At 32.8% G+C, this 72,089-nt stretch overlaps 8 protein-coding genes across 10 annotated transcripts; 5 read left to right on the forward strand and 3 right to left on the reverse strand.

Annotated features, from left to right (window-relative positions):
• Window positions 1-10,418: 10,418 nt before the first annotated feature.
• On the reverse strand, window positions 10,419-12,105 carry LOC25486260 (pollen-specific leucine-rich repeat extensin-like protein 1). The gene is made up of 3 exons (XM_013607484.3): window positions 11,768-12,105; window positions 11,465-11,546; window positions 10,419-11,284 (listed from the first exon to the last, which is right to left on the reverse strand). The coding sequence occupies exons 1-3, from the start codon at window positions 11,777-11,779 to the stop codon at window positions 10,623-10,625; spliced, it is 756 nt and encodes a 251-aa protein (XP_013462938.1). The 5' UTR covers window positions 11,780-12,105; the 3' UTR covers window positions 10,419-10,622.
• A 6,820-nt stretch (window positions 12,106-18,925) lies between these two features.
• Window positions 18,926-23,646, forward strand: LOC25486262 (heavy metal-associated isoprenylated plant protein 7). Of its 2 annotated transcripts, none has more exons than XM_013607488.3 (5): window positions 18,926-19,086; window positions 19,210-19,378; window positions 20,136-20,338; window positions 22,179-22,269; window positions 23,045-23,646. In XM_013607488.3, the coding sequence occupies exons 1-5, from the start codon at window positions 19,078-19,080 to the stop codon at window positions 23,383-23,385; spliced, it is 813 nt and encodes a 270-aa protein (XP_013462942.1). In that variant the 5' UTR covers window positions 18,926-19,077; the 3' UTR covers window positions 23,386-23,646. The 2 variants fall into 2 exon arrangements, with proteins under 2 accessions (XP_013462942.1, XP_013462940.1); XM_013607486.3 differs by having other exon boundaries at window positions 18,930-19,086; window positions 19,213-19,378.
• A 3,132-nt stretch (window positions 23,647-26,778) lies between these two features.
• Window positions 26,779-30,330, reverse strand: LOC25486263 (SNF1-related protein kinase regulatory subunit beta-2). The gene is made up of 4 exons (XM_013607489.3): window positions 29,862-30,330; window positions 28,932-29,110; window positions 28,320-28,482; window positions 26,779-27,337 (listed from the first exon to the last, which is right to left on the reverse strand). Exons 1-4 carry the CDS (start codon window positions 30,054-30,056, stop codon window positions 27,011-27,013), a joined length of 864 nt encoding a protein of 287 aa, XP_013462943.1. The 5' UTR covers window positions 30,057-30,330; the 3' UTR covers window positions 26,779-27,010.
• Window positions 30,331-46,023: 15,693 nt separating this feature from the next.
• On the forward strand, window positions 46,024-46,960 carry LOC25486265 (nuclear transcription factor Y subunit B-3). Its single transcript, XM_013607491.3, has one exon. It carries the CDS (start codon window positions 46,168-46,170, stop codon window positions 46,666-46,668), a length of 501 nt encoding a protein of 166 aa, XP_013462945.1. The 5' UTR covers window positions 46,024-46,167; the 3' UTR covers window positions 46,669-46,960.
• A 2,139-nt stretch (window positions 46,961-49,099) lies between these two features.
• LOC25486266 (nudix hydrolase 2) lies at window positions 49,100-52,336 on the reverse strand. Of its 2 annotated transcripts, none has more exons than XM_024775839.2 (9): window positions 52,015-52,336; window positions 51,679-51,867; window positions 51,197-51,262; window positions 50,970-51,107; window positions 50,785-50,862; window positions 50,646-50,696; window positions 50,513-50,547; window positions 50,124-50,232; window positions 49,100-49,531 (listed from the first exon to the last, which is right to left on the reverse strand). In XM_024775839.2, exons 2-9 carry the CDS (start codon window positions 51,832-51,834, stop codon window positions 49,334-49,336), a joined length of 831 nt encoding a protein of 276 aa, XP_024631607.1. In that variant the 5' UTR covers window positions 51,835-51,867; window positions 52,015-52,336; the 3' UTR covers window positions 49,100-49,333. The 2 variants fall into 2 exon arrangements, with proteins under 2 accessions (XP_024631607.1, XP_024631606.1); XM_024775838.2 differs by having other exon boundaries at window positions 51,679-51,872; window positions 52,015-52,335.
• A 5,661-nt stretch (window positions 52,337-57,997) lies between these two features.
• On the forward strand, window positions 57,998-60,339 carry LOC25486267 (trihelix transcription factor GTL1). The gene is made up of 2 exons (XM_013607494.3): window positions 57,998-58,335; window positions 59,289-60,339. Exons 1-2 carry the CDS (start codon window positions 58,082-58,084, stop codon window positions 60,172-60,174), a joined length of 1,140 nt encoding a protein of 379 aa, XP_013462948.1. The 5' UTR covers window positions 57,998-58,081; the 3' UTR covers window positions 60,175-60,339.
• A 1,594-nt stretch (window positions 60,340-61,933) lies between these two features.
• On the forward strand, window positions 61,934-62,797 carry LOC11405926 (14 kDa proline-rich protein DC2.15). Its single transcript, XM_003594231.4, has one exon. The coding sequence runs from the start codon at window positions 61,993-61,995 to the stop codon at window positions 62,374-62,376; it is 384 nt and encodes a 127-aa protein (XP_003594279.1). The 5' UTR covers window positions 61,934-61,992; the 3' UTR covers window positions 62,377-62,797.
• Window positions 62,798-65,759: 2,962 nt separating this feature from the next.
• LOC25486268 (proline-rich extensin-like protein EPR1) lies at window positions 65,760-68,783 on the forward strand. The gene has a single exon (XM_013607495.3). It carries the CDS (start codon window positions 65,807-65,809, stop codon window positions 68,576-68,578), a length of 2,772 nt encoding a protein of 923 aa, XP_013462949.2. The 5' UTR covers window positions 65,760-65,806; the 3' UTR covers window positions 68,579-68,783.
• Window positions 68,784-72,089: the final 3,306 nt, after the last annotated feature.

Below are 72,089 nucleotides of genomic sequence, written 5' to 3' on the forward strand. Positions count from 1 at the left end.
TCTTCCCAACAAAATATTCCCAACCATTTTTTATGCAATTCAAAGCTTATTTCTGGAAAAAAAAAAAATATTGGTCATACTAGAGAAATTCTTCATATAATCACATTCTAGATTATAAAATCCGAATTGTTTCAACGCATTTCGGATTATGTAATCCGGAATCATCATTTTTCACCCTATTTGTTGACTTTCAACGGGGTGATTTACATATTTCGGATTATATAATCCGGAATGTCTAAAAACATCCGGATTATGTAATCCGAATCCATCCATTAAAAATTGAAATCAACAAATTCCTTCATATGGATTAACCAAGAAAGTAGGAAAATGAGACTTCCACTTGGATTAATATCAATAATCAATCTTCTAGTGGAGCAAAATCTGTGTCGGAAGCTAGCGCAAGCACCTCAAGTTATGGTCCAGCTAACAAACAACAAAAACCTAAGAGTGTTGAATCTACTCAAACACCAACTAGTAAACCATCAGATTCTTTAGTACCACCAGTAAGTTCCTCTGGAACAACAACACTAAAGAGTAGCAACAGTTTGGAAGATCTTACAAAGCCTTTGTTAGAGAATGAAAAACAGGGATATTTGATTTGAGGAAGAAGATGGGGGAGAAATTGGAAGAGAAAAGGCGTCATATTGAAGAAAAAAGCAGGCCCTTGTCATATCGATTTTGTCCAGATTTTAAAATCAGGAAAACACTAACAGGGGTATTTTTAAAATTTTTGCAGGGCGCGTGAGAAGACAGTAGGGTGGGAAAAGTAACACTCTTAGAAAAAAGAGAGGTGTATACGAGTAAAATATAAACATCTCTTGGCCCAACGTAACATAAACAAGCAGAAGATGGTTGGCTCAACGTAACATAAACAAGCAGAAGATGGTTGGCCCAAACCCATGATTAAATACAACCCTAATCATCTAAAGAGTATAGCCGCCATCCTTTATCTTCTCTGTTTCTTTCACGTTTTCTTTTCTGCTCCTTCCACTTCTCCTTCCAACAAGTGAACTGTCAATCAAACTTTACTTCTTTTCTTCGCATTTTTATTTCTTTATGAGAGAATTAGCGAGCCACAGGTGCAAAATAAAAATCTCAGGGTGTGCAAAGTGCAATAACTATAAGATTATTGGGGTAAATTTTGAAAGTTCAGGGTGTGCAGGTGCACACCCTCACTTGGCTGTAGATCCGCCCCTGCCCACCAAACGACAAAGTTATGAGTATGTTTCGACAAAAATAACACAATGGAAGAATGACAGAAAAAATGTTATACAAAAATACCCATACAACTTAAGGGATGCCGCCACCAGTTGTTATAACTGAAAGCGAAAGTGAGCATTTTAGTTTTTATCCAAGATAAAGACATAAGTTTGATGTTGTTAACTAACTGATCCAAAGCGCCATTCTTCTGGTTGAAGATCCTATTGTTTCTTTCCTTCCAAATAACCTAGACACTAGCTAGCCATATTACTGTCAGAAAAGAATGTGTTGATCGCGGTAACCCCGCTAAATGACCGAACTGATGAAGATGGGTTGTGAAGGACGCTAGAGGCGTAAATGAGATGACAAGCCACTAATAGATGCGGTGCCACACCCTGCCAAAGTGATCACATCGAAAGAGAAGATGATTTACAGTCTCATCGAAACATCATCCACCAATGCAAGAAGCATTGTCATGATAGATGATTCTCCTACGGATGAGGTTGTCTTTAGTTGGTGGTCGATTGCGGATGAGTCGCCAAGCAACGACAAACACCTTGAGTGGAACTTGCTTCTGCCACACATCATCGAACAAACCACGATCATAAGGGGCAGCTGCCGTCACAAGATAATTATAAGTTCCCTTAACATAATGACCTCGAATAGGGTCAAGAATCCACCGCCATCTGTCACAAATATTGTCCTGCAAAACAACGTTATGTAATAAAGATACACAATCAAAAACCGCCTCCTCCTCCCAAGCTAAGAGGCGCCACCTCCACACCCAGACACCACCACCAACTACCCACCCTCTCCTTTCCATCTCCTGCATCGTCACCCACTTATCTTCCGATGTATAAAAAAGGCGAGGAAATTGCACCCTTAATGGCGCACCCCCACCCAATTATCTATCCAAAAATATGTACCACCAACCACACTACGCACATTATCTTCAAACCAACTCTCCTCTGACAATCCCACACCGCGGCGAATGCTAGAGACCATCCACCACCACATCTATGATTGGCAGAAGTAAGAAATCCATTTTTAATTATATCAAGGATCATATATGGAATCGTATTTCTAGTTGGAGTAGTAAGATGTTATACCAAGCGGGGAAAGAAGTTATGATTAAATCGGTGGCTCAAGCTATTCCATCATATTGCATAAGTGTGTTCCTTCTCCCTCATTCTATAGTGGATGACATTGAAAAAATGTTGAATTCTTTTTGGTGGGGTATGAAAAATGAGGGGCGTGGGGGTATTCGATGGATGAGTTGGGAAAGGCTTACTATGAGGAAGGAATGGGGCGGAATGGGCTTTCGTCATATCCATGGTTTCAATTTAGCAATGTTGGGTAAACAAGGTTGGAATTTCTTAACCAACCCGGATGCTATGGTCTCTCAAATCTTCCAAGCTAAATACTTTTCGAATGGGAATTTTTTAGAATCGTCTTTGGGACACAATCCTAATTATGTTTGGCGTAGCATATGGTCTTCTTGAATATTGTTGAAAGCAGGTTACCGTGGAGAATGGTGATGGTTCAAGTATTTCGATTTGGCATTCTCCTTGGCTCCGAAATGAGGCGAATCCAAATATATCAACTCCAACAATCCAACCTGCAGCAACCGCCACTGTAAGTCATTTAATTGATGCTCAAACTAGGTCTTGGAATGAACTGCTGATTAGGAATAATTTTAATTTGAGGAATGTTGATGAAATTCTTAAAATCCCTTTACTTCACTGTGAGCAAAATGATGCAATTATTTGGAGGTTTGATAAGAAAGGTGTTTATTCAGTTAAAAGTGCATACCGTGTTTGTGTAGATGTGTTGATTAATAGAGATGAGTGGAAAGTAAAAGGTGATTGGAATAAGTTGTGGTCTCTACCGATTCCTCCAAAGGTTAAGCATTTTATGTGGCGCCTTGGAAGGGATTGTCTACCGAATAGACAAAGACTGAATTGTAAAGGAGTGGTGTGCACTTCAAATTGTGTAATTTGTCAATCTTATACAGAATATAATTGGCACCTATTTCTTGTTTGTGCGGATAGTATTACATGTTGGAGGAAAGTAAATCTTTGGTCTTTGTTGGAAGAATTGGTGGATGGGGCTGAAAGCTTTGGTGATTTTTTCACTCGCATGTGGCAGAGATTATCAGTGAAGCAATTGGTGAGTTTTTTTTTTATGACTTCTTGGAGTATATGGAAAAGACAAATTTTGAAATTGTGGAAAAACAAAATTGAATCACCCGATCAGATTTTGCAGCGAGCGCAAGCAGTGCTCAACGCTTGGGAATGTGCTAGATGAGTACATCAAACTCACACCATGACTCAACAACAGACACATGCCACAGTTTGGCAGCCTCCCAGGGCTGGTTTGTTAAAAAGCAATGTCGACGCAACAATTTCCACCACTGATCAGACAATTAGCATGGGAGCGGTCTTACGTGATAGTGAAGGACGATTTGTTGGGGCTATGACAAATGTTTTAAAGGCTTCTATGTCTCCGGCGGAGAGTGAAGCTTGGGGGCTGCATCAAGTGGATAACAACATTGGGTCATCAAAGGGTTATCTTTGAATCAGACTGCAAGATGTTAGTTGATGATGTGCATTTCAATAATGTGAATCATTCAGAGTATGAGTTAATAGTTAAAAATTGCAGAAGTTTACTCCAAATTTTTGACAACCATGAAGTTGTGTTTACTAGGCGTCAAGCAAACGGAAGCGCTCATGCTCTTGCAAAAGCAACTTTATCTCATGCTTCAAGCAGTATTTTTGATGTAATTCCAAGTTATATTGCTACTATTATTTTTAATGAAATGAGATAAGTTTTATTTGTGTCAAAAAAAAAATAATGAGTCATTCATCTCAATGTGATATATAATAAATGTACAATTGAATGTTATTCCTCTTCAATTGTAGAACAAAAGCTTTTGCTAGTATAGTCACTAAGATGTAGCATAAATGACTACATTAACTATGATTATAGTTTGTCCTCGCGAACTTAACTCAGTTGGTGGTATGGACAATGCATAAAATATGCAAGATTTGAGTTTCGATACCCGACACCAAAAAAAAAAAAACATGATCATAACTTAAAAGTTAACAATGCAAACAACATATAATTATAAAGGACATTCTTGAGAGAGAAATAATACTTAAAAGAACAATTCAAAAAAATATAAACTTAAAAGACCGTACACATAATGTTTCCTAAAATTAATATATAATCTTTCTTTTTTCGTTTTGCTATATTTTCTGTGTTTCTCTTAACTTTGTATCAAAAAATTAATTATACTAATTAATATTTGGAGCATCTAATAACCCAAATAAAAGAACAAGTGTTCGATAATGCTCTATGTTAACATCAAGACGGTGCTACCGACACAATTTTTTGTTCTGTTAATCTTAGAATTTGACATAATTTAGGATCACTGGTTCCCGTTAATGACGCTTGAGCACAAGTAGATTCCTTAATCACCAGCTAATTTCTTTGTTTAACAATGTATCCAACCAACGCATGTGGTCAAGGCGGAAGAAGGAGATTACATGACGAAATTTTCATGGAATCGTAAGTTCGAAAGAATCTTGAAAATTATTATTATACTTATACATTGAAATGACCCTATTATTGAGTTTTGGTTCCTTGTGGTGGCTACACCTATATTTGTTTTTTCAATTTTGAATGATTATATTACCTCATCATTAATATCATTAATTTATAAGGGTCGTGATAACAAAGTCCTAAAGACGCTTGTTAAGAAAAAAAATAGAAAAAAAAAATAGAAGAATATTTATCAAAAATTTATTATTTATGCAAAAAATATATCTTTTTGATTTTTTAAACAATAGTCTAGAGATATTTGTTAATATTTTTTTAATTTAATTCAGAAACCCTATTTATCGTAGCTATATGGTAAACCTCATTTATCTTAGCTATATGGTAATTAAACCCATTCTCCTATAATTTCTACTATTTGAATTGTATTCATGAAATTTTGTCATTTGGTTCGTGTAATTCTCTATAAACTAACATTTTTCCTCCCTTCGCAATTCACTAACAACTAACATTTGCTTATAAAAAAACATTTTACCATAATTCAACTTCACATATCATCCAAATGGTTAAAACATATGAAGAGAAGAGAAAATAAGTTAGTTTTTTTTTTTCTTCTTAAAAAACAAATAAATTATTTTATTCCATATTGAGTATCACATCACATAAAATTAATGTTTTTTCAGAGTAAAATATATGGCCATTTGATTTTGTTAATAAGATGTGAGACTTTTAAAACGCGTCATTTGATGAAAAGATGATAAAATGATATACGTTATGAGACATCCACTGCTTATTACTTCAAATTCAATATAGAAACTAATATGCTTAATTTTAGCTTATTAGTCATTTGCTACTTTCTATCAAACATAACACATGAGTGTTTTAGATGAAGTTATTGAAAACTCTAGAAAAATTAAAATTATGAGCAATTCAAATACTTCAATTAGATTCTCTTTATTTCTATCTTTTTTCTTATAGAGTAATAAAATTCTTCATTCTTAAATTGTTTCAGGCTATTGTTACAAAGTTTAAAACTTTTGGGATAAATATATAAGAAAAATAATCAAAAATGAGAATTTGAAAACAATTGAGTTAGGATTAAAAATTCAAAATGTTTTGGATCAATTTATAAATATGAAAAAACAAAATCCACAAATCCTATCTTCATTTATGATTATATATCTATCGACGTTATGATGCTTTCTCGTTGTTGATAGATACAAAACAATAAAGCATCATAAATTGGTCATTACTTGCATTTTATTAATTAAAAATAAAAATAAAATTCTCCCTTTGACATCACTTGGTATTTAAAAGTCCTTAAATTTAGATTTGCAAGCACAAAATCCCTTTATTTTTCAAATTCTCCAAATTTATCACCGAAACAAAAAATTCTAGATTCAAGAATTTAAATCACCCTCCAAAATTACATTATCTTAAAAAAAAAAAAAAAAAATCTCATCTAACCTCACTATGAGTAGAAGAATTTTAAGTTCTTACGGTAGAGAATGCTAACAACGTTGTTTTTTCAACACTTTCTCAAACACTTATTTTCTTATTAATTTAAATAAAGATGAGTTTCACACTTTAAAAATAAGTTTAACTTAAAGTAATAGAACATACATTAATTTCTTTCAATAAAAGAACGAATGTTAGAGAGATTATTGAAAAGAAAGTGTCCTGACAATAACATTTCTATCTTATTGTATTAATTCATATTCTTTATAGGTTCATGGATCTTATACTGTGGGCAAGGCCAAAACGGCTGCTATGGGAAAAAGATAATGATTGAATCATGGTTGTCAATTTGTCATTGTCCACTGAGGTCAGTTATCCACACTCAATAACCACTAAAGTGTGACTATGCAAATGCAACACTATCTGTTGGAGAATATGTGATATAATCATCTGGCTGCTTCCTAACACAATTCTCACACCAAATGCATGGAGTAAAAGCTAAATTACTGACAACTGATCTTACCCTAAATGCCAATTCACAATTGTCCAAGTTATTACCTCTTATAAAAACTTACCTTCATTGTATTTTAGTACCTCTATTATTGTTAATTTGTGATTTTTACCTCCATTATGTTTTTAAACAATATTGTTGTCCAGTTGTTATAAGGAAAATGTAATCTCTCAATCACTTTATAATTATTTAAGACTTTCAAATTCTATTTTCTTATTTAAAAAGACTGACTCAACCACTTAACCATCGATGTTATTTTCTCTCAAATTCTGATCTTAATTGTTTCTAACCTCTTATACACAAAATTTTGATATCCTGAGTTCAAACAATATCACTAAAACATCCTTTAAATTTCGTCAAAATTCGCCAAATTCCATACTTCTAAAATTTAAAACTCAATTCATAACTTGAATTCACGTAAAATAAGTATTTTTTTGTAAAAAAAAAAAAAAAACAAGAATTTAATTTATATGAAACTTTTTTTTGGTGGTGGAGTTTATGGAAAACTACTCAAATCACAACGTGTGTCAAGAATAGACAAAAAATGCTACTCTCTCATTATAAGGGTTAGTAAAACTTTCTTTATAATGCAGTTGGTACTATTTGGAGACGTTTGGTATCCAAAGTTGCTATAAAAGGAGTTGGTAAAGATATGGCTAAATATCTCAATGACTTTCAGTTTGGTGTGGGGGTTTCAGGTGGGGAAGAGGCCATTTTGCACAGGGTGTTGAACCTGCGACATGGAGATGGTTCCTTGACTATGCTTATAGTAGATTTTTTTGAATGCTTTCAACTTGGTAGACAAATTGACTGCTACGTGAGGTGAGATTGAGATGCCCATCTATTTCTTTATGAGTTAAGTTTCTTTATGGACAGGCAACGAGATTATACCTTGGTGATGGACATATTATGTCTGCTACTGGAGTGCAACAAGGCGACCCGTTAGGGCCGCTCCTTTTTGCTCTTGTGTTGCACCCTCTTATTCATCAGATCAGAGATAGTTGCAAACTTCTTCTTCATGCTTGGTACCTTGATGATGGGACACCTGTAAGGGGATTCAGAGGAGGTGGCTAAAGCTCTAGACATCATTTGGGTTTATGGGCCATAATTGGGCCTTGAATTGAATATTTGTAAGACTGAAATCTTTTGGCCTTCATGTGATGGTAATAAGCATCGTGGGGGGTTGTTTCCCGCGGATATTGGGAGGCCGACGTTGGGGGTGAAATTGCTCGGTGGGGCTGTTAGCCGAGATAAAGGTTTTATCGAGGGGTTGGCCATGAAGAGAGCTTTCAGGGCTGCTGAGTTAATGCATCTTCTTCCTCACTTACGGGATCCTCAGAGTGAGCTTCTTCTACTTCGAACGTGCATGGGTATTGCCCAACTTTTCTTTGGCTTAAGGACATGTCAACCAATTCACATGGAGGAGGCGGCTATGTTGTTTGATAAAGAGCTGCGTGAAGCGGTTGAGGACATTGTGGAGGTCCTTTCTTAGGAGACCTTCAATGGAGGTTGGCTTCTTTACCTATTAGGTTTATACTCAACATTAGAGGCTTCTTCATACGCTTTTGTGGCTTCTAGGGCACAACTTGGGTGCTACAAGATCATATTTTGAGAGACAGTGGGTTATGTGGCATGGACTCGAATTTTGATAATGCTTTGGATGGTCTTCGTGGTGCGATTCCAGATTTTGATGTTAGCATTTTTACTTAGCAAAGACATCGTCCCTCTTAAAGCACAACATGTTTTGGTGAGTGCTCTTTTTAATAAAAGTGTTCAGGATATGGAAGTTAAGTTTGACATGACCACGAGACAGAAGGCAATTTTTGGATGTTTGCAAGCAGCACATACTCAAGATTTTCTTCTAGCTATCCCTATTGATGGGTTAGGTCAGCATATGTCACCAGTGGAGTATCGTACTATCCTTAGATATCGCCTTACGATTCCACTATTTCCTATTGATGAGGCGTGCCCTGTTTGTCGTAAGGCGTGTCTGGATACTTTTGGGGAGCGCGTCGTTCATTGTAAGGAGCTTCCCGGCTTTAAGTACAGACATGACTTTGTTAGGGATGTACTTTTCGATATATTCAGACGGGCGGAAGTATTAGTGAAGAAGGAGGCTTCTGTGAACTTCCTGACTGACCCACTAGATAGAAGGTCAACACTCAGGCCTGCAAACATTATGGTGTGCATATGGGTAGGTGGAAAACATGATTGTGTAGACTTGACTGGGGTTTCACCACTTGTGGGATTAGGTGTCAGACCTTTTACCGTAGGATAGGCAGCCCTAAAATCCGCGTCAAGCAAAGTGGCCAAACATGAAAAAGCGTGTTCTGACAATCAACATGCTTTTATACCATTTGCTTTTGACACTTTTGATTTTCTAGCACTAGAGGCTGTGGACCTTCTATATAGAGTTCAAAAGGTCATGGATAGCAATGTCATGTCTCCTAGGTCCATGAATGTTGTGTTCACAAAGATTGTTTTTGCCATCCAAAAAGGTCTAGCGGCGCAGCTTGTTGCCCGCTTGCCTTATATTCAAATGTAAACAATAATTTATATATATAAAAATTCATATATGGTGTTTTTTCAGATAAAAATAAAAGTGAATCTTCCACTTTAAAAATAGATCTCGTATAAAATGATGAGACTTACATTAATTTTATCTGATGTGATAATGAGTTTTAAAGAAAGTATTAAAAATGTATTCTTAGCACTCTCATGTGAATCACCTTTATTTCATGAATATCATGACACTATTCCTATATTTCCAAATAGACAACATTACAGGCAACCAAATCGATATCACCATCACACACAAAACTCTCCCACAATCAAACAAACCATGAAATTCTAAAACATGATCCACGCATCTTAATGTCTCAATGCACAAGAAATTCATAACCATCTCAACACATCATACTAAATTTGCCCAACAAAAGGACATTAAAAAAAAAATAAAGGTTGTACATATTCCTCCCCACCATAAGCAATCATACCAAATTAACGTCTTTTAAATAATAAAAAAAATAGTATTGTTATGTTTAAATATGATATTAGTTCCTCCTACAATTATAATATTTTTAAATTTTATTCTTTGTAATTTTATTTTTAGTTTGAATTCAGTCCTTAAAAATTTTAAAAAGGTTGCTTTTAGTTTATGACCGACTTCATTTTATTGAGTCACATGATGTGATTTTATTGAAACATATTCTTTGTTAAAGACTAAAAACAATAGTTTTTTAATTTATAAGGACTTAATCTAAAAAAAGTTTCAAAAGCTCAAATTATAAAAATACTATAATTATATGAACTAAAATCATATATTTAAACATTCTTATTGTCCTCGTGAATTTAGCTCAGTTGGTATAGACAATACATAATATATGCAAGGTGAGTTCAAACCTCGATCACCTCAAAAAAATAAAAAATAAAATCTTATTGTTGTTGTTGTTATTACCATCACTACGAAGACACTATCGGTCCTTGTCGTTAAATCTTATTACGTCATAGGACGTTTTAGAGAATTGGAATTTTTTTTTTGACCAACTGGATTTTTTTTTTTAAGATAACTTATTCATGAACTTATTCCTTGTGTTGAGAATCCTTATTACGACAATGACCTAAAAAGGTGTCGGTGGGTGATTGTGGTTAGAAAGTTCAATGCTTTCAACAAAAAGAAAATATTCCAGTGTACAAATCAGATTGCAAGTTTATTATTCAAAAGTTGTTGAACTAAAAACGTGATAGTATACATTATTTGCATTTTAAGCCACCCCATAAACTTTCATTTCCCACCCGCCTCATTTTTTTTCCTCTATGAAACGTATGAATCTTAATAACTTTAGTTATAAAAACAAAGAAACAATTCTAAAAGAAGTGATGTGAATGTGGAGAATCACATAATTGTGCACCCTGTTGCGTTTTCTTCACTGAGATATTGATCGCATCGGCCCACATAACACGGCCCTCCTCCACCATAGCTATCGTATACGGGCCTTGCATAGTATCCGTCATAACATTGTGGTCCACCATACTGATTAGGGTATGGGCCGTATGGCCCAACAGGCCTACCCTCGTAGCATGGTGGAACATAACACATCCCAACTGGAACCGCCATAGGCGGTGGCATTTGCGGGATCATCATAGGCATAGCAGTTGGTGCAGGCTTGTCTTTGGGCTTCTCAGCTTCAGGCTTGGGCTTGGGCTTTTCCGCATCTTTAGGTTTATCTGAATCTTTGACTACAGAAACAAAAGTAACTTTCTTCTCCGGGTCAGCTGCCTTGGGCTTCTCGGCCTCTTTAGCGGGCTTGGGCTTATCACCTTCCTTTTTCTTCTCCGGTTCCTTTTTCTTCTCGGGCTCAGCGGACTTGGGCTTCTCGGCTTCCTTTTTCTTCTCGGGCTCAGCTGCTTTGGGCTTTGGCGGATCCACTATTTCAATGCTCTTGATAGAACCTCCACCTTTGTAACAAAGCTTGTCCCTAATCTTCTCAGGACTACAACACACCACCGTGATTGTCACAATGTTTGCTTTGTCATCGTAATTTTGGTCTCGAATTTCTGATATTGTTCACAAAGCCAAAATATTAGCTCAATTTTATATCCTTTTACATTTTTTTTGGTAAATCCAAATGTATACAAATGTTTTTGATTTTCAGTGCCACAAGTTCTAATAAAGCAATAAATAACTTATATGTATGTGTCAAATATTTAGAAATGAAGTAGAGGTGATGAACTCACGAGGGTACTTGTTGAGAAGCTTCCTAACCTTCTTGTAGCATTTCTCACACTCAAGATCAACCTTGAGCCTCATAATGGTCACCTGAATAAAAATCACCAATTAAAATTATACATAGGACCATGGTGAAACAAATTTATGATATTAATAAAAGAATGGCATATTATATCTATGATACAAATTCAAGTATAAAAACACCAATTAAAATGAAATGAAGATCACAATTTCATTTTTGTGACAATTATGTGTTTGTTTTGGAGATAAGAAAGATTGATAATTTTGATGGAAATTGAAATAAACTTTACCTTTTCAGCCATGGTTGTAGATCAGAGATCTGATCTGAGGCTCAAAAGAAAATGATAGAGAATGTAGACAAAAGTGAGCAGAGCAAAAACACAAAATGGACAGCAAAGAAAATTCAAGAAGCTATTATAACTTATAAGCTTAATGCATAAACATGTAGGCCCTATAAGATTGAATTTCTTGCTAAGATTGTTGATAGACAGTGTTGGTTTTTGCTAGAACTGAAAGGGTGTATATATGTCTACGTTATTAATACAATATACTATATGCAATATTCATATTCATATTCATAGCACACAGCATGTGCCGTCTTTTGATTTACACGCCTAATCTTATTGACTCTATGCAACTTCATGAACCCCTCTATTAATAGTACTTGATTTAATACCAAATATGGTTAAAAATTATTTACTATGATTATACTTATGAGTAGGACAGAACCAAAATTTAATTTTCTCTATGAGTTTGGTTATGTGCAATAATGCCCATGCACTAGCACATGCCAACCGTACACGTGGCACTAATGCCAGATCCTATAATATGTGTAGCACATGAGTAGTAATAATGAAATTAAATTAATAAGGAGGGTGAAATTGCGTAATGGTAACACTACCTAATACTATTTTTTTAGACAAATTTTTATACTAATTAATTAGTTGCAGATGGGGTGGTTGTGGAAGAGTGGTCCAAATTTGTGGGGTCCATAGAGATAGAGTGTTTACATATTTCTTTGTATGAATTATGAAATGAAAGCTTAGCCATCATAGGATTTAACCGACACCAAAATTTATGTGAGGGGTAGGAAACCTTAGCCATAATCATAGGGTTTAACCAAATGCCAAAGTTGCAACTATGTAAAGTGTAAACGCGGTTTCAACTTAATAATGAAGAGATATATGATTTTTAGCATAAGGTTGTTTTCATAATTGAACACTTTCCTTATCTCTTTTCATTGTCTTTTGTTTCTTGTGAGAAATAATGACTAAAGAATCTTTTTGGTACTTAACTATCTAACATGCTAATATAGCTCAAAAATATATCAAAATTACAACAATTATTATGGAATTGTTTTTCACTTTTTTTTTTTTTTTTTTACACAAGATTAGTGTTAAATGTGGCGTTTTGATGGTTACTAATTTATAGGATATTCACAAATTAAACTAATAACTAATAATATATATATATGGATTTGCTAGAACACACCCGCTAGTTTTTATGTGGGAGTGTTTTAGCAAGTTATAATTAAAAAGTTAATAAATACACCTTAAGGTGTATGTTGCTATAACACACCTTCTAACAAAAACAAGTGAGTGTATTCTAGCAAATCCTATAGGCATTTGCTAGGATACACCCACTTAGTTTTTAGAAGGAGTATTTTAGCAAGTGAATTACTAAAAAGTGGTTAAATACACCTTAAGGTGTAGCTTTGCTAAAACACTCCCACATAAAAACCAGTGGATGTGTTATAGCAAACCCGATATATATAGACAAAAATAAACGATATACATTCATTTAAATTGATAGAGTACATCGATATAATACAAATTCAAATTCGCTAAAAATAAAAAGGATGAATATGTGAACAAACTCATAGCATCCATGTTAATAGCATAAAACGACAAAGTACTTATGCCTACAAATACTACAAATATGACTATATTCATGTCTCTGGAATACTTATGTCTCCGGATCTGCAATGCTGACGACGCCAAAGTCATTGTCATTGATCGGATATGCACTTGCTCAAAGTTAATCTTTCAACCTGAATCAAATAAACACCGCACTGAGACGGGAAATAAAAAACACACTGCACAATGACGGGAAATCAAAATAAACGGAGGAGGAAATCACAAAAACAAACGAAAAAAAACAAAAAATATGTGAGATCACTTATTCAATTAGGATAGAAGGAAAAACAGTTCGGAGGGGTGATTTTTGGGTCAAATTTGACCTTAAATCACCCCTCTGAAAAGAAGAAGAAGAAGAAGAAAAGGGTGACGACTAGAGTTTGAGAAAGAGAGATAACTAAAAAGTTAATAAATACACCTTAAGGTGTATGTTGCTATAACACACCTTCTTAAAAAACAAGTGAGTGTGTTCTAGCAAATCTTATAGGCATTTGCTAGAATACACCCACTTATTTTTTAGAAGGAGTATTTTAACAAATCAATAACTAAAAAGTGGTTAAATACATCCTAAGGTGTAGCTTTGTTAAAATACTCCCACATAAAAACTAGTGGGTGTGTTCTAGCAAACCCATATATATATATATATATATATATATATATATATATATATATATATATATATATATATATATATATAATATCTTTGTAAATTAAGGAATTTGAGGATCAAACTAAATGGTAAAGATACACTAAAAAATATCTTTCTAAATTTGATACATTCAAGTATTATGGTAAACATACCTCAAACATTTAAGGATTAAAATAATTGTTTAATCTAAAGATAATATCTATTCATGCCACACTAAGTCACTAACACTGTTAGAACCAAAGCTATTGATAATATCTAAAAATAATATCTATCGATAATTTTAACTAAGTAATTGTGTGGCTTGCTTGCTTGTGTGGATAATTTAGAAAGAAAGGAATAGTCCGTGTTTTAAAAATGAGGAGGAATTAATTGATAGAGAAAGGCAGACTTTTATCTTTCTGGCAGTTGAAAACAAAGAATTCTTGTTTAGCTTTTGATTTTTCTAATTGTTGGTTGCATCTTTCAATGGTTGCCACATAATTCGTAGTTTCTTTCCCTTTTTCTTGGTTCATAATTGTTTGTAAAACTTTTGAGTTCCTTTTGACATATCTTGTGTTAGCAGGAACATTTTCGTGGTATATAATTTTAGCTTTCAATTACTTTGATGATAACACATATTTAAAGCGGGCAATATTTTTTTTTATTTAATAGTTATTTAAGTGTAGACACCGATAATATAAAGGTACAAATAATTCAAAAGAATCAGCTAGGTTTAAGCATTGATCAACTCAGCATAATCAAAATGAAGAGTCAAATATTCAAAGCATTTCTCAAACTCATTGAAGAAACTTCTAGAACTGAAAAAATAGGATTGATTCATTAAATGAATAGACAAAGTACAACGTTTGTGCTTATATACACATGAGAATGTGTCATTTCGTCATAACTACTCTAACTAACTACATGAGCATGAAATAAAACTAAAATGTAAATGCAAGCTAACTAATCTAAGTCCATGCTTCACTTAATTCTAATACCCCTTCGCAAGATGGAGGTTAGTTTAGTAGATGTATACAAGCTTGAGAATACAATCATAAATGAACAAGGCATGGTAGCTTTAGTGTGTATGCAGATCCTCCATCTTGATGCAACCGAAGAGAAGGATCAAGATGTGTATTGACGACTAGTTTGCAACCAGTTAGGCCTGAGTTTTGATATTGAAAGTTTTGTCAAGAGCCACATTTAATTCATCAAACACCATGAGTGAAATTTCTGCTAGAATTATGTCATATACATAGAATAGAATGTCAATAAATGATTTGGAAGTTGACTTGGTAAATAGGGTATGATCAGAATGTGCTTGCATAAAACCATGAGCAAATAGAAAAGTTGTCAACATCTCAAAATCCCGGCAATTTTCTTGATTAAGACCACATAAGGACTTGAGCAATGTGCATACTTGACATGGTTTAGGAGAGGAAACTCCCTGAGGTATCCTCATATAAACTAACTCATATAAATCTCCATGAAGGAAGACATTATTGACATCTAGTTGATGTAAATGTCGAATATGTATATAGGATAGAGCCAAGAGAACTCTGACATATTATATATACAAGTCTGGAACATGTGAAGAAGTCTCAAAGAAATCCAATCCATTTGTCTGAGTAAAGCTTTTTATCGACAATCTTGTATGTGGCGATATAAGAAAATATCGAAATGGTCATCTAGATTCAATACTGAAGACCACGCGCCTAGAAATGACTTAGTTTATTAGCTATTAGATCTTCAAGTACAAAAGGAGAGGTTCTCTCAACGCTCTTGTTGGTAGATGTTGTTGTCGTTGTTGTTAATTCTATCTAAATCCTTTCATGTGAAGATCAAAAACTATTGTAGGTGTTATTTCTATATAAATTGGATTGTTGCAGTTGCTAGCTCTAAAGGTTGACCGATGTATCAACTAGATGTAAAGTCATCTTTTTTAAAATGGTGAGATAGAAGAAGTATATGTGACTCAACCATCATGTTTTGATGAAAAAGGCAAGGAAAATTGCTTGTACAAATTGAAGAAATCTCTGTATGGCTCATATCAGACACCTAGAGCATGGAACAAGAAGATCGATTGGTTCCTTCTTCAACAAGGTTTTGTAAAATGTGTACATGTGCATATCTTATACTGCAAAAACTCAACAAATAAGCACAAACTAATTGTAAGCTAATATGTTGGTGACGTGATTGTGACCGGCAACAATGATCTTGGTATCTTATCTTATTTCATAGAAATGGAATTTAAGATAAGAGCACAAGGATTTCTAGTTCATCATGGAAGGTATGCTCGAGACATATGAGTTGTTTGAATACTTTGACTCAAATTTGAGCAGAGACAAAAGTGATAGAAAAAACATTGTTGTATATGTGTTCATTTATGGGAATGAAACAATGTCATGGTGCTCAAATAAGAAATGTGTTATAGCTTTATACTCTTGTGAGGTAGAGTACATTGCATCTTCAGTGGTTGCATATAATGGTTAAGCATGTTGATGCAAGAGATGAATTTGAATAAAGATAAGAAGATGAGATTATTGGTGAGCAATAGATCAGCTATTGAGCTTGCAAAGCATCCAATTGCTCATGGAAGGATCAAATATATAGAAATATGATTCCATTTTCTGAGAGATCAAGTGAATTAGGAGAAGTTAAATTTGCAACATTGCAAGACATACAACATGCAATTTGTAGACTTAGTTAAAAAAGCTATTGAAGGCTAGCACGTTTAAAGAACTCAGGAAAACTTGGAATGGTGGAAAATACTAACTTTAGGAAGGTTACTTAAACTGCAAGCAATAAAGTAGTTAGTTGATATCACCAATACTTTGATATCAACATTATGAATGAGTTAGGATCCTATCAATTTACGACTTTCTCCATTTTTTTTTTCCCATTTAGAGAGATGAATAAACACAAAAAGTAAAAAATAATTAATAATAGTGTGACACACTTTGGATTTTGATTATTTTTTAGGAACTTTGATTGTAAAAAAAAAAATTATACACCCATATTCAAGGAAAAAACAGTTCGGATTATATAATTCGAATTATATATTAGCACAAATTTTGAGCATGTTTGCAACATGGATGGCTAGTTTAAGTATCATATTAATCTTTTTAACTCTCATCCTTCTGTTTTAGGTCATTTTAATTGTTTTGGAAGGAACTTCTTACGAGACTCCGTCCCTCAAAATTCTATCGTTTAGACCAATTTTTCATTTTTATTATTTGTCATATTCTCAGAAAAATCCAAAAAAATTGAATTAGTTATATTTGATCATTTAGATTTTTTTTTTTGGTATATATATATATATATATATATTATTGGCTTAAATAGGGATTTTGTCGCTGAAAATATAGGCCATTTTAATTTTCGTCACTGAAGTTACTAATCCTTCCAATCTGCCACTGCAAAGTTTAATCATTTGACTTTTGGTCCTAATTAGGTTTTTTTGCTGAGGTGGGCTGTCATTAGCGACGTGGTGCCTATGTGGCAAGTGATGATTGGGCGAGATGATTGACTTAAATAGGATTTTCGTCCCTGCAAATATAGGTCATTTGAATTTTCGTCCCTAAAGTTACTAATCAGATGTAATTAGGACCATTTTTCAAATGATTAATATTTGCAATGACAAAATGGAAGGATTAGTAACTTCAGGGACGAAAATTCAAATGACCTATATTTGCATGGACGAAAGACCTATTTAAGCCTATTTTATTTTATTTTATTTGACATGTTTATCATTTTTTTTACTTTGTTTTTTTTTTGTTGTTTTTAAAAGCGAAATTGTAACTGCTGAAATGGGAGATATATTTCGGATTATATAATCCAAACACATCCAAACTGTGTTTGGATTTTATAATCCATTATCCCATGAATATTTTTTGTAAATAAAATAGGGTGCGTGAGAAATGGTAGGGTGGAAAAAGTAATAAACTTTTTCTTTCATAGAATGTTGGGTTTAGTATTTTAAAGTGGCCAAAGATTTAAAAAAAGGACCAAAATGAAAAATTGTTCTTCCCACCCCTCAAACTATACACATACCCTCAGATCATTTGAAGTTCCTAATCACCCTTTATTCCAATAAATATATAATTTTTTGCATTCCGGCAAAGTCAAATTTTAAATTTATCGGTACACATCTGTGTTCCGGTAAATTCAAAAGCAACATATATTATAAGTTTACTTAATGCATTGTAATAGATGAATAATATGAGTTGATATCATCTCTAGCATGTCCCAAAGAGTTTTAAGAGATGTAAGAAGATTTTAGTGTATTGAACATTTTTGACGTTAAAATTTTTCTTTTATTAGAACTCCATATCTCAATTCTATTGATATGTTAAACTCAAATCTTCTACAAATCGGTTTTCCCATGCAATCGATTATAAAATCGTTAAATGAAGAGAATTTTTTTTATCTATCTTAATCTAACATTTCACTTCTTGTTACGGTGTTAAATCGATCGTAGAATAGATCGATTTTGTAATATTTTATACTATAATAATACCACAATACCACCAATTAAATAAGAGTAGTAATATTTGTAAATCCAATTGATGACAACTTTGGTGACAACCTTGCTTTTCTCTATTTTTATCGGTCAAAAATAATGAAGAGAGAAAAATGAAGAGAGAGAATAAGAATCTCATGTGAGTATGAGAGAGAAAGTTGTCCAAAAATTATCTCATAATGGTTGTACAAATATCATTTCTCATTAAATAATTATAAAAATTTCTAAAAATATGTCACCACCATCTATTCTTGGTACAACATGATGGCAATTAGGAACAAGAGTACTAGTGTCTTTACTACGGCCCAAAATTAGAGGTCATGCTTTGGACATGCTGACTCAGCCATGGTCCTTCCTATGTCTATTCTGCATAAATGGTCCACCTCATATTTTCAAAATCTCCATATTAATTTAATGTTCTTCTCCCTCACAATGAGGTTGCTCCATAACTACTAGTACATATAGTTCCAATATTTTACACTCTTCTGTTGCCATCAAAATTTCTCAAGTATAAGCCATTGTTCTATCATAGAAATGGGTGAAGTAAGAGTTATATATCTTACACAAATTCTTGTATTTATTTGTTCTTGTCTAATGTTAAATGAAGCTTTTATAGTTGATATTTTCTTCTTGGATTTAGATGCTTTTTTTTTTTGTGTATGAAAGGAGAACAAGGAAGAAGGAAAGAAAGAAGAAACCAAAGAGGAAAAGAAGGAAGAAGAGAAAAAGGAGGAAAAGAAAGATGAAGAACAACCTCCAGAAATAGTACTCAAGGTTGATATGCATTGTGAAGCTTGTGCAAGGAAAGTTGCAAAAGCATTGAAAGGATTTGAAGGTAATAATTAATTAATTTTCTTCTTCAAATTCTTGTTCTAAGCATGAGACATTTTTCTGACATGAATTTAACCAAGGCAATAATTAAATAATTCAAACATGTTTTCTGCTGCAAATGTTTTGAATAGAGTGTACGTTTAGAAATTAGAATTACGACAAAATTAAAATAACATCGTAATTTTGTTGAAGTTTTATCAAAAATCATAATGACCCGTCAAATTTAAAGTAAATTTAACCATTCAATATAATTAGCCAAGCATAATGTACATATTACTTTCCTCAAAAAAATAATGTACACATTACTGCCAATTTTTATGATCTATTGTCAGCTAGTACTTTTGTTCTCTTTATATTTCCCTCCTTTTTTTCCTTGTTAGAGGGATCTACACAATCCATGATTGCTTTTGAATTTCACATCATACTTGATTAAATAATAATTTGTCAGTATATAAAATTCTAACTTTTACAGGTAAATTTTACACACGATAGGACAAAAGTTCATCATTGCATTTATGTTAAGTAAATATGAATAGAGTTCTCTTGACGGATGTCTTAAGATATTATTTAAATATTTTAAATTAAAAAGTTATTTATTAAATATTTTGATTTTTAAAACATTAATTACATAAAAATTTAATATCAAGGTATTTAAAAAGTGCTCTTATACAACAAATAAAGGTCTAGGTGGGGAAAAGAGTATGGTGAAAACAATTAATTAATAATTTTTCATTTGAATTGAAAATGTTTGTGTGTGAAAGGAGTGGAGGAGGTGACTGCAGATAGTAAGGGCAGCAAAGTGGTAGTGAAAGGAAAGGCAGCAGACCCCATAAAGGTGCTCAAAAGACTACAAAAGAAAAGTGGCAAGAAAGTGGAGTTAATTTCACCTTTGCCAAAACCTCAAGAGGAGAAAAAAGAAGAAGAAATTAAAGAAGAACCAAAGCCAGAGGAGAAAAAGGATGAGGTAATTAAATAAATAATTATCATAATTAATTTCCAAATTATATATATAGCATCATGACATATACCTTCTTATCATAACTACTTGTGACATATTGATAGTTTGATATGAGTTTAAAATTTAAATGACATGCATAATCGGTGTAAATTTATTTTACATTAATATTCAATGAGAATCTATTATTTTACCACATTGAAATTATTTGTATGGCGTGGTAAAATAAGGGTTCTCAATTATTGCTTGTCGTAAAATAAATGTACACCGACAGTGCATGTCCTTTTAATGTGTATAAAATTTTGAACACTAAAATCCTTTTGTTCAGTTTTTTACTTTAAAAAAATGTATAAGGAAATAAAATGCATGCACTTAATGAATCATACACCATTAGATTGATTAATTAGACAACTTCCATTTTGACTCTTTGTTTTGAATCCATTTGTCAAAGATAAAATATAAGCCGTCTGATTATGATCAAACGGTCGCCGCGATTGTGTGACTTAGTGAGTATAGGATTACTCTGACACAAACAAATCAAGTTCCAATGAATGGGGGGATTGTACAATGCACATGACCAAAATAACATGTATGAAATGCATGCTTGTTAAATGAAAATATGAAATAGTTTGAATGGATAGAGTTTCCAATTTGCACTAACGTTACCCTTTTGGTAACTTGTTTCTATGGATTGGATGGTAGTAGTATACATCACAAGTACTGGTACAAAGCATGAAAATAACGAAACAATATCAAGACAATAATGTCCCTACCATAAAGGCACATGTAACGAGGGTAAAGACTGTGACAATTAAGAGAGGCTTTTGACCCCACTATCCTTTTGTGCAACTTGACATGCACCTTGCAGCAAAATGGGGTCACACTCACGGACTCACCATAAATATATAATAAACTATACATTATACAATATACATTCCACCCTGTAATGTAATCAAATTGAGAGGTTCATAAATAAATGATAGAACAGTGTGTATAGTATGTGTATACATGTGATGTGTGTGACATGGTGTCAACATATGACACGAATTTTCAGAGTTTTTTTTAAAAGAAAAACATTATGTGACGTGGGTTAAAAGTTAAAATATGTGTTGTGCTGTCGATAATTTATTGGATGAAGGTGAAGGTAGCTCTATCTCCATTGATAATAATAACTACTCCCTCCGTCCCTGACCCTTTTGCTAAAATCACGGGAATTAAGAAATCGGATATTTGTATTAAAGTTGTTTGTAATCACTATTGTTTTTACAATTTTATCCTTAAGAGAGAGAGTTAGTTTATATTTTTCATATACTACTTATTGCTGATTGAAGAAAAAGATGTATAATAAATAGGGGCATGTATGTAAAGAAATAATTAATGTAGTTGGAAATAACAAAGGGGTCTTATAAAAAGGGACAAAAAAAATTCTCAAAAAGGTCTTGTAATTAGGGACGAGGGAGTAATTTTTATGGTCCATTTTGGAAATCCCACAGGCATGGCTCATATCTTTATTTTGGACCCATTAAATGGTTTGTTACATTTCACACAAAAATATTTAGGACATTAATAATGAATAGATTAATGTGAAATTAAGTGCATAACTCATCATTAATGTCCTACATAACATGTCTACATAACTCTTTAATTGCATGTTTGGATTGACGATGAGTTCATGTGACGCACGGTGAACCACTATGACTTTAAAAATAGCTACTTTTTATACCTTTAATAAGATTACGATACCACCTTGAGTTTATCGCTTATCCAAACACACACTAATGCATATGTATGACCAAAGAATTGATATTTTGGATTATTGTCTTATGGTATATTTCAATTATTTTTGCAGCCTCCACCTGTGGTAACAATAGTTCTCAAAATTAGAATGCATTGTGATGCATGTGCTCAAGTTATACAGAAACGTATCCGTAAGATTAAAGGTACAAAGATCCGTTCCTCTTTCAATCTTGTTGCTATTATTGACTGCTTCTGTATACTGTCTCCTTGCCACATGTGGTACACACAACAAACACGTTTGAATAATTGTAAAATAATTGAACTCTTTTCTTGCACACTTTTTTTTTTGTGATTTTATTTACTTTAAACATTTGAGAGAGCTTTCAATGTTTTTCATGTAACCTTTTGACTAATATAGATCATATGCTTTCCATATTTTATTTTATTTTTATCCTCAATTACAGTATCATAGAGAAAATGGTTTTAAGACTAATTTATTTTCGATCAGAAGGTAACTAAAGTTTGACTGCGAATTGTTTCATCATCAGAAACTAACCATTCTTTTAGATGATGCACATTAACCACTCGCGTCTAGCGAATTCAGATTCACTACTGTAACTACATTATGTAGTTGCACACAGTAAATAATTTTGACCATGAGATCATTAGACAACTTAGATTGCATCTTTGATTTGCATCGGATGGTTGAGATTGATAACCACGGCGCATCAAGCACATTAACCACTTCTATCTAACTTCTTGCATGGTTACATGATTTCTATATTGAAGTTACAACTATCTAACTTCTTGCATGGTTGCATGCATTCTATATTGAAGTTACAAAGATTAATATAATTAACCAATAAATTCTTATCTTTATAATGCGATCGTTATACAAGTTCGCGACTAAACTAAATAATTCGATTATTATTGAACATTTTATGACATGCTAATATGTGTTAATAATAATATATGCAGGAGTAGAATCAGTGGAAACAGATTTGGGAAATGATCAAGCCATAGTAAAAGGAGTGATTGATCCAACAAAGCTTGTTGATGAAGTGTTCAAGAGGACTAAAAAGCAAGCTTCAATTGTGAAGAAGGAAGAAAAGAAGGAAGAAGAGAAGAAAGAAGAAGAGAAAAAGGAAGAGGTCAAAGAAGAAGAGAAAAAAGAAAGTGAAGAAGAAAACAAAGGAGAAGATGATAATAAAACTGAAATCAAACGTAGTGAATATTGGCCATCAAAAGACTATGTTGACTATGCTTATGCACCTGAGATTTTCAGTGATGAGAATCCAAATGCTTGTTCTGTTATGTAGACCAGTTATTATCATTTGTACTATCTTTATATTTTAGTAGCTTATTGGATTAAATTTATTTTCTATGCCATGTAATGTAACATAGTATAGTAGTGAATATTTAAGAATTTTATCTTTGTATGGCATTCCTATGAAGTTGTTGGATGCTTTAGTTGTTGTGTTTATGAGATTTTAATGTATTTCCCTGCCAAAAGATGGCAGAATCACTTATGTTGGTGTGTATGTGTTAAAAATGTAGTAGTATTACTGAATTTTGGCCTACAATTTATGTACCTATATAATGTTGAGTGTACTGTTGACAATGATATCAAGTCTTCAATGTTGACATTTAATAAATTTATTGTGAAAATGCCACTTCAACCTAAACATTAAATCTTCAGATGAATAATGAAAAAACAAAAGTTGGTTGAAATGCTGACTTAAATTGAAAGAGGTGGTGAACTATTTTTGGACCATTTGCATTTTAGGCTTCTTGACCAACTTACACAAGGAATAAGATTGAAGGTTGTCCATTTATGTATGGTAGGGGTGAGGATGGGGCTAAATTGCAATTAACATTGCTAAAGTTACTGAAAAAAATTGCCATCACATTGATTTTGATGGAATCAATCAAGGGGACAAAAATACATTTAGAACATAAAAGGAAGAAATAACGTAAATAATAAAAGTCATGAGATCAAGTTTTTGTTTAAATAAAAACTCATTGAAAAATTAGAGATTGTTGGGGAGATCAAAGGAGCGTCCGATCGAGAAACAACAGAGACGTTACACCTCTACACAAAATCTTAATGCATTATTTATATAGATCATTTCTCTTATATATTCAACATTTAGTTGATTTATAATCGATATGCGACTTAACGACTCGCACTTGAATCCAATCTTTATAATCATGGTCAAGGGTTTCACGATACAAATTGCGAATCTCATCCCCAAAACACATATAAATCAGGACAACTATGAGTTGGTGTGAGATTCACGGTGTGTTCCTAGGTCACTGGCATGAAACAACCTTCTAAATATGCCTAAATACAATCCTTGTAAACAAGGGTTTCACAATACAAATTGCACCTAGTGCAAAGAATTGTACATGAATTCCCTCTCTTACTAAGATTTATCTACATGAGACCAGGTTGAGTAATGAGTATGTTAACCCAAGTCTATCTCTAATATGATGTAGAGTTGCAAAACTAAGCTCCATTTTACCCCTATTTTATTGTAGATAGTGTCACAAAATTAAGTAAGGATTAGGGACCAGATGCTTAGCAATTTTGCATCCGGGCCCCTTGGTTAGTTGATACTACCTCCGTCCTTAATTATAAGACCCTTTTGAAAAAATAATTTGTCCCTTTTTATAAGACCCTTTTGGTATTTCCAAGTACATTAATTATTTCTTTACCAACATACCCTTATTTATTTTGCATTTTTTTCTTCAATCAACAATAAATATTATATTGAAAATATAAATTAATTCTATCTCTTAAGGATAAAATTGTAAAAACAATAGTAATTATATACAAATTTAATACTACAACCAACTTTCTTAATCTCCGCAATTTTGACAAAAGGCTCTTATATTTAGGAACGGAGGTAGTAGTTATAAATAATAATGGAACAAAATATGACTTCTATTTCTGATATAGTTTTAAAAGTCGATTTTGCATCTAAGGGGGTGGAATTTTGAACATGAGGAGAATTAGATGTTGAAAACTTGAGTGGAGAAATATTAATTGTAATACTAAAAGAATGACATCAAATAACCAAATAACTAAACTCAGGTGGATCGGGATTCCATGATTTTAGTGCGGAAAATTCATGTGACTTTCATCTAATATCATCCACTTGATCAACCATGTATGCCAAATCATGCCACATGTCCCATTATTTTTATCAAAAAAACTCAAAAATGTATCAGTGGATCAGATTCATAACGACTCCCATGGTAGCTTTGGGGAACTTTTGTCCTCTCCAAGCAGTTGTCGTCAACCTGAAACCTGTTGGACCGCCTATACTCTGGGAAACTTTGTCGAACAATTACATAGCACAACAATCAGTATGTGGCCACAATGTAGCCAAAAGGCGTCGATTGTTCAAATTGAAAGCAACAAGGTATACAACATGGCAGTGATTGAAGAAGTGAAACACGATAGAGATGGAGGTGGACGAAGTTCTGACCATGATGGAAGGTGGATTGAGGTGCGATGATGGAATGATTTTTGTTTTGGGGAATCATATTTTTGTTGAACAGGTTCAGAACCTATGGCATCACTTGATGTGCGAGACAGACATACTAACCGAAATTCACCATGACTTTGCAGCGCCAAAGTCATGGAATATCGATCTGGGCTTAAGTGGTCAATGAACTCTACCTAAAAACAAATTATTCGGAAAAACCCGAGTTCCATTTATAGATCGACCAATTCTTGGTCAAACCATACTTATCTCTCGACCAAACTCCAAATTATTAAGACCTCGTTCTCCTAGGAAGAATATCTTATTAGATTGACTTCCTCACTTAACTATGTATATGATTGTTGTAATAAAAAAAAAAAAAAAAAAAAAAAAAAAACATAACTATCCCAAAAGACTTCAAACGAAAATCTGAAAGGAAGAATATTTAATTAGATAGATACAAGATTAGTTCAAAGTTGCAAATTATTAGAGCTACTTTTGACTTACCTCGCTTAAAATATGATTTATCTATTGGTGATGAATTAGAGTTGACCCTACCATGTACACCGTGAGTTGCATAACATACTTACTTATAAGCAAATCACATATATGTGATGGTATTGTTACTTCTAGTATTTTTTACACCAATGTATGTCAAATATATCATAATTTAACTATGTATATGATTGTTGTGAAAAGCAAAGAAAAAACTATTGATATGGTAGTTACAATTTTAAAGGTTTTGCAGAAAAGAATAAAACATAGTAGTGCTGCAGAATCTTTATCCCAAAAGGAACAAGATTCAAGAAATCTCTGAAATAATGGGACGTTTAAGATATATAGCAAAAAGGTGACATGGATGCAGCAATTTGAAAAGGCAAAAGAATCAAACATTGTATGCAGCAATTCCGAAAGAATCAAGCATATTAGTGCTGCAGAATCAGATGAGCACTTTATTCTTTGAAAAGCTGGGGTGAACTGCTTTAGTGAGGGGGCAAAATAAGAAACAGAAACACATACCAAAAGCATATAGTTGGTGTGTCAATTGTATAATGCAATCGAGGTAAATCTTGATGTTTAGGTACATGTAATTAGATATATTGAGAACAACTAGGCACATTATTAATATAAGTTTTATTAACTGAACAAAATTTTTTAGAGATGTGTGTAGAGATTTACTGTAGAGTTTGCCATCGATCGCAAAACATGTGACAATAAAAATTTCCTAGAGAATACAATCATCAAATTATATAAAAATTTCTAACTGAAATTGCATAAAGAATGACCACCAAGCCATTGCATTGTATGTATCATAATCTCGAGTTTCATGTAATGATTCTTCTGTAGCTTACAGTATCTCTCAAAAGATTGTACTGCAGAAAGCTATATTAACAAAATGCAAGGGCTTTAAAAGGCTACCCTGCCCCAAGTCTATGGTTCATTTCATATATGTTTACCTCTGCAAAGACTTGTACATCACCACAGTGACATATTTGGCTACAAATCGATGAGTCGAGCCGAGTGCCACCACAGAAGGGCTGCTCTTTCCTTTCTGCATATAGAGATGATTGAGCACTACATGCTGTGGTCTGGATACAAGAGGTTGGAATTCCATATTTGCGGAAGGAACATTAAGAAGAGTCGCTTGCATGAATGGAGGAACCAATGGCGGTTCTTTTGCATAATCTTCAGAGCTTAGGTGTAAGTTGTTGTAGCTAGAGTCTGGTGATTTTGGAGGTTCGAAGCTAGAAATACTTCCAAGGTCTTCAGGAACGGAATCCTGCATAACAATGAGGTTCAGCATGTGTTAGACTAAACAACTTAAACGCTTACTCAATATGTTTTTATCATATGAGAATTTATGTATAAGTTGTTTGTACCATAAAAGCTATTTAAAATAAGCTATTTGGCGCAGCTTGTGAAAATAAGATGAAAAGAACTTATAATATGGACATACCAAGTTGAGAATAGTTTATTAAAATAAGCTACTTGGGAGAGCTTGTGAAAATAAGATGAAAAGAAATTATGATATGAATATACCCTAAGCTATTTTTATAAACCCTTACAAACATTCATAGAAGGTCTTATATGATACATAAGATCAAATAAGCTCTTCCAAGTTCCAAATACGGCCTTGTAAGATACACTATTAAATCAATTTACCATCATTCTCCTTCCCCCATGTTTAAGAATTTCAGGTTTTACTGATCACCGCACATTTTTCCTAGAGTGCCACTACAGGGGAAATAAATGACCCCAAGAAATTGATAGACTAATCTGTAACAACCATTACAAAAAGCAAATTCATGTCACCAAGGACGATCATCCAAAAATCAAAGGAGATTTACAGATTTACTTAGCCAGAAATCGAAGCTGATGTGTTTAGAAGTAGATCACATGTGTTGGAAACGAAGTTCTTGCAAGAAGAAAAGAGAAATTTGGCCAAAGAGTATGATATAAAGAAGAAAATAAGGGAAAGACACCCCGAATAGAAAACTGAGAGGGGGGAGTATATTAGACCAAAAACAAGCTTCACATTAAAAAGGATTTGATGCCTTGAAGCAAGGCACAAGTGAAATCAACACAAAGTGTCTAAGATAACAAGGTTCTTGAACTCCCTCATTGCACTGTAAAACCAATACTCCTAAAAATTATTTAGCTACTGAAAGCGTCATCCTTTTCTTAACTTTGAAAAACATTATCAGATCACTATGCCTCTTTTGATCACATGAAACACACTAAATATGTCAACAAAATAGTACCTGCAAGTCAAGAATGTTGTAAGTATTGGCAGCATCATCTCGAGCCCAAGGCAAGTCAGGTGCGTACCTCCACTGTCCATCCACGATAAATCTAAACTGATAAACACCAGATGGCAGCACCTTCATTATAGTGAAGTCCTTTCCTGATCTCTGCAATGGCATCCTGATGGACAAGGAATATCAGAATCTAAGCAACAACTATAGCGATCTTTGAAGACAAATAAAGAAGATATTAACAACGCATTTGGCTTGTTTTTTTTATTTCCACTTGAAACATTTTTACTTATAATTACAACAATCGCACATTTTCAGTTTGCTTTTTGTTTTTACAATCCACAAAAGTAGTGAAAACAACATTAGTAATAGCAGCTATGGCGGCAGAATAGCGCTATAGCATAGCAAAATACGGACAGATCACCATTGTTCTGTGATACACTATTTAGGACAAAATGCCGTCAAATAGCAGCGCTATAGCACTATTGCATAGTGAAATTTGAACAGACCGCAATTTTCTGCGATCCGCAAATGAAAACTCTGCATTTTTTGAATTACCAGTGGCAGTGACAACATATCAGTAGCAAATTAACTTGATTAGCACTAAATTTTACGAACCTCGTTTTCCAATTATCCCATGATCCCTCCACAGCAACTTCTTTACCATCATAACTCCATGTAATCATCGTCGGAATTCCAATTTCACTGAACATATCCTCATACCCTGAATTAGTTTGCATCAAGGAAGGGCTGGGAACTTGCATCTCATCAGGTCTTTGTAGTGGAACCACCGGAGCCTAAAAACAGTGAAAATGGAATGATTGACAACTGATGATAAATAAGAATCCGCAAAAGCATTACATAAAAAAAGGCGAAAGCCAATAAGATATATCCAAAACAACAAAACTAAGTCTCATTCAGTACCCTCCAGTGTCCACCACCAACTTGTGGAAGGGAAAAAAGGGGTAGGAAAGTTGATTCTCGATAGCGACAACAATCTAGAATCAAGAATATGGTTCCCTTAAAGTAATCCCAATATCATATGCTATTTTTGTGTCCCAATCACAACAACAACACTCAATTCAGTTCCAATACATGATGATTGATGAAAAAACCATTATAAACCCTGAATCTGATCCAATTACCAAAAACGACCAAGTGAAAACCATGAAACTGTAAACTAATGTATGAACAAAAACACAAATTGGGTGTCAAAAAAACAAAACACTGGGTTTAGGACTTTGCATCAAACAACTAAAGAAAAATAATACATGAATAATCTAAATACACTGATTCAGTATTCATCTTCCAAAACAAATGCAGCATAACCTCAAATTACAAAGACATGTAAAAAAACCAGACATAATCATAATTAACATCAAATCAAAAACAAAACCTAAGGTACTGAATCAGACACACCCATTTATCAAAAAACAAACTTTATGAGTTTTCACAAACTAAATTAAACAAAAAATTAAAAAAGAAAAAAACGCTTTTTGAGGAATACTATGGAAAAGGTGAAAGAGATAGAAAAGGAGAGATTTTTACTTGAGGAGTGAACATTAAAGGAGATTGAGTTGTTCTAGGGCTAGCAGGTGGAGAATGACCCATTAACTCAACAGGTGAAGGATTTTCAACAACCCCATCAGGTGCAGACATGGAATCACTGACTTCTGATGATGTTGATGAAGCTGATGATAGTGTTCCATTGAAATCTTCTTCTCTTCCATTCACATTTCCCATTTTTTTGTTGAAGAAAGAAGTGAAGAAAAAGGGTTTTGGAAGAAGGGTTTGGAAGAATGATGAGAGTAATCTTCTACTCTACTTGTTGTTGTTGTTCCTTTTTCTTCATTTTCTTCCAATTGGTAGCTTCAACGTGCTTTGTGTGTTTTTTGTGTGCGTGTGTGTTGCACCTTTTTCTCTTGTTTTCTTCCTCTCTCTCTCTCTCTCTCTCTCTCCTATTAGAGTGAGAGAGGGAAGGTCTATAGTGTTATCAATTTCTCACACCTTGCTTGGGGTCATGCTAAGTTGTGCGTGCAATAAGGGCACTAGATAAGAAACTACTTCCTCCGTTCTCTGTTCTTTTTTAAGTGTCATTTTTGAAGAAAAATTTGTTTTAATTTAACTGTCACTTTTAAAGTTCAATGCAACATTAAATGTTGTTTTACCAATATTATCCTTAGTTATTTATTATGGAGAGATAAATATATAAAATGAGATATCAAATGAATAAGGTTATTATAGTAAAAGTATGAAATATTGTATCAAAAGTAGTAATATTTATTGATTGTATTGGTTTGTGTAAAATGTCAAAAAGTGACAATTAAAAAGGAACGGGGGTAGTAAATGTAAAAATTTAACATTTAAAATTATGCATTCATAATCTCAAAAGTTTTTTTTTCTTTCTAAAAGAATAATCACAAAAGTTTTAAAACTTATCTTTTCAATGCAACATTTATTTTTTAATTCTATTTTTAGATCTTTATCTTGTGCCCTTAGAGCATCCACAATAGAGACCTTCAATTTGAAGGTCTTAAACGGGTCCCACTAGTACATATCACTTTTTTATTATTTTTTAATAACAGTACCTAATTAGGTACTCATTCACTCCAATGGAAATCTTCTGACAAAAATTCTAAATGGGTCCCACAACTAACTCTTCATCATTTACATTCCACCACTAACATGTTATTTTAATTAAAAAGTGTGTGGGGACCACTGAAAGATGGGGGTCTTAAGTTAGACCCTGGATCTTAGAAGACCCCCAAATTTTCCCCCACAATGGGAGTACCTATTAGGTACTAGGTCTTAAATGGTGAAGACCTCACCATTCTTGATGCTCTTATGACACGAGTTAACATTTTTCTAAGTACTACAGTAAAGATCTGATGACATAGATCTCTTTTATTTTGATCAAAATCTAGTGTTTAAATCTGAATTTGAGTATTCGACAACATTAAAACTCGGGAGATTACAAGCTTAAGAGATTAGTGTATGAGTCTTTTTTAGATTAACCAAGGTTCTCTCCAAATCTAATATTGGGCATTTTAAAACTCTTAGGGGAGAGTTTGTCGCTCATTTAAATTTCACAATGCTGAAGAAATTAGTCTTACGCGCGCGGATTAGTTGTGTGATATGTTTAGATATTATATTTACATTAAAAAAATGAGTAAATAGTCAATTACCCCCCTGAAATTGTAAGTTTCATCAATTACCCCCCTGAAATTAACAAAACTTCAATTACCCCCCTGAAATTGCACAACGTTAATCAATTTACCCCCTACGTCAAATATTTATGTTAGTCAACATAACGTTTTGCAAATACCCCCCTGAAGTTTTGCACTTATGTGCAAAATGCCCCCTAAACTTGAAAATTTATATTTTGTTTTCTTATCCTTAAAAGTGATTGCATTATCACTGAATTGTGGAGCATATTAGCTAAGTTTTGACGATATACAACCATATAATGACAGTATTGTAGAACAAATTGACAATATTTGGTAAACCCTACAATAATGTTCAAAGCTCAAGAATATTTACAAAACAAACATAAAACTATTTATTTGTTCCAACATCAGATGCTGTTTTTTCTTTTTCAAGTTGTCCTTAACCCCATTAGAGATCAAAAGGATGGTAGCTATCATGTTTTTTTATTCTCTTAAAAAAAACATAATGAAATATACATAATATAATATTATTACCTTTCCTTTGAATCCTAACGGGGGAAGAAGACCATGATTCCTTCAAGATCCTTTATAAAGTGAGAGAAGTAACAAATTTATATATTTTTTTCTTGAAAGTGAGAGAAGTGTGTTGAAATTTCATTATAAAGGAAGTGGAAATTTTTGGTGTGGTTAAAATTAGCAATAGCAAAGCCATATACTTTGACATCCTTTGACATCTTGGTAATTCTTGGTTATGCCAATCATGTATTATTTATGTGCTTCATTATGTATGACATGTATTAGTTTTCCATCTGACAAGTGTGATTCTACTTTACTATGCTGACTTTCATATCGTTAGACTCTAATACATGGTTAATGTTTGATCGTTTAAAGGAACATATATGGTTGTATACCGTCAAAACTTAGCTAATATGCTCCACAATTCAGTGATAATGCAGTCACTTTTAAGGATAAGAAAAAAAATATAAATTTTAAAGTTCAGGGGGCATTTTGCACATAAGTACAAAACTTCAGGGGGGTATTTGCAAAACGTCATGTTAACTAACAGAAAAATTTGATGGATAGGGTAAATTGATCAACGTTGTGCAATTTCAGGGGGTAATTGAAGTTTTGTTAATTTCAAAGAGGTAATTGACGAAACTTACAATTTCAAGGGGTAATTGATTATTTACTCTTAAAAAAATATATCTTATTTAATTCTTGTGTGATAGTGATCTGTTCCTACTTTTATAATTCTTGATTTAATTACATCTTTCCCTATCCTCCATTTTGTATGAATAATAATAGTTTAGTTGAGTTGAGTTCGAGGTTACTAGAGTCACATTCGAGGTAACCTCAGGCGGCTCGATTGCTAACATATATATTTTTTCTAGAATTTTTTGACTAAATACATCTTTTAGTCATTTAAATTTGACAAAAATATCAAATTAATCTTTTAAATTTTTTAAATTTCAAATAAATTCTTTAAGTTGTTAATTTAACATCGTTATTCTTTTAAAGACCTACTCCCTCCGTCCCAAATTATAAGCAAAAAAAAACATTTTCTTTGTCCCAAATTATAATAAAAAAAGACTAACTTTTATCATATTTAATTATGTTGTTTCAAAAAATTATCTTTACCAAAGAAAAATTAATGCAAATTGCATTCAATTTGTTCTCTCTTTCATTTTCTCAATAATCAATAACAAATGAAAATTGTTTTCACATCTTCCTATAAAACTTGTTTCAAGGATAACACAAGAAACTATGTTGCAAACTATTACTCCCTTCATTTCTAAATATAAGCAAATTTTACTTTTTAGGTTAATTCAATTAATGATGTATGTGGTTTATAATATGGACCACATACATCATTAGTTGAATGAAACTGAAAAATAAAATTTGTTTATATTTAGAAACGGAGGGAGTATGTTTTAGTTTTCCTAATAAGTGTTTTTTTTTTTTTTGCTTATAATATGGGGCGGAAGGAGTATTTCATACTTCAAAACTTAAAATAGGTATATTAAATTAACAAACATTTATTCAGGCTCAAACGAAATGGCAACGGGCAAATATGATTGTTTGGAGGGGGGGGGGGGGGGGGGGGGGGGGGGGGGGCAGTAGCCTTACTCGCTGCTATTCACTTTGCTCGTAAATAGATGGGACCGGGTTGTCTTCGAGTCTGACTTTGATACTCTAGTGCAAGCTCTATCGTCAGCGGGACATGGTAATTCATAATTCTATGCAATTGTTTCTAGTATTATTTATCAGTTATCTTTACATTCCAACTTCGAGGTGAAGTTTGTTAGGAGACAAGCGAACATGGTTGCTCATACTTTAGCTAAGACGGTCTGTTCTTGGGCTAGTAACCGTATTTTTAGTTCTTATCCTTCTTGTATTGAACATTGGTTGATTAATGATAATAGTTAACTTTATTTTGGACAAAAAATAAAAAATTAACAAACATTTTTAAAACTTAAAAAGACTTTTGTATTTTTTGTCAAATTTAAAAAACAACAAAAGTGGTAAGTAAAAAAAAAAATTCTATTTATAGCGAAAATATACATGTTAATCTGTCGTGAAAGTCAAACTGCCATGTTTTGTTTGTATCTCGTTTATTGAATCACATATTCTCCACCGACTCACCTTAGTAGCATTCCGCAAAACAACCTATTTTCATTTCTTTTTTTCTTTCCGTGAAGCCTTCATGACGTCTTATGTTGTCTATAGCTATTTTCTTCTTATTGAACAACCTAATGAAAATCGCTTCTCCTTATTGTCTTTAAAATTATGATCGATATTTCTTTCAAAAAGAACCTCTTCTATATTTGATGTTTCTTCTACGTGTGCAATTTTCAATTGGTAGTCTTTCATGTTGTGATATGGGAATGTCGTTGCTGCAAGGGTGAGGGTATTATGATGTAGTAGCGAGGACCTAGGATGTTTGTGCGATGAAGGGAACGACAATGGTGAAACATAGGTAGAATGCTTAGGGATGGGGAGAATGCATGCCAAGCATCATATTATTTTCCTTTAGTGTGTGGAGCTCTTTTTGACCTAAAAGGTTGAAACATAAGTAGAATACTTAAGAGATAGGAGAATATCGTTTATTTAGTTGGTTTGTATTTAGTATAGTCTATGCACAAGGAGGAATGAAACAACAGAAAAGGGAAAAGATAGCATGAAGTTATAGTGGGTGTAAATAGGCAAAATTAAACTAGACTTTGCGTAAATATGTTGGGCTTGCTAAAAAAAATCTGAAATATATACTAGTTTTAGGCTTATGCCTAACCTTTTTGAGTGTTGTTGTTCTCATATCCATAGTTTCTTAGAAACACATGAAAATGAGCAAAAAATCTCAACGGTAGTTATATTTTGCTATATGTCAGTCTAACCCTTTTAAAATCCGAATACAACTTTATTTTTGGACTAGGTCTAACGAGTAGTTTATAGTGGATAGTGTATCATCCAGTGTTTTAATAAAATGTTTGACTCAAGTGGTTGAACGAGAATTAGTCTATTTTTTTAACAATTTTATGTTGATAGTCGATTAAACTAGGTTTAACTTGGTTCCACCGCAATTGATTCAACCAATTTTTATTTTATTATATTTACTAATTTATTTTACTTTTGAATGGTTTCTTTTTACTTTATTTATTTATATATTTATAGTCATCTAATTCAAACATAGTTGGTCCGATTTCTCAATAAAAACAATCATAGTTGAACCAGTTGAACCAATACCTGAATTTTATCGATTTGATTTCTAGTCCAATTTGTAAAATATTGGTATAAATTCATATGACCATAGTAGAGTTTTTCAATAACATTTTTTTGGCTCATGAGCTTAACTAGAGTATTTTTCACTGGACTGTAGTGGCATCAACTGTTCGTTTACTTCCAAATCACTCAAACACAAACTAACCAAACCATTTGTAAAGAAGACAAATGGTTATGGAAAAGCCTTCTAAATTCTTAAGCGACAATTTCTAATAGTTATGTAGGATAATTCTATGATGTATAAGGAATAGAATATTACCACGCCATACACAAATTTATTTTCACTGTGAGATCAATAAGTTCCATCATATCTCACTCGATATAATGATGTCACTTAGTGATTCAATTGTCAAAACAAACATGTACATGTTGCAACATCTATAATTTTTTTTTTTGTGTAACACTCCAGATCATGTACATGTACTTGTACACCATAAAATTACACAGTTATATAACCTAAAGTTTGCACCTTATGAGATGCTGTCATATTTGAAAGTTTATCAATATAGCTATAAATAATTTGGGTTTATTAGGAAACCAACTTAAAATTTACCATCTGCCTCAATCTAACTCATAAAGAACACAAGTAAAACATAGATTTTTCAATTGATTACTTCAATTTGGTTTTGCTTGCGTTGCTCATTAGTGGGTTAGTTTGATATGTAACATTGTAGTAGGATATCAAGAGTGTGAATGACGTAGAAAAATAAGAAATGGTATCGAACACCTAACCGACCGTCTTATTTGTCAGAATATCTTACAGAATCCCATGCAATACGGTGAATCTTGTGTGTGTCCACTTCTGTCTCTTCCTCTTTCTTTATATATTCTGTTTCTTTCAACATTAGTTAGTTGCACTCGTGTTACTTTCTTTTCTTCTGTGCCAGTACCACTTGATGCTATGAGTAACATTTCTATTTGTTTGTTACAAACTAACTTTGACTAATTTTAGTTTGTTATTATATTCGAATAGTATTTAACATCACTTCAAATTATGGTTTTAAATTGTGATTGTGCTCGCGGTCACGGTTTAACACCATAGTAAAATATGGCTGATGAAATCGAAATTATGACTGTGATGTAGTTAAAATTGTGGTTGTAATGATGTTGCCGAGACTTCAAAATATATGATATTCCAACTGCAATTGCGGTAGGGGATCACAATTTAAAATCATTCTTCCAATTTTAATGACGATTTCTCTTAAAGGTATAAGTTTTAGTTCCTTCTCATCCTTACGGTTGATTAAGAGTCTTGAAGAAGACTTAAAATGTGTTTATATGTAGAGGCAACCTTGCATGTTGATTTTGTGAGAGTTAAGTTAGCCACGATCTAAATTTTAAGTCGTCGACTAAGACGGTCGGCGTGGGTTTGACAAAATGAATATAAGCTGATTTGAGACACATTCATTTTTCTTATTTTTATCTAACCTACAACGATGAAGTCAGTGTCTCAATTATGAGGGTGAGTGAGAATGTGACATCTATCAACATGATTTTAAATCGTCGTTAAAACTCGAAGAATGATTTTAAATTGTCGTTTAAAATTCGAAGAATGATTTTAAATTTGAAGTGATGTTAAAGTACTATTCGAATATAATAACAAACTAAAATTAGTCAACGTTAGTTTATAACAAACAAATAGAAATGCTACTCATAGCATCAAGTGGTACTTTAAAATCATTCTTCGAATTTTAACGACGATTTCTTTTAAAGGTATAAGTTTTAGTTCATTCTCATCCTTACGGTTGATTAAGTGTCTTGAAGAAGACTTAAAATGTGTTTATATGTAGAGGCAACCTTGCATGTTGATTTTGTGAGAGTTAAGTTAGCCACGATCTAAATTTTAAGTCGTCGGCTAAGACGGTCGGCGTGGGTTTGACAAAATGAATATAAGCTAATTTTTGAGACACATTCGTTTTTCTTATTTTTATCTAACCTACAACGACGAAGTCAGTGTCTCAATTATGAGGGTGAGTGAGAATGTGACATCTATCAACATGGTTTAAGTCTTTATATTCACCTAGAGATTACAACTGATACACCATGGATTATTACTTAAAAAATGCTGAAAACTCCAACAACGACATACAACATCTTCTAGTGGTAGATGTTAATGGTCATCTTCATTTTGATAATTGAAACAATGACTTAATTGATACCCGTATGATTAAAACAAAGGAAAATAAATATGTAGTTCGTATTGAACCGACATCTATAAGTCACCAAATTAACTATAAATATAAGGGTCGTAAAATTAACCGTACTGATATGTAGATAACTCATTTATTTCTAATGTAGTATCGTCGATGGTCGTTGAAATTTCTAATAATTTTAATGACTGATCTATGGTCGACTGCTTATGAAGCGGTCCGCCTAAGAACTCACCTACATATAAATCATAGACTTAAATATATCATTGGTCTCCGCACTTTGACCATATTTTAACATTAGTCTTTATATTTTTTTGTTTGGTATTCGTCCCTACACTTTCATAATATCGTTTGCAATCTCTCTATGTGATAAAGACTTGTTAATTAACTGTCTCATGCTCGCAAAAAAAATCAACTGTCCCATGTTTGCTACAAATACCTCTGTAGTAATGACCCGGGGTTTCATCTTCCATGACTTTGATGGAGTATGATGCAGTTCCTGATGCCAAGGAAGTGGGGCATGTGCAAGCACCTTTCTTGGTTATGGTGTGTTGTGTGACAATATTTGAGAGCTTTTGATTTTGTCTTTTATTTTGTCAATTATATACATTTAGCTAAGAACCTCACTGCTCATAGACAGTGCATTAAATTTCTTTTGAATTTTTCAATCAAGTTGTATTTAAGTGAAATTTATTGTACCTTGTATTTACGTACTGATTGATTTTGATGTGCCATCCTACTTTGTTTTATACAATACATTGTTACACAAGTCCATTTGAATGATAAAGGGATGAAATTAGTGGAATCATTATTTATTAATCAATGATATTAACTTTTTTTTTTTTTTCTCAAATGATGAATCAAGATATAGAGTTATTAAAATTCTAAAAACTGAATTGCAATTTCATGAGATGAAATTAGTTGCTTAATTTGGTTATGAAAGGACAGTAGTCAAAGGATAGTACATAGAAAATGTGGTGGTTATGAACTTATGGTTATGGTTGAACTTTGGAGTGCTGGTCACAACATGGGATGCTATTGCCAGATAGTAAAATTAAGGCTTAATTGCACTTTTGAACTCCTATCTTTCCAAAAGTTGCGGCTATGGCCTCCTAACTAATTTAAATACAAAACAGCCCCCTATGTTTTGATTCTTTGGCAGTTTTGGACCCCCAGTCCATTAGTGAGGTGCCACGTGTATTATTTAGGGGCCACGTGGCACCTCACTAATGGACTGAGGGTCCAAAACTGCCAAAAAATCAAAACATATGGGGTTGTTTTGTATTTAAATTAGTTAGGGGCCATGACCGCAACTTTTGGAAAGATAGGGGTCCAAAAGTGCAATTAAGCCTAAAATTAATAGTGATGATAGATAATTTATACAAGTTTTTTCTTTTTACTGAAATAGTTGATATTCATTTATTCAAATTGATAGAGTACACCGATACAATGCAAATTCGCTAAAAACAAAAAGGATGAATCTACGAACAAACTCACAACATCTTTGTTAATAACATATAACGACAAAGTACAAAAGCCTACACGTTTGACTATATTCAAGTCTGCGGAATATCTATGTCTCTGGATTTACAACGTGGAGAACGCCAAAGTCATTGATTGGATATGCACTGGATTGAATCTGATATGACAATTTGAACCAAACAAATACCTGAACGAAACAAGAAAGACAAACAATGCCGCACAAAGATGACAAACAAATCAACGTTGTACTAAGACGACGAAATCACAAAATAAAAAACGAAATAGATGTGAAAATCACTTATTTCAATAAAAGGAAAAAAGAAAAAACGAGTTGGAGAGATGATTTTGGATCAAAAATTGACCCTAAATCACCCATTTTTGATGGATGAAAGAGAAAAAACTAGGGTATTGGTTGTTTACCTATCCTTTATGACCAAACACAACATAACAAGGACACAAATGTTCCGTAGAGGTACAAGATTGTGGTTAATTCAGTTATGTACATCGTTAGTTTATATCACGTTGAAAATTATGATTAATCATTTAATTAATTTAATAAACTATAATTTTGACCGTGAATTTAACTATCATCTACTTAAGTGATTTAATCATATTTTTAAACGTGATAATCAAAATTATAAGTAGGGATAGGAATAGGCCAGGTCGGCCTACAAGGGCCTACGGCCTAGCCTACAACAGACCAGGCTTTTTTCTTAAATAGAGAATGCTAGACTATTTTTAAGCCTATTTAGCTTAAAAGGTCAGGCCACAGGCCTCTCAAAAAGCCTCTTAAGCCTATTAGGACGACCTATTTAAGTAATATGAATAATATTATTTATTATTATATTATATTTTGTACTTTGAATTAAAATATAAATAAGTAAACTTTTTTAATAATTTAAGCTTTATTAGTATACATTAATTTTTTGCATATATAAATGTATTATTATAAACTAGAATAGAAATATGACGCAATATATAGTCGAATTCCCTAAAACCTTGTGTTGATTATCAAAAGAGAGTTTAATCTAATTGAACTATTAGTTCGCTAGTCAATGTAAACTTAGATCACATTGCTTATTTAAAGATATTCATAAGATATAGGCTTTTAAACAGGCTAGCAGGCCGTATCAGACTTTCAGAAGGTCAAACTCAGGCCTAAAAAGTAGGCCTATGATAGGCTGCAGGCCAGACTTAGGCTTTAAAAAATATGGCAGGCCAAACTTAGGTCTTGCAAAGCCTAGCTCGGCCTAGCCTATTCCCATCCCTAATTATAAGTATTGGAAGAATGGGGTGTTTGAATATCATCCATCTAACAAGAAATTGTTTGCGTATTTATAAAGTTTGGGCCAAAGCCCAAATTGAAATATTTTTTCTTTCTTTTTTGGAATAGTTGTAATATTTTTTCCACTTGACAAGTTTTGAAACATAATGGTCGTTGATTGGTGACGGTGGTAGCGACATACCTGGTGTTTAGTGTTATCAGTAAGATTTGTTTGAAGTATTTCAATAGTAGTGCCTCATATAATAGTAGTGTTCTTAACCGATGTAACTATTAGGCACATTCGAAGGAAACATGCTTGAAATGATGCACAGGTGGTTAGAGGAAACATAAAATGCCACAAAGAAAGGGGGAAGCAAGTCAAACATGGGGCGCCAGAGACTCCAAACAACGGGAAGCATCACACATTACCTAGAAAAATAGTCGTGCAAGACTAAATTCTACCGGCCAAAATAGTTTAGCCAATAGGACTAGTATTGCTTACAAATATCACACTTATACATTTCCTTTGACATACTTCTTCAATCAAACACTTATGGTGTGTTTGGTTTGCAAAACAGCAAGTACTGGACAGAACAGTACAAGATAGAACAGTACAACACGATAAAATTTTTATGGCATTGGGTAATTTTTTGTTTGATACGATTTTTGAGGGACAAAATACTATTTTGGTATTTTAGACAACTTGTACGTGGGACAAAAAGTTGTGCTGTGGTTTGGTGAGGGACAAAAACATGAGTTTTTGTCCTGTACCTGAAACAGTTTTACAAATCAAACACTGAACAACTAGAGTTGTTCTGTCCTGTCCTTCATTTTTTAGCAAATCAAACGCACCCTTGATGTTTTGCAATTTATTCTTTTACTTCACATTTTATTTATGCATTTCCTAGTTTAGTAACTTACCAAAAATCAACTATGTACTTAATACTATTTACATGAATTAAAGAACTCGTAACTAAATGAGATAATTTCTTCCTTGACGTAGTCGTTTGAAGCTCAAAGAAAATCTTTGTTGAAAATTATTAGCCGATTATTCGGCTCACTTTTAAGTTCGACAATAATTATGAGTCAAAATGATAATGAAAAGTAAAATATAGATCAAACCTTTAATTTAATTTCTATTTGGATACTTTCTCCTATTTGGTTCTGAATATTATTTATTAAGGCGTGTTAAAAAACAAATTACATTTTATATGTCGTCTTACATTATTAATAAAGTATTTTTTTCTTCTTCATATTATATTTTTTTTTCTAGTTCTTTTTTCTATTTTTGTAATTTATGCAAGCACATTCACAATAAAGACCATCTAATTTAAGTATTTAAGTGAGTTCTACAACTTCACATCACTCATCGCTGCAAAAATTAGAGAGTTGAACTAACTGCTCCAAATAAGAGAATTGTCATAATGTTTTATTTCTGATTTATCACCTTTTCCCATGTCAATTGTTTACTTCCCTGGTTGGTTCATGTATATAAATCTCCATTTGATTTTATTTTTGTTTCTAAATGTAAACACCCTTTCAAATTATTAGATGCATTTATTATTTTTTTCCTAAACATACCCTTAATTAATACTACTAACTTGTCTTGAAATACGATAAGACAAATTTAATACACATACAAACAAAGAATAATTTGGTAATATTAACACACAAAACAGACACATTAATTACACTGACAACATTTCTTAAGAAATGTGAAAAATGCAATGGATGGCTACATTAAGGGACGGAGGGAGTAACTAACAATGATAAACTTTTTCTAATAATTCGAGTGAACTAGAATCAATCATCCAAAAATGAGATAAGGTGTCTATGTGAGCTTAACTCAGTTGATAAGAACAATGCATAATATTTGCAAGTTCCAGAGTTCAAATCCCGGACACCAAAAAAAGAAAATGAGTTAAGGTTAAGATATTCATTTGATAATGCTTAAGTCAGCTAACATTATTTTCCATGGGTTTAGACACTTAATTATTGTCTTAGTGGACAACACTGTAGGATACAAATCTTTAGTCCCATGATGAGAGGTGTCTAGTATGAGTCTTCAGAAGCATATATTGATGACGTGAAAGTGGAACCCTTATACCTTTGCTATCAACATGAAAGCCAACCAATTAGCATCAAACTAATCATAAATTTCAAGTGACATCGTGGAGCAATTGGTGTGATGTTTCATCGGCACTGACCTTTAAAATGAAAACTTGGGCCCCCATAGTTCATGATTAACTGCCAGATGGCCCAAAGTGGTGGATTGATGTTTTATTTAAGAATCAGTCCTCTTTCGAAATACCTTAAAATCCCACGTCGTTTAGAAGTCAATATAAATTGTCCTAATATATATACAACACTTATACTCCTCAACACAATGAAACAATTTTTATAAAGAATAAAACCGTAAAAAATTTACATCTAAAATAAACAATACCTCAAAACACGATATAACATACTTGAGGTCTAAATGAAACAAGTACGTACTATTATTTTTTTTTTTTTATGGTCTTTCATAAATGTTAATTAAATTAGTTGCAATCAAGTGAGGGATGCTGCTGGATTTGTCTTAATGTAGTAGTACACACACAAAGGGAAGAATATAGTAGTATGGCAACGCGACTATACTCCCTCCAGAACGAAATGCAAGTAAAAAAATGTAATTGAAAAGTTGATGTAAGTGAACTAAATTTTTAACTTCATACATCAACTTTTTAAATTTTTTTTTTTTATATTTTATTTCGGAGGAAGTAGTTCATAAAGAGTGTGTGTATAGACAATCTTTTATGCTGATTCTGATTTTCAAATCATTGTTATTCCTAATACCGTTCATTCAAACTCCAATGGCTTTACTATTGTAGGTTTATGCACAAGGATCAAAATAATTTTTTCTTATTTTACCAGGGATCAAATTGAGAAGGTATATTTTGATCTCAATAATAACTTTTTCTTTCAAACAAATCTAAACAAACACCATTATCTTCATTCATTAATATCAACAAATCCAAAAATACATAACATCGCCAAAGGAAATGAAAAAAAGGGGCTCAAAGAGAGAAGGAGGACATTCACAATGTATAGAAATTGTCCCTCACAAATGACTAAATCCACGTCGTATCAAAGGTCATAACGCTAATGCCACATTTTTACATTTGTCTGCAGACTTTTGGTTTATGAATTAACTTATGGGAAATGTTAGGCACGGGTGGTGGTTGTGTAATCAATATATTAAAAGCTTAAAAAGTATATATTTTTTTATTTATAATTTTTTTTTTTTATTTCCTTAACCAGTGTTTCGAAGGCACTGATTAACATGACCTTAACTTATTGTCTCAATTTATTTTTGTGATAGAGTAAAATTGATTTTTATCTTTAAAGATATTAAACTCAATTATATAATTATTGTAAAAGATAAAAATGAGACTTAAACATGAATCATCAAAATCTATCTTCAACGTCAACAATGGATTGGTCTAATTGGTAAGAGACTTGAGTCTCTTAAGCATGCAGTCAGAAATTCGATTTTTGACTCCGGCTTATAATTTTTTTTGATTGGGAGGGTAGAAATATATTCGTGATTCCAAATATGCACTTATGACATATTTGGTATCACGATTGGTTGATTGAAATTATGGTGTCACCGTGATTTTATAGAAGCTTCAAAGTATATCTTTTGTAAATTTACGGTGACTCATCGTCATTTTGTTAAACTCATCCCAAATTCAAACAAGCATTTAATATATTTGGTAGCTAAAATGAAACAAACATCAAGTAAATGTGCTCAGCACACTTCATACTAGAATTATATTCATTATATACGAATTTTTCTATGGCATATATAATTGACAAATAATTGTCTATTTTAGGCATGTGATCATACGTTCAATCTCTTATCGATGCATATGAAATAACACTTGTTCAAAAAGTTAACTTTTAATTGAATCTTCATATTTTGAAAGATTAATCTCAAACTTACGGCTATAGGAGAGACCTAAAACAAAAACAAAAAAATGTGTTTAATGTCACAACATGCACCACCTTTCGTTCAACCAAGCCTACTTTTTACTTTTGAGATAACTTAGAACACCTCCAATTTGATTTTAGTCCACCAACTTGTAGGTTAAGGACACCATTAAAACAAAAAATGAAAGAATTACTTTAAAGTGATAGGGGAGCATGACAATACTATTGTAGTCTTGTTGAGTTGCACCATTAAAGGTGTCCTTACACCATTGTCTCCTTTCAGCAGTGACATGGATGCTTGGATTCTAAGGTCCATGCAGTTCCAAGTCAATGTTAAAATTCAAACACACGTGATATTCCCCTTCTTAGACATGAATGGCCTCAAAATATCCACGTCTCAATACAGTACCACAACAATTATACATTCTTTTCTGTTCATACTAATTATATGATATGATTTTGGAAGAGGTGGTTGGACTTTTTGTTCATACTAATTATATGATTTGGTAAATTTCATCATAAATAACTTATTTTTAAAAGTTAAACACACTAGTTTAATTCACTATAAATTGTAAATTATACCTATTTCATCTTAAATCATTGTTGAAGTTAGTGTTTCTTTTCCACATTATATGAGATGTGCGTCAAATAGTCAGAATTCAAATATTTTTTACCATATGCATCTACATTTATACATCTATCTTCATAAACGTTATGAACTTCTTAAAATAACTTACGTATACTATTACAAAACAAAATTTCAAAGTCAGATTCCACACGCTCCCGCAACTTTTTTAATGAATATTCATCATGACAATTTTGAAAACTGAATTTGCCGGAATCATAAGTGGATTTTCAAAATAAGGGTAAAATTTGATTAATTTTGGAGATAGAGGTATAATTGAGATGATATGAGGTAATTTTTTCTAAATTTAATTCTATAATTCACACACACAGACATCACTCATCAACACCCATACATTCCCCACTTGCCCACTTCCCCCCTCCCCCCATTCCTATGAATTATATAATTCACCCGCCAATTTCCAAACTTTTTCATTAATTAATTTTTCCACATTTTGATACCATACCTACTTTTTTATCTTCACTTTTTATATACTTGTTGGTTGGTTACATTAAAGAAAACTAAAATTCTATGAGTCATGCTACTAAGTGAACTCAAAATGAAAGTTTTGTATTGACAGTAACATTTTTAAATATTTTAAAAGTTGAGTATACAACTTTCAATGTATTGTTATATTTAATTCCTTGACAAAGATTTTCCTAATTTTTTTTGTGTACAAAAAACATTTTCCTAATTTGATTAATAATAAACAACTCTCATATGTTCTATAATTTTATTGAGTGTGTATGTGACAACTAATTATTTTTAAGTGAATTTTAATTTTGTATTAATTCTTCTTTGTAGGCACCACTACCCACATTTTTTTTTATCTAGATGAATCCAAGAAATTTATGGCACTCGTTAACATGACTCTCTTTAATTAATAATAAACGTACTCATATTCTATGATTTTGTTCATTGTATATTCAACCTCTAATTATTTGCAAGTGAATTTTAATTTTGTATTAATTTTTCTTTGTAGGCGCCACCCACCACCCACATTTTTTTTTATCTAGATGAATCCAAGAAACTCAGGACACTTGTTAGCATGACTCTCTTTAATTAATAGTAAACGCTCTCATATTCTATAATTTTGTTCATGTTATATTCAACCTCTAATTATTTGTAAGTGAATTTAAATTTTGAATTAATTATTCTTTGTAGGTACCACCCCACCCACATTTTTTTATGAGCACAAAAATTCTTTATAATTATATCTAGATGAATCCAAGGAATCCCACAATCTAATCCAAATCATTATATATAGTTTACACTATGGTTTTTTTTTTTCTTCCTCACTTCACACCAGTGACAACAATATTTTATTATGTTAGCATATGAATGAATATATAAATGCATACACACATATAATAAGACCATATATGGTTGGTAGCATTTCAAAGATAGGTTTGCAACTATGGCTGAATCAGACAATGAGTCAGGAGGTGGTCAAACAGGTTGCAGAGAGCAAGATAGGTTTCTTCCAATAGCAAACGTGAGTAGGATCATGAAAAAGGCTTTACCAGCAAACGCAAAGATCTCAAAAGAAGCAAAAGAAACAGTACAAGAGTGTGTATCAGAGTTTATCAGTTTCATAACTGGAGAAGCTTCTGATAAGTGTCAGAAAGAGAAGAGGAAAACAATCAACGGTGATGATCTTCTTTGGGCTATGACAACTCTTGGATTTGAAGATTATGTTGAGCCACTCAAGATTTATTTGAGTAAGTATAGGGAGATGGAAGGAGAGAAGAGTGCTATGATTGGTAGGAGTGATCAGAGAGATGGGAATGTTGGTGAGGGTAGTGGTGGAGTTTATGGTCATGGAGTTGGAGTTCCATCTTCTATGATGATGATGATGGGACATAATATGTATGGATCTGGGAGTGGATCGCCATCTTCTGGAAGGAGTACTCGATAGCAGAGACTAATCTCTCGAGTCAGATAAGATCATAATGAGCAGAAAACTTCTGTCTTAAGAATACGAACTCAAAATCTATAATTAAACCGAAAGAAATCGGAGTCATCTCATCTAAATACTCTTGGCTAGACAACAGGTTTATGTATGCATATGTTTGATATAAATTCATCTATTTTTTTTTTTAATTTAGAGTACCCTAGATATATTGTTGCAATTTAATTTGTTGTTGAGGGTACAGTGAAACATTATGGATGGTGGTTTGGAATTAATGCAAAAAGTATTTTTCTTTTTATTTTTTGTGGGAGGTGATAAATGATGCATGTATAGTTTGGAGCAATGCTATATATTAAGAAAGATTTTATTAAGAAAGATTTAAGAATGACATGACAGAATAATCACCCTTAAATTTTATCAAGAAATTGTCCCGAAATTAATGTTAGCTAATAAAATCTCAGCCTCACCGGAAATCATGGGGTGGTGGGTGTTATGTATTTTTTTTTTTATGAAAAGTGAATAAATAAGACTGAAATCTAAAGGTGATTATTCTGTCATGTCATTCTTAAATATTTCTTGATCAAATCATTCTTGATATCTAACATTTTCCATATAGTTTGTTGTGTTGTGTACTATTTCTGTTATATACACCTACTTCTTTGTTACATTGATCATATACGTCCTTTAATTAGAAACTAGACTATGAATTTATTGAAGAACCCATTGATGTTAGAATTGAGTAGCTAATTGATGTTATTAATTGGTATGTTTTGATCACACAATAGGTTGGTCTTATAAGTTTATTATCAACATGTTTCGAAAATCGAAGACGTTAAATATAGCGAGAATATTATCACGAAGCCATCATAACTAAGTGTGATTAGTTATTTCGCAGTTTCCTTTTTAAACTCTAAACAGGTTTCGAGAGATTTCACGAATAAAGATTACGTTATATATATATAGCATTACTCTGAGAATGTGAGTGAGTCAATGTTTCTTAAACTTAGGAGTGAAACAGAATCATGTAAGAATATGTCATGTGGAATTTGGTTTTAGCTACCATAAAGATACAAGAAAAAAAGTTTTAAATCGTCTCGCGATCCTTTTTAATGGAAAAAATTACGGTCAAATATGGCCAATGCAATATCAATTGAAGTCATATTGTGGTCGTATAGACATAAAAAATCTTAATGTCGTGGTACATAAAGAGAATGAATAATTGAATATGTTACTATAATGTTTTGACCATTGGCCATTATGTTAAGCTAGATTCTTGTGTAAATGAATAGTACCTAAGTAGAAATTGAAGTAAAAACTTTAGAAAGACTAGAAAGGGTTGTGAAATGCTAATATAAGACTTTGTGACACTTCAACTAAACGTGGAGGCAAGGAAACACAAAAGTCTAAGTTAGTATGGATGGAGCCTCATCTCAATAAAATGATTGATTGTTGTTAGTTAGTCAACATAATGAACAATTAGCTTTGAAAATTAATTGAAAACAGGTGAAAAGGTGAAGAATATTTCTTCACTTACCCTACTTATGGTCCATGCATGTATATATGTGAATCAAAACTGTTTTCCTTTTGTGTGTCATATGATGATTATATATTTAATAATTGAGAAATGTGATCAGTTCCTGAGACATTGGTTAATGAAGTAAATATAATACGTATTGTATTTTTTTTTTTAAAAAAAGATAATAGGTACTTTCTCCGTTTCATAATAACTGAGCAATTTGAAGAAGAAAAAAATTGTCCCAAAAAAATTGAGCCATTTCACTTTTCAATACAATATTAATTACTTTTTTTCTTTATAACTCTAATTAATACTACTTTCACCCCCCAATTCAATATATTCTACTTTACATTTATGATAAAGAAGAATGCACCAATACTTGATAAAAGCACTCAAAATCATTTCTCTCTCTCTTTCATTTATACACTTTTCTTAATATGTGTGAAATGAGAAAATGACTCAATTAAATTAGGACGGAGGGAGTATTGTATTGAAATTTGTGTAGTCAACTTTTCAATAGTAAAAAAAAATGTCTTTTTTAATATAACTTTTTTTTTCCTTAACCGGGGCCTCCACTGATTAGTATCACCTTAATAATTTAATTTAATTCTCATGTACATATTACTTGACATATTAATTTAGTATCACCCAATGCATTTTCTTTCTAAAGGAACCTATTGACTTGAAATTCATCATTTTAAAATGAATAAGTGAAAATTTCAGGGTTCAAACCCCGACCTTTTCATATTGTAAATGTCACGGGGACAATGCATTTTTTATTCTATTCTTTATAAATTAAAACAAAATTTTGTTGTAAGATTATAAAATAATATTGAAAGGAAAAAATCATAATCAATATTTTATGTGCTTAAGCAACAAAAAAAAAAAAAAATCCAGCTTGTTTATTCAAATAATCATGCATTACCACAAAAATGACCATGTATACTTTATTGATTGTTTAACTTCTCTCTAACCATGTTTAAAAAACTAAATTTGATTACCACTACAATTGCTTTCAATGACAAAACCAGTGCTAATGGTAAATCAATGTGATTTACCCGATGAAGACCAACATTGTTCATTTAATGAATCAAACATCACAATGTAACAGAGATTGAATATCCTATCTAGTTGTTTAACCTTTGCTAATGCTTTTCAAGAGTTGGACCTTTTCAATGCTCCAGCATTCAAGTACATATAATTTTGCTGCTCTGAGAAGTTTGATAATGTAGATACAGGTGTATATCCAGAATATTGCCCATCGATCTTAGCCAAACAAATATCGTTTATGAACTTCAAAATATCACTCTTTTGGACGAATGGCTGAGCCGCGTATTCCATAAATGGCATCCACTGCAATCAAGAACAATATCAAGAATTGATATATGCATTTGGATATAAACTATACAAATATTTCCTCAGGATTTTTTGAGAAGTACAATATACCATCAAACTTGTATGTAATAAAGCGTAACATCGTTGAGAAGGATAGCTTTAGTATGCAGTATGCACAGTATTAGAACTTGGACAATGCCTAAATGAACTCCAAAAACTAGCTTAATGGGTGATAATTGGCCAAGCCTAATGTGATTAATTTGGCCATATCTATTTTGGATGCGGGGACTTAACACCCCTCTCATGCTCAAGACTGGATATCTAAAACGTGGACAAATGCTATGAATGTATGATACCATCTTAGGTTTTAGGCCTAATTCAACCCTATGAAACCAACTTGTAAGGTGAGTGAGGATTGCCTAAGCTTATGTGACGCCCAATAACAGGTCTAAGATAGGCTATCATAAAATCTAAGAATTTGGGAGAAATATTAAGTGCTGGCTTAATCAGCGAAGAGAGCGTTGATCCATAAGTATAAGTATTAAGTATTGAACATTTTAAAAACCAGAAATACTGGTTAACTTGAAGCCGCAAACTAAAATTTACGTACCTGAGCACCCTCTATCTCTGAGTTCTGCATTTGGATGTCAGAAGAAAGGGGCCGCAGATGACACAAAAAGAACAAATCTGACTTCTCAAAGAATGAATTATGACTTTGTCTGTTGATCAGATTTTCATACGAAAGGAGAAAAGAATGCTCAGTCATCTAAATGTTTCACCGACAAGAATCCATGAAACTTCAAAGGAAGAATAGGTTACTAACTTATCAAGACAAATTAGTAATAAATAAATGTTGCGAGCACACATTCTCCTATGGACAATGATATTAAGAAATGGACATGTCAATATGGGATTTGAACCTTCTACCTCCAATTTGAAGTCTCCATTTTCAATCATTGGAACTTCTGAATTGATAATATATTCATACAAGTAAGCTACCTGAATGCTAATACTTCAAGAAATTCTGAATCAACCTGTTAAATTGAAAGAACCAAGCGTAATTAGGCTTAGAGTAACTGAAAACTTCATGGACTAGCCCACATGTAATTGGCACAGCATCATAATTACTTACTCCTGTCTCTTCTTTGACCTCTCTTACTGCTGCTACACAAATATCTTCTCCCTGTATAGGTCGAACAAGTAGATTTTATACATACAAAGCATATCATCTTATTATTTACTAAAATGAGAAAGCTATCCAACACATTTACCTGATCAACAACTCCCGTAGGAAATTTCCAGACTCCTGTTCCCTGAAATAGTCCACTATTTTCTCGAACAACTAGTACCTAATATCAATGAATTAAAGATACAACCCTCAAACGTCAAGGAAGTACTTCCAATTAACTACAAGCTTGATTATGAAGTTGTTTAGTATTTATTAGCGAGGAAATACCTCGTGTTTTTCATTCATTAAAAATGAACCGATGCCAACCCTGTGTGTGGCATTTGCAGGAATAGTATTTGGACTTTCAGGAATCCAATACACAAGCATCAAATACTTTGGTTCTGCATGGTGAAACCAAAAACCTTCCTGTCATAGAAAGAATTGTAAATGCATAAAATTGATACATGGCAACATTAGTAGAACTCTAATATCGATATGGTAAGCAACAGAGTCACCTTAACTAAGCCTTCAGCAAGACCGACTAGATGAATAGGTAATTTTATCCAAACTCCCTTCTTGCCCTGCAAGACAAGGTTGATTTACTAATAGAAAATTTGTGACAGATTCTAAATTTCCAACACATATTTAAGGATAAAAATGTTCTGGATACTGAACGATATGCCAATGACAAAAGAAGAAACTAAAGTCACTGATAAATAAAGTCACTGGCAACATTGTTTTTAGAGTAAAACGATCCAAACATAAATAACTCAATTGTAACCAAATCAATTTCACAACTCGCGTGTCAAGCATTTATTCAAAGTCTCAAAACACACAAAATGTATGTTTATTTTGTTTCCCTCTAACAAGCATTGGATGAAAATTTATAACACCTATTTCATCATGCATTTTTCACTAGTATGTTTGCAATTGGCATTAATGAATGCAATCAAATAGGAAAATATTCGTTAGTAAGCAACTATTGCGAAAGACTTACCATCTGCTTCCAATGTAAAATCGAAGCTCTAAGAATTGAGACGAATGTAGTCGAATCCATAGGCTGATCCAGCTCCACAATAACGCCGCCATACTTATCATCGGTTGATTTTAGTACTTTAACCCGTTGAACTTGATCATCTGCCGCCGTTGACATGCATCGAATAGGAACAGCCGTTGTCACTCCAATCTTAACTAGTAAGGAAAAATGAGAAAATGAAACATGTTAGATTACATACAAAAGACTTGTTTATTTTAGAAATTGTAAAGAAACCAAAAAAACATAATCATTTTAAACATTCCTTAAGAGTGATTTGTTTTGAAATTAAGCAACAACCTCTTGAAGTGGGTCTTGTAATTATTCTCCTTGTTCTACCTGAAGATATAAAGCGTTGAGTAGCATTTGCAAGATAACGAGAATTTTTGGTTGAAGAGAAGATAATTGAGAATTTTGGAAGCGATCTAAGCATGATGTTGTTATTGTTAATGTGAAACAAAGTATTGAAGTTGAAGGTTGAAAAATTGAATGAATGAGGTTGGAATTGTATTTATTTGATTGGGATGAAAATTGAAATTGAAACAGAAAAAGTAGATTGCATTCAAACAAGGAAGTGGAACATTGGACACGGTAGTGTTTGTTGTTGAGGGAAACCAAAAGTAGGTATTGTTCCACGTCGACAGTATCTAGATGCTATTTTGTCATGCCCATTTTTTACGATACTACTCACACCCCAAATAATCCAAATTACACCCTTAAATTACCACTATATCCTTTAATTAACTTATGTAAACTGAGTTTACATGAGTTAATTAAATTAGGTTTACGTGTACATGTTCATGTGTTCACGCACATTAGTTATACATAGTAAATTCAGTTTACATTTTATGTAAACTGGATTTACATATAAGTTAAGTGAATTAAGTTTATGTGAAGTGTTCAGACACATTAGTTACATATATGCAAATTCGTTTTACGTAGTTTATGTAAATTGAATTTGCTTAGTCAATTTACATAAGTCAAGTAAAATAAAGTAAATTCAGTTTACATAGTTTATGTGAACTGAGTTTACGTGTACATATATAAATTGAATTACTTTACGTAATCTTAAATTACTCTACCCCTTTTTTGGAATATATACGTAGATTAAATTTACATGTGACCTATATAAACTTAAATTACGATACCATGTCCACGTAAACTTAAATCACGTTATACTATGGAATAAACAAAAGGACATCAACAAACATCCATGGTGAAATTAACAACATCGAATAAATCATTGAACAAACGGTAAACTGAAACTTGAAGAAATTTATGAAATTCAATTACTTAAATGAATAGAGTACGGATCAATGAAAAAGATGTGAATTCAATCTTTAATTTTGGTAGTTATTGATTGCACATCCATGGTGGTTTGTGGGTAAAAATTAATAAAGGTTCAAAGTGATGATAAAAAAAAAGGTTTTAAGAAAAACATGGAGAGGGCAATTTCAGTATTATTTTAAAAATTTTAAAAAAATTGGGTGTAACTAGAACTATATGAAGGTAGACTAGAAAAAGTCATTTTTTATTGAGTGAAAAAGTTTTTTTCGTACATAAATTTGTATGTATCGATAATTTCTTCTCCTAGTTTTTTGAAATAGACAATATGTCTTGAATTTTATAAATGCCAACCAATTTAGTTTCTCTATTAAGTCTTATTGTTAATAATGTTGATGTGTCACGTTAAACGTTGACGTGGAGTTCCAAGTCTGCTTCAACGTGCACATGAAAGATTTTGATTAAAACTGTTTTTGAAATTCTTTATTATAACTTTTTTTTTAAAACGAAAGTCGTTATAAATTGTTATACAGTCAAATCGTTCATTGAGTTAATTCAAAATGAATTAGGGGTGAGAATATGCTATGTCAAACTAGGCTTTGCAAGGCTTGAGTATGGTCTGTTAAATTTTTTGAAGGCCTGACCTACAGCCCGGTCATTGCCTTACATTTTAGTTCTGAGCATGTTTGAAAGTCTGATATGATCTGCTAGCATGTTTAAAAGCTGATTCATATGAACATCTTTAAATAAGCAATGTGGTATAAATTTAGATAGACTAGCGAACTAATAGATCAATTAAATTAAACTCTCTTTTGATAATCAACCTGAGTTTTTAGAGAATTTGACCATATATTGTATCATATTTCAATTCTAGTTTATAATAATACATTTAAATATGTAAAAATTAATGTATACTAATAACCTTAAATTACCGAAAAAGTTAACAAATTTTTATTTTAATTCAAAGTACAAAATATAATATAATAATAAGTAATATTATTTATGTTTACTTAAATAGGTCGGCCTAAGAGACTTTTTAAATGGTTTGTGGTATGACCTTTTAAGCTAAATAGACTTCCAAGAAAGCTCAAGTCTTCTCTATTTAAAAAAAAGTCTGGCGTAGTCTGTCATAGGTTAGGTCGTAGGGCCTTATAGGCCATCCTGGCCTATTCTCATCTCTACCCTGAACTATGTCACTCACTATCAAATCAATCTCTAAATTATTTAATTTATTTATCAAATTGATCCTTGATATTGTCAAATAAATGCTAAAACCTAAAATAAAATAATGTGTTTAAATTAAACCTACGGGTAAGTACATCCTTGTTTGTGAACTTTGTAGATTTAGAGAAATTTATCCTAAAACTCGAGTTCTTATTTTCCAAGTTTTGTGAATGTTTTGAAGTTGGAAGTGAATATGAGAAAAAGTGAATTGTATTCAAAGAAGGAACAGAATGGGATGGAGGTGGAACATCGGACACAATGAGTTTGTCGTCCGGGAAACTAAAAGTAGGTATCATTCCACATCGATGGTTTGTAGATTCTATTTTATGTTTTTCATTTGGTGTCTGGATAGAAATTGTTTTACTCGATGATTAAACTTAATTTCTCTCAAATGATTTGTTATATAAATAAATTCATTAATTAATACAATAAAAGAGACAATTAGATCCCTAAAAATAACTAAAAATTACTTGACAATAATTCAAAAGATACATCTTGATCCCTTCAAAAGAAAATGTTCGAAAATAATTTGTTCTTTTTTTTTACACATTTTATAACATGTATTTTAATTGTCTCAATTTTTTTTGACGCATTTTTTTCAAAACTCAATTCATTTTCTACAAACTCAAAGACTGAAACGTTTTGCGATTCCGACGATGGAAATTCAGATTTTGACGTCGATGATTGCGACGCCGATTAGGGTTGCGGTGGTGGTGTTTGTTGACCTTTTGAAGAAATTAATTAGTTTATTTTTTAGATAGTTTTATTAACAACTTTAGTAATTTGTGAAACTTGTTTTTTGGATGGTTTTATGGATGACTTAAACTTAAAGACTTACGAAACTTATGATTTTGTGCATTAATTTTTGTATTTTGATGCCAAGTTGAGCATAACATTTTATTATGGTAGTTTGGTATAATTTGCTTTTGTAATTAAGTCATATTTTGCACTATTGACCTATTTACAATATCATATTAGCTTATATATGTCATGCATTATGCATATAATAAATTTTATATAATTTTAATTTTAGGTAAACTCGTACGAGTTCTCGAGTCGAGTTTACCTAGGCAAAACAAGTTAAGGTAAACTCTCGAGTTGTAAAATCTTACCCTACAATCAACCTACTTCGACTAAATCTTTATTTTGATCATTATTCTTTGGGAGCCCCTAATATGGACCTCTTTTTTTAAGGTTCATCGTGGTCCTTACTTGATGACCGTCAATAGTGGGTAGTTTTCACTTTTTTTATGCTTTACATCTTCATCTTCATTTCACTTTGTACACTTCCTCTCTTCCTTGTGTCATTGAAACCAGTTTGTAGCTTTAACTCATTGATATCTCCTTAAAAATCGGGTTAGTTTCAAGAAATCTAGATTGAAATCAGTTTGTTATGAATAGTTGATCAGTTATCGCATCTGCTCCTGTTGCTATCTCTTGTCTTCCTCGCGCTGATTTTGGAACAATTTATGAGATTTTCTCTACATAACTTTCAAGGTTGACTCCGCTAATAAGAGAAAATACACATTAATTTTGTTATGGTTAAAGAACTTGGGTCCGAGTTTAAAATAGAGTTGATTGTTGTGAGCCTGAAGGAGCTACCGGTTGTGACACGGTGTCGGCGTTTGCAGAAAACATGTTGAAGCACGTTGATTCATGTTTAAGGCCTTGTTCAAACACCTGTTTCATGGAATCTTCATTCAAGATGATTGTGATACACCGTTTTGAATAAGGAAATTGAATTGTTTAATTTGAAGTTAAATTGTTGTATAAATGATGCAATTGATCAAGATGTGGAAATAAATACTGAGTTAGAGATTTGTTGAGAATTGAATTAAATGATTCATTGGTGTCGATTGAAAAGCTTAGTCATAAGATAGATTCACGTGAAAGAAGAGGTTGTACAGTAAACAGAAATAGAAAAGGGGTTTACACCTACTATTGCCGGTCATGAAGTGAGGACCATGAGTGAACCTTTAAAAAAAAGGTCCATATTAAGGCCTCCCTTGTTCTTTTTAGACCTTTATCTTTCTTAAATGTTGGACGATAACCTCTCTGTATAATCAAAGTTTTTATCTACGATTAATCTTCATTGAATAGCTATACCAATATTCATTCACAATCTTCCTTACAAACAAATTTCATCCTTATTGTCACGCTTTACCATCGTTATGTTCCTATGGGTGCGTTTGATTTGTTAAAAAATGAAGGACAGGACAGAACAACTCTAGTTGTCCAGTGTTTGATTTGTAAAACTGTTTCAGGTACAGGACAAACTGGAGGCAAGGGACAAGACAAAAACTCATATTTTTGTCCCTCACCAAACCACAACACAACTTTTTGTCCCACGTACAAGTTGTCTAAAATATCAAAATAGCATTTTGTCCCTCAAAAATCGTATAAAACAAAAAATTATTCAATGCCATAAAAAATTTGTCCTGTGCCGTTCTGCCTTGTGTTGTACTGTTCTATCTTATACTGTTCTGTCCAGTACTTGCTGTTTTGCAAACACACCCGTTTAGCGGTTGTTTCAATTATTTGGAGAGAGAGAGAAATGTGAGTATTTTCCAACATAAGGAGGAATATATTCTTTCAAATGGTGAACATGTTAAGCTTCTTGTGTTTTGGTGGTTTAAATCAAAATTTATTTTATTTGATTTTGACTATAATTTTTAGAGGCAAAATCCTATGTTTTTGTTTTGTTTTGTTTCTCTTTCGGGTTTGTAATTTAGATCTTTTAAGACCATCATCACCAATGGGAGAGTTTTAACCATTTAAGAATCAGTACCTATTACGTACCCTATAGGGGAGAATCGTTTTCAGGGTCTTATAAGACCCAGGGGCTTACTCCCTCCGGTCACATTTATAAGCAAAAAACAATTTTTTAGGTGCATTGGATGATTAATGTATCTGACCGGATACATTAGTTATTCAATGAACCTAAAAAATTGTTTTTTGTTTATAAATGTGACCGGAGGGAGTACTTAAGACCCTAACTCTTAAGCGAGACCCTCACTCTTTTAATATTAAAAATTGAAATGTAGAGATATAAAATTATTGCTAGTTGATTGGTAAGTCCCATTTAAGAATTGTTGTGAGATGCTGAGTTGGAGGAATTGAGTTCTTATTAGATACTATTATTAAAGAGTTATAAATAAGTGATGTGTACACGTGTGATCCATTTAAGTATCCAAAAACATGAGTGTCTCCATTGTAGGGGTGTGTTTGTTTCAAGTTATAATTGTTGATTCCCGGGAATAAAATGATAGAAATGTATATGCCTATGTTTGTTACAAGTTTACTAAAATTTATTCCTTGGTATAAAATGTTCCTGGGAATAAAAAAAATTTCCCAAGGAAAAGGGTGGGAATAAAGTTCCCATGGAGATGGGAATAAATTCATAAATAGTTTACCTATTATAATCCCTATTTTTATGGTTCCTAGGAATATTATAAAGCCAACCAAACATATTTTTCCTAAATTCCTTGGAATAAAATTCCCATCTTTATATTCCAAGGAATGTTATTCCTAGAAATAAATTTGGTAAACTTAAAACAAACACGTTCTAAGTCCTATGTTGGATAACTTTTTTGTACCGGTAATATATTTTTTAGCCTCTTTAAAAAAAATAAAAAAAGAGACTAAAACTAATAAAAAAAATGATAAAAATGAAACATATATCTAATTAAAAAAGTATATTTTTATTTTTTATTTTTTTTAAGGACAATTTATCAATTTACCAAAGTTTTTACACGATAGTAGGAGTATAAAACCTACACATTATTTTCTTACCAGCCAGTAACCAGTAAGGCAGTAACCCTCACGCCGCCGTTTGTTTCATTTTTACCATTACCACACCATGGACAGCATGAACCTCCTCGCCGCCGACCATGTTGCTCCATTTCCCGACTCCGGCGACCTTATCTTCGCCGCCGGCCTCCTCTCCAACCACCACAATCCCCAAAAACTCATCCCCATCAGGTCCATCCCTCCCCCTCCTCCTCCTCCTGGTTTCCCTGCTCATCACTCCCCTCCACCACCTTCCGTAAAGGTCGAGGACCCGTCTCGATCCGGGTCGGGTCATTCTTCGTTGCCCCTTTGTCAAGAACCCGGGTAAGTTCTTCTTTTATCCCTTAGCTTGTAATGTTTTTACTTTTAAATTCATAAAGTTTTTATCTTTTTTATCTTTTTTATTTTGGTTGAAAAATCAATGGTTAAACAATTAGGTTTAGTTTTAGTTCTCCCTGTTATTTTTTAATTCAATTTGAATTTGTATATGTTTGTTCAATTAAGCACGTTTGAAAAAAGCTAGAAAAAAGTGATTTTTAGTGAGAAATTTTGATGGGTAAAAAAGAATGGAACTTGTGTTTTGTTGCAGACAATTGTTGTTTATTTTACTGTCTTCATTGTAGATTTGTATCTTAACAAGATAATAGTAGAGAAATAGAACAGTTTTTGTCAATTGGTTACACTACTTTGGATGATTATATTTCTGATTGTAAATATTTTGAATTATGGTGTTGTGTTAGTGAAGAAAAAAGAATCATACAAGGTATTGTAGTATGGATTTGGATTTGGAGTTTCGATCACTGTGGAATCCGGCATTTACGTTAGTCAAACAATTTGGACTATTGGATCAATATTAAATGGTTTGAGGGTTTTGATTGATTTGACTGCAGTAAATGTAGAATTTGTAGAATTTCCTGACGGCGGGGATTTCGGATCCAACTAGCTATGTTTTATTTGCTGGATCCAAATTTTTATGTAGCATGTATAATAATAGTTCATAAGGTAATAAATCCAGTGTTGTCGAATAGCGTAGCGCTGAATTTGAATAAATCGCTATTCTTCTGCTATTTAGTACAAAGTGTCGTCAAATAGCCGCTATTGCATGGTAGTGTAGTTGAATTTGAGCAAACTGTTATTTTCTGCTATCTGCTATTGACAACATTGGATAAATCTACTTTGGACAAAGGATATATTGATTATCCATTTATTTTGGGGCTAAACATAAGGTTTGATGGAATATTTCCTTTTACGATAATGATTCATTTTCATCATTTCAGCTCGTCTTCGGATGATGTGGGCAATTCATCTGCCAGTACTAAAGAATTTGGCTCAAGAAAGAGAAGGAGAAAGAGTTCGAGAAAGCTGGAAGATTTTGCAGCAAATTTGGTAAAGAAGATGACGGAAAAGCAAGAGCAGATGCATAAAGAAATGGTGGAAATGATTGAGAGGATGGAAAAGGAAAGGATAAAGAGAGAAGAAGCATGGAAGCGCGAGGAGATGGAGAGAATTAAGCAGGACGAAGAAGCTAGAGCGGCTGAGAGGTCTCGTAGTTTAGCCCTCATATCGCTGATTCAGAAACTATTGGGTTATGAAATTCAGATTCCTCCACCAGCAGAAGGAAGCGGAATAAGAGAAGAGGATGAAGTTGAGGTGAACAACAACAACAACAGCCCACCCTTAACCCACAACATGGGGTCGGCTGAGGTGAACAACAACACCAACAGCCTAGCCTTAATCCAGTACGTGGGGCCGGCTGAGGTGAGGAATAAAAGAAAAGATTTCAACAGCAGCGATCCAAGTAACAATAGATGGCCAGATGTGGAAGTACAAGCGCTCATAGCAGTAAGAACCGCATTGGAACACAAGTTCGGTCATATGGGATCGAAAGGATCAATATGGGAGGAGATAGCTGGAGCATTGCAGGGCATGGGATACAATCGTTCTGCGAAGAAGTGCAAGGAGAAATGGGAAAACATCAATAAGTACTATAGGAGGACAGTGGGGAGCGGCAAGAAACGGCCTGTTAATAGCAAAACTTGCCCTTACTTCGATGAATTGGACAATCTGTATAGAAATGGGTCCTTGGAGAGAAATGGAAATGCATTGAGCAGTACCAACAATGTTTCCATAAGGGAAGAAAAGGAGCAGGGTGAAATTTCATAATCATAAATAAGGCCTATGTAAAATTTTCAGTACTCATTGTTACTTGGTCGTTTTCTTTCGAAATACCTTAATGAGTAACATTTTTCGATAATATGCCATCCTAAATTTTGCATGTTCTTGTACCAATTTTTTTACTGAATTGGTCAGTTTTGTGAGTTAGGCCAATTGTTTGCAGAAAGAACCAAATCCATCTGCAGAAAGAATCAAAGTGAATAGTTGCACAATATAGATATTTATTTATGTCTCAGTATCATGTATGTGTGTTTCTTAAGGTTTATTTCAATCATTGGTTCTTTATTTTTGTGTGACTGGACCATTCATTTTTTCAGAACTCCTAAATGAGTACAATGAAGCCTTAAAAGATGAAAACTGAGGACAAATCATGAACAAAGCAATGAGTGCATTAGTTCAATTAAAAAGGGATTACAAGATGATTTCACTAGAAAATGAAATCGATCATTATTTTTCTTTCCTTGACAACACACTTTGTTGAAAGTTACCCTACAACTTGATGTTAAAAAAGTTGTTCCGAAGGAGAAGTTGCTGACTTAGATTGAAATGAAGGACATAGGAAAGAATAGAAATTTGCTTCCTCTGATCTAAGTATCTTTATCTCACAATTAGATTATATTAATGAAAATTTGGACCTAATAATAAAATTTTAAGTTACTTTTTTGCGGAGGAACTTTGTATAATATTCTAAGTAAGTAAGTGAAAAATATGTTACAAATTTAAAAGTTTAAGCACAATTAAGCAAATTTTAATTTTACAAGGACTAAAAGTATGTGTTGGTCCCTATTAAATTGAAATTTGTTTAATTATACTTAAACTTTTATATTTTTAAATGATTTTTAACATACATATTAAGAACATTATAATAATCTCTTTTATAAATTTTTTTTTTATAAAAACTTAGAATTTTTTAACATGTAATGAATTAAATATAAATTTTTTTAAAACGCCAAAAATTCAAGATAAAATTAACGAAAATTTGGACCTAAAAATAAAATTTTAAGCTAATTTATTGTGGCGGAACCTTTTATAATGTTTTAAACAAGTATGTAAAAAATTATTAAAAAATTTAAAATTTTAAGCATAATTAAACAAATTTTAATTTAACAGGGACTAAAAACATTAACGGAAAATTTTGTAGGGACTAAAAAGTGTGATTTATTTTTATAGGGACTAAAAACAAAACTGCAGATATTTATAGGGACCAAAAAACTTAATTAACCCAAATATTAATGAGAGGGTAAAAAAAGCGTAAGATCTCTTGACTATTAATTTGGCTTGAGTGCTATGGTTACTCTGGCTGCTTTGTTCTCATATGAATATATGATAGTGGTCCAGCTAGTTTCGTTTTGATTTATGTGATTAACTAACTTTGCTTAAGTTTGTAACCTATGATTTATTTATACATAGATCAAAGTATTCATGTACTACATTTAACATACCCTTCATTTATAAAAATTATTTATGTCAATACCATTCAATTATTTTCAAAAAACCACTATACATTTTGTAAAAAAAAAAACAAACAACTATACACATTTGATGCTACAATGATTTTTATTATAAACAACAAAATTTCACGCAACTATCATAAGAATTCCGTGTTGCCTTGCCAGGGTGCCACCTTGATTTAAGCATCTCAAATCTCAATTATAATCACATTATTTGTTCACGGGTTTTCCTAACATAATTATTTATAATTAACATTACATAATCCTTACACATATAAATCCCCTCTAAACTCTCTAATTTTTCATCATTCAAATAAATACTAAGTACTAATCTATAAGACACTATTCACAAACTATGTCTTATAAGGTTAATGTTGCATTTTTCCTATGTCTCAATATTATTTTCTTCACTATGGTGAATTGCAACTATGTACCTGAAATCCCAGTCCCAATCCCAGACCCAATATATAACCCTTCTCCAAAGGGTACATGTCCTATAGATGCACTTAAGTTAGGTGTGTGTGCAAATTTGTTGAACTTGGTCAAAGTTAAATTGGGGTCCCCACCAACACTCCCTTGTTGCTCACTCATTCAAGGTCTTGCTGATCTTGAAGCTGCTGCTTGCCTTTGCACTGCCCTTAAAGCTAAGGTCCTTGGTCTCCATCTTGATGTCCCTATTTCCTTGAGTGTCATTCTCAACAATTGTGGAAGGAACAACTCTGGTTTCAAGTGCACTTAGAATATCCACAATTTCATATATATATATATATATATATATATATATATATATATATATATATATATATATATTTATATTTGTACTCATGTTCACATGTTGGTTTGTGTTTGTTATTCGTGTGTGTCTTAATCATGCCGGTTTCTAGAAAAAATAGACTATGGTAATTTGGAGTTCAGCCGGAAGTAAGTCAACATGGCCGATGATTATTTCAGGCGTAATCTCCTAGTATCTGCTTGCGTTATTTTTAGTATGTTTTTATTATGTAATTATTTGGTGCTTGCTGGTCATATTCTTCAATTCTTACACCTTCACTATTGTATTTCTTTTAAGATGGAAGATTATACATCTTCATCAGCTCGATAGTATTAAAGGTGTACTACAAATAAAATATTGTGATTCTTAAGTCTCTCTTTAATATTAACAAGCTTGTCAATTACAATTAGTTATTCTTACGAAAGAAAAAAAAAAATCAATCGTGTTAAAAAAGATTTTTTTTTTTTGAAAGAATCGTGTTAAAAAAGATGAATAGGAGAGTTTATGAAAATGAAAAAAATAATAACCTAGAAATCAATTTTAAGTTGCGTAATGCTACTTATAACGAAAGTTATATGGTAAACTATTACTTAAAAAACTATTGAGAGGTTTGACATTAGGAATGAGAATAGGTTAGACCAAACTAAGTTTTGGAAGGTCGTCTAAGACCGGCTTCTTAAACATTAAAAATGTCAATTTATATTTATTTTAAAATATTTTAAAAATAAGTTTGAAAATTTATATAGTTTAGAAAACAAATGAAATAAATTTAAAAAAAAATTAGCATAACGAATTTTTTAAGTCTTCCATTTAAAATGATTTTACTTTTTTTTAATAACCTTTAAAATCAATCTACTTAGTAAAAGGTAAAGTTAATTTTTTTTTTTGGGGAGGTTAAAGATAATTATTTTTGTCAAGTCTTAGAACATAGAGTTTTTTTTTTCTTCTGAAGACAACCAATGATATATATATATATATATATATATATATATATATATGTAGAGATTGGGGGGGGGGGGGCGAGAGATGAATAAAGCTTATGAGAGATTGTTATAATATTCTACACATTTGTGTAAAATTTCTTTAAAAAATATGAAGGTTAGACATGGGTTGACTAAAAAGTAGAGGCCAAAAGTAGTGATAGAAAACTTTTGAGGGACTAAAAGTTAAAACAATTTTTTTAGAGGAATTAAAATGAAAAGTTGATATATTTATAGGGAGCAAAAACATATTTAACCCTAATACTCTAATATAAATGAAAATAAAATTGGAATATAAAAATCTAGGTGTAGACTTTGTGCGCGTCTGTCCATACTTTTAATTGCGCTAACAGGTATAAATTACAAATAATGTTTTTTTTTTTATATAAAATTATTTTGATTTTTAATAAAATTAATAGGTATAAATATTTTTCACTTTCAAATTGTAACAAACCATACTTATTTTTTTTTTCAATGACATCAACAATAAAGTTAATATAATATAAATTTTTATCTTTCTGAATGACATCAAGAATACAACATTTTTATAGACAAATTTGATTAAGAGTATAATTGGAAGTGAAAAGTCATCCTAAAATCATGTATCCCCTTTTATATATACTAACTTTTAAACGGGAACATCATGCCCATTTATCCGCTTTTTTCATTGCGCTGACGCATGTAAATTATAGGTAATTTTTTTATTTATTTATAAAATTTTGGTTTTTATTAAAATTATATGTATAAACATCTGTGACTTTTAAAAAGTAGAAAACTATGTTTAACCTTTACCAATAATGTAACAAATATAATAAAAATTCTTATCATTTTTAATAACACTAACAATATAGCATTTTTAAAAACAATTTTGTTTAAGGAGATAGCTGGAATAACAAAAAAATCCAGCCAAAGTAATCATGTATATATGATTTTTATTTTTAAAATGTAGGACTGTTTATATATAGTAGTAGTGTCAAATGTCAATAGATTTTTTTTTTTGGTAGTGCGCGCTAGTCAATAGATTTATTTAATTATATTAACAGAAACTAATTTTTTTGAACAAATCAAAATAATATATATAATAACCATTAGTGAATCTCTCCATACAAGGCGTGCAGAGAAAGAAACACCTGTAAATATTTACAGTGCTATAAAAAAGCACCAACCAAAAACAAAGAAACTAAATTACATAATGTCCATACAAAAAAACGGTTGTTTCCGCCAGCCATGATAACTGTAACTGAAGGAAGTAACCGTTGCTTTCAACCAGAGGAACAAATTTAGCTTAACTTTTTCCATAAGGATAAAGGGAGTAGCAACCATATTTTGGAAGACTCGGTTATTCCTCGCCTTCCAAAGAACCCAAACAGTAGCAAACCATATTATCATTAGAAATGTGTGAGAACACCGAGGCATACCCGCCATTAACAGAAACTAATTATTTTTTTGTTATCTAAAATATCTAAAGTATCACAATTCACAAGACAATTTAGAAAAAAATAAATATAATTATATCACGAGAGTAATTTTATCACACATATATATATGATCGAACTATATATAGTTCAAGTTCAAGCCGTTTAGTGCGGTAACTTAATTTTCAACTTAAGTTCCTCTCATTTAATTCATGAGCGCATATTAATGAGTCAATTGTCAAGTCGAATTTCAAACTATGTTCGTAGTTGCTAGGTTCATTGTCTACCCTAACTACAGGCTATAGTAAAAAAATAAAAAACTAAATGAAGGCTAAATAGGTTAGATTAAAGATACATAAATATCACCTAACTATAGTACATTAGAAAAATTGTTATCCTGCCTAACTAACAATAGAAAATATTGTAATATCGATAAAAAATAGGGAAAATAAATACACTAAATCTTTAAATTTGGTAGCAGCAACACTTAATGAGAAAATTAAAAACAAATTTTATCTTTTTTGTTTCCCTCTAAAATTTTGTCACTAATCGCTATTCCAATTTCAGTAATAGACTAGACTAGACGGATGATTTAGCATCGAAAAGAAAAACAGGTAAAGAACCTCCAAAGCATTCTCAATATGTATAAGCAATATTGCAGTATATTAATGGTGTATTGTGCCTTGGAAAGGAAACAATTCTAGAAGTTGGCTTGTTTTCAAGCAGAAATATGATCTCGTACATATTAGACTGGGATAGATCTACAAAGTATGCAACATACAAGTACAAGTATAGCTGCAATTGAAAGTCAAAACTCATAACTAATTAATTAGGCAAAATGAATTAATAGAATTGATAGAGAGGAGTTAACTTACTCAAAAATAATTAATCAAGTAAAAACCAAAACTCTTTTGCCTATAAATATTGCCACAGAACTCCAAATATATTCATCTACCACAAGCAAGCCTTACAATACATCATTTGAGGATATTTGTTTGCAAAATGGGGTTAAAGGGTGCTGCATCTATCAGCATAATGCTCCCCCTTAGCTTCCTTTTTTTCTCCACTCTTGCCTCTGCCCATTCGGGTCGTAAACCACCACCACCACCTCGTTTTAGGACACCACCACCACCTACTTTGCCTTCCACTAAACCTCCACCTCATTCAATGACACCACCAAAGCAAACTCCTATGAAAGCGCCGCCTACTCCTACAAGACTACAACCTATTTTGTCTCCTTCTACCCAACCACCTCATCCAACGATACCACCACCTAAGAAGCCTCCTACGATTTCACCATCTACACCTACCACACCACCACAAACCTTGACTCCGTCTAAACAACCAATTCGTCCAATGACACCACCACCTAAGAATCCTCCTACGACGGCACCACCTACTCGTTACACACCACCTACTTTGCCTCCTTCAAAACAACCACCTCATTCAATGACACCACCAACAAAGCAGGCTCCTATGAAAGCGCCGCCTACTCCTACCACACTACAACCTATCTTGTCTCCCACACAACCACCTCGTCCAACGACACCATCACCTAAGATAACTCCTATAACACCACCGACTCCTACCAAATCACAACCACCTAAGACGACTCCTGCCAAACCACCAACTCTAACCACACCACCACCAACTCTGACTCCTTCTGGACAACCACCTCGTCCAGTAACACAACAACCTAGGAATCCTCCAACTTCAACACTTCCAACTTTGCGTCCTTCTACACCTCCACCTCATTCATTGACATCTCCACCTAAGACGGCTCCTACCAAAGCGCCGCCTACTCCTAGCACACTACCTCCTCGTCCAATGACACCGCCACCTAAGAAGCCTCCTACAATTTCACCATCTACACCTACCACACCACCACCAACCATGTTTAATTCACCGCCACCTCGAACAATTGCACCATCACCTAAAATGCCACCAACAACATCGCCACCTACTCCTATCACATCTCCGTCGAAGCTACCTCCCACACAACCACCTCGTCCAACGACATCACCACCTAAGATAACTCCTATAACACCACCGACTCCTACCACATCACAACCACCTAAGACGACTCTTGCCAAACCACCAACTCTTACCACACCACCACCATCTCTGACTCCTTCTGGACAACCACCTCGTCCAGTAACACAACAACCTAGGAATCCTCCAACTTCAACACCACCAACTCCTTCAACACTTCCAACTTTGCGTCCTTCTACACCTCCACCTCATTCATTGACATCTCCACCTAAGACGGCTCCTACCAAAGCGCCGCCTACTCCTAGCACACTACCTCCTCGTCCAATGACACCGCCACCTAAGAAGCCTCCTACAATTTCACCATCTACACCTACCACACCACCACCAACCATGTTTAATTCACCGCCACCTCGAACAATTGCACCATCACCTAAAATGCCACCAACAACATCGCCACCTACTCCTATCACATCTCCGTCGAAGCTACCTCCCACACAACCACCTCGTCCAACGACATCACCACCTAAGATAACTCCTATAACACCACCGACTCCTACCACATCACAACCACCTAAGACGACTCCTGCCAAACCACCAACTCTTACCACACCACCACCAACTCTGACTCCTTCTGGACAACCACCTCGTCCAGTAACACAACCACCTAGGAATCCTCCTACTTTAACACCACCAACTACTTCCACAATTCCACCTTTGCGTCCTTCTACACCTCCACCTCATTCATTGACATCTCCACCTAAGAAGGCTCCTACCAAAGCGCCGCCTACTCCTAGCACACTACCACCTCGTTCAATGACACCGCCACCTAAGAAGCCTCCTACAATTTCACCATCTACACCTACCACACCACCACCAACCATGTCTAATTCACCGCCACCTCGAACAATTGCACCATCACCTAAAATGCCACCAACAACATCGCCACCTACTCCTATCACACCACCGTCGAAGCTACCTCACACACCTCCACCTCGTGCAATGACACCGTCACCTAAGATAACTCCTATAACACCACCAACTCCTATCACATCACAACCACCTAAGACGACTCCTGCCAAATCACCAACTCTGACTCCTTCTGGACAACCAACTCGTCCAGTAACCCAACCATCTCGTCCAACCACACCTCCACCCAAATTGACACCCACTTCACCAACATCTACTCCCACCACAACACCACCTACGTTTCCTCCTCCAACACCACCATCTCGTCCATTTACACCTCCACCTAAATTGACACCTACCACACCGCCACCACCACCTATGTCGCCTCCTTCTACACCCCCACCAAATATAGGATCACCACCAATTTTTACGACACCCCCACCTAAGTTACCTTCTATCACACCACCATTTACTCCTACACCACCATCTTCGCCGCCACCGCCGCCACCACCACCACCTATGTTTCCTCCTTCTATACCCCCACCTAAGATAGTATCACCACCAATTCTTATGACACCCCCACCTAAGTTACCTTCTACCACACCACCACCACCTCCTTCCATACCACGTAATTGTCCCATGGGAAACTTGCATGTTTGTGCCAATTTGTTGAATATAGTGATTGGTCGTCCACAAAACCAACCTTGTTGTTCTCTTATCAACGGTCTTGCCGATTTTGAAGCATCAGTTTGCCTTTGTGCTGCAATAAAGACAAATAGTATACCGGGAGTAATTCGTATTAACCATAGTATTGCCTTGAACACACTCATCAGCAGGTGTGGGCGCAAAATGCCTAATGGATTCGCATGCAGTTAAGAATATACAATATGTATCGACAATGGTTATGCATGCCATCTATCTTGGTCATCTTAAATAATCTATGTGTGCTTGGTGATTGGTAGAAGCCTCTCACATTCCTACCTTTTTTTTTTTTTTTTTAATGTTTATGTGTGAGCAAAAGTTGCTAATAAAAAGTAAAAGTATTGATAAAGTTAATAAAATATTTTAGTGTTATTGCTTATGTTTTGGTGTTTCTTTTCTCTCGTTCATATGATCTTAATTATGTCACAAAACCAAACAAAAATAGTAGAAATAACAAACTCATTGATCATTTCAGGAACTTAGCTGAAAATTTTGATGTACATCAAACTGAAACTGATATGGTTTAATAAATTCGACCACAAGTTTAATCTCCATTATACCTTGCCTGAAGAAAAGTTCATCATATCCATCAGAGTCAAGAATTTGTGTAGATTGTATAAGTAACACTTGGTGACAAATGAGAAAGCAACTTTCTATTTGCAAAAGCTTCAATGCAAGATGATAGGGAAGCTTAAGATATTTGACGATAATAGGTAGAGTAAGGAGATTTGTAGTAGTACAATTATCAACTATTTCCACATGCAAACCTATACTCATAGAAAATTTAAAAAATCTAACTATTTTAAAAACAAGACTAAGAGTTCAAATTAGAGAACAAATGTTTCTTAGGAATCCCAACACATTCTTCAAAATTATAAAAAGCACAACAACACATTTATCAAGAAATTCATTCAAGTCTTAACTCATATAATTCCCAAATCAAGTTTAGAAGAATAATACGTATTAAACATTTAATGCTTCATAACACTCAAGGTTTATGAAAATAGAGAATTGCTGTTTTGACATCCATTGTTTCTTAGAAACATGTGGAAATGACCAAAAAAAACTCCGGCGGTAGTTAACTACTGCTGACTTATATTAGGAAAATCGGCGGTAGTTAACTACCGCTGAGTTTTTGGTCATTTTCATATATTTTTAGGAAGCTATTGTTGTGAGAACAGCAACTCTCATGAAAATAACACAAGTTAAATATTTCAAGATGAAAATTTGCAAACCTAGCAAGCATAGGAGGTAGAAACTTCTCAAGCAATTTAACAAATGTATGAATTAAAGTATTAGAAGGATCTGAGTTGCAAGAGGAATCTTTGACCAATCACCTCATTCTCTTGTTTAAAGAGGTTTTCAATTTTGCCCTCGTCTATCTCTTTACTTTCAAAGTCAGTGTTTTGCAAGAATTTTTCCTTTAATCACTTCTTCAAGCTCTTGCACCAGAGAATCATAAATACTAGACAAAGACTTAAGAGTTAAAAAAGGAAAAGAAATAGCTCCGATTTTCCCTCTCATTCATATGTTTTTCCTCTTTTTTTCCTTCTCTTTCTTTTCAAAGACATTCTAAAAATTTTCTTTCACCATTTCCTTTCATTTTGATAGCTTCTCTACTTTTCTCGCCACTTTTGTGTGCAAATTTTCTTTAAGATATTTCACATAGTTCGAGTCTAATGCAAAATTTCTAACACACCTCTCATATGATATATCTCTTCTCTATTTCTCTGTATTCTCCTTGTATTAATTATTTGTGTCTTTTTTCTTTTGGATTATCCCTAAATTTCTCTCTTTTTCACACATTATATTCTTTCTTTCATCATTTCTAAGTATTCTTTCCTTTCATATCTCCTTTTACTCCTCATCATAATCTCTAGCACCAAAACTCTCCATGATGCTAATAAAATGACCTTTCCGCTCAATTAAGCGCTTACGTACGTTCTTGAGTTTGTCACTCGTGTTTCACAAAATTTAGAATTTTTCTATAATGTGCACTCTTGCTTTTTCCGCTCAAACTCTTCTTTCTAGTTCTTAAAATGAACTCAATCAAGAATCATAGCACAAGCATAGAGGTTCCTGGTCCTTCTGCTATAGATCAGCCCAATGCTACTTCTGTGTCATTTGGGGATGTTATGGACCCTATTTTTGATGAGACCACTATATTGCAGCCTATCATTTCACCTATCACCACTTATGATGAGATATTAGGGCAAGACAAGATAAAGGTGCAAATTACTGCTGGTCCTAAAAATAAATCAGCTGCATGTTTGGGAGATGGTAAAGTCTTGAGCAAGTTATGGGGTGATGAAGAAATTGATGCTTCTGACAGCACAGTTGATCCAGAAACTGACACTGAAGTGAATAAAGCCAAGTTTCCATATGCTGCTAGCAGAAAAAGCACAAATTTAGGAGGAAGCAGTTCACTCAATGAGTCATTCACTCCATATGTTTCAAATAAACAGAAGAAGAAAAACAAACTGCAGAGTCCTAGAGGATCGGAAAATAAGTGCATTCACACTCGTGCTAAGAGTGGCATTTCAAAAGCATATAAATCATGATGTGTATGGCTTGATCTTGGCTTTAGTTTGTTCTTTGTTGCTTTGCTTTTATTGTAACCTGTTACTATCCTCAGTTTTTCATCTCATCACTCCTTAGAAGTGGTTTAAGGCTACTTAGGAAGTGACTTTGCTTTTCTGTCTTGATTGTCTTTTTGGGTATTGGCTTAGTCCCCCCAATATTGTACTTTTCCCTTTATTCTTTTATTGCATTTTTCTAGCTTTATCAAAAAAAAAAAAAAACTCAATCAAGAATCCAAACACACTTAGTTCAACAAATCCACAAAAGCTATTAACACGAATTTAAAGAGGAAAACTCTAAGACAAAACAAGAAAGAATGGAACTAAATAAACAAATGATAGAAATATAGTGGAGGTACGGTACTAAATTCAAACTTTCAATGGTTTATACATGTAAAAATGATGGGTTTGTCTAACATGTGCAATAGTACACATGTTAAATTAACTAAAAGTAGTAACTATTTATTGAAAAACAACAACTATTTGTAAAAAAGCTACATATTTAATATAAAATGAACAAGTTCCAAGACAAAATTACTATTTTAAACTTCTTAACATGTGAAAATTTGCACATGATAGAAAAACCCAAAAATGAACCACTTTTTATTAAGGCTTAATTGCACTTTTGATCCTCGCATTTTGACATGCTCACGAAATTGGTTCTGCCTTTTTTAAATCCAACAAAACCCCCTATTTTGCAGTTTTAGGCATACCCCCTATTTTCACCTCCAAACACACTGATGTGTCAAAATTTTAACTGATGTGGCCAAAAGAACACCTATGTGACAATGCATATTTGAAAAATGTCATTTATAAATTCATCAAATTAATGTTATCAATATGGAAAATCATTTTAACGTTTTCAGAAATTACACTGAATTAAAAATTGAAAATATATAAGTGGTAAACAAAGATAGAAGCCATAGTTTCCCAAAATTTCCAAATCAATTTTGCTTTCCTTCCCAAATACCAACGCAAAAATGAAAATTCTTCTTCCTTGCTTCCATCTAACAAGTTCACTTGAAAATTACAACAAACAACTCAAGATTTCAATTGAACAAGACCACATAAACAAGAACACAAAACACATAAATAAGAACACCTAA

Source organism: Medicago truncatula, chromosome 2 (assembly GCF_003473485.1).
Source record: "Medicago truncatula cultivar Jemalong A17 chromosome 2, MtrunA17r5.0-ANR, whole genome shotgun sequence".
Lineage (NCBI taxonomy): Eukaryota > Viridiplantae > Streptophyta > Magnoliopsida > Fabales > Fabaceae > Medicago > Medicago truncatula.

Coding starts and splice junctions, on each gene's coding strand:
- LOC25486260 (XM_013607484.3), bottom strand. Junction 11,285..11,464: donor GCTTCTCAACAAGTACCCTC/GTGAGTTCATCA, acceptor GAACAATATCAG/AAATTCGAGACCAAAATTAC.
- LOC25486262 (XM_013607488.3), top strand. Junction 20,339..22,178: donor CAGAGGAGAAAAAGGATGAG/GTAATTAAATAA, acceptor TTATTTTTGCAG/CCTCCACCTGTGGTAACAAT. Junction 22,270..23,044: donor ACGTATCCGTAAGATTAAAG/GTACAAAGATCC, acceptor TAATATATGCAG/GAGTAGAATCAGTGGAAACA.
- LOC25486263 (XM_013607489.3), bottom strand. CDS start 30,056: ATGGGAAATGTGAATGGAAGAGAAGAAGATTTCAATGGAACACTATCA. Junction 29,111..29,861: donor CTTTAATGTTCACTCCTCAA/GTAAAAATCTCT, acceptor CACTGTTTTTAG/GCTCCGGTGGTTCCACTACA. Junction 28,483..28,931: donor TGGGATAATTGGAAAACGAG/GTTCGTAAAATT, acceptor CTTGTCCATCAG/GATGCCATTGCAGAGATCAG.
- LOC25486265 (XM_013607491.3), top strand. CDS start 46,168: ATGGCTGAATCAGACAATGAGTCAGGAGGTGGTCAAACAGGTTGCAGA.
- LOC25486266 (XM_024775838.2), bottom strand. CDS start 52,147: ATGCTTAGATCGCTTCCAAAATTCTCAATTATCTTCTCTTCAACCAAA. Junction 50,697..50,784: donor CTACGGGAGTTGTTGATCAG/GTAAATGTGTTG, acceptor CGACCTATACAG/GGAGAAGATATTTGTGTAGC. Junction 50,233..50,512: donor CTTGAAGTATTAGCATTCAG/GTAGCTTACTTG, acceptor TCTGATCAACAG/ACAAAGTCATAATTCATTCT.
- LOC25486267 (XM_013607494.3), top strand. CDS start 58,082: ATGGACAGCATGAACCTCCTCGCCGCCGACCATGTTGCTCCATTTCCC. Junction 58,336..59,288: donor CCCCTTTGTCAAGAACCCGG/GTAAGTTCTTCT, acceptor TCATCATTTCAG/CTCGTCTTCGGATGATGTGG.
- LOC11405926 (XM_003594231.4), top strand. CDS start 61,993: ATGTCTTATAAGGTTAATGTTGCATTTTTCCTATGTCTCAATATTATT.
- LOC25486268 (XM_013607495.3), top strand. CDS start 65,807: ATGGGGTTAAAGGGTGCTGCATCTATCAGCATAATGCTCCCCCTTAGC.